The following is a 60,948-nucleotide window of genomic DNA, read 5'->3' as shown; positions in this document are numbered from 1 at the left end:
ATTTTAAAGTTGCCTCTTTTGACCAAATATTCTGAGCCAAACAGAAGCAGTAAAGAAAACTGCACCAGCCAGAAGATGTGAAAGACTCAAAGGCTTTATAAATGTGTGACATCCAGAAAGGCTAATGGGAAATCTGGCATAGCCAAAGGAAACCAAAAATATGTCGATAATATAAATAATAGGATATTTCGAGGTGAAGCATATTTTTAAAATAAATATTCTCTATATAAAACAAAGCATGCTTCCAACAAATACAAAATATTTATTACACAAAAATGTAGCAACTGACAAACTACCAATTTGTTAAACTTAGAAAAGTACTGACTTATTTCCCCCCAGAAAGGAAAATCTTTACATTTCTGTTCCTTGAGTTCATTCGCCTCCAAGTTATAAATGTTACAAAATTTTTGTTTAAAAAACAAAAAGATACTCTATGACTGGCCCAATTTATTTTGCTATGCCATGACAAAAACAAAATACCTTTGAAATGTTCTCAGGATTTAAATGAAATCATGTGTGTAACATACACTTATTCAAATAACGTTTACATCAGTAATAGGCCAACATACACATTAAATACCCACTGAGTATAGACGAGCTCCAACAGCGCTGCAGGGAACTCAGTACCTGTGCGTTCACAAACAACACGGTTACCAATCTGATTGGGGCTAGTACTACTTAAAGAACATGGGTACTGACTCTCTCCTGGTCTGAACATGCTGACACTTTCATCAACTGAATACCAACTTCATTATCTCATATTCTTTTCTCAAGTCCTTGTCTCCAGGTCGGAATAGCCCTAGGGAGAAGAAGAAGGGCAATTATAAATACAAAAGAAATTTTTTTAGAAATCCTAATTAATTAAATTCTACGTTGGACTTGCTGAGAGGTAATATACTATGCCTCCTGGATAAGTAAAATGCTTTTCATGGGTGACTTAAATGCCACTCTGTTATTAGTTAAGAAGCGTAAATAGCTCAAGTTTTCAACGCATAGAACATCTATATAACTGAACATTATTTAGCAACTTTTATCAACTTTTTAACTGTAAAATAGAGCATACAAATAGAAACTATATAAAATATAAACACATAGTTATGAAGTTATTGTAAAGTGGACACCCACTTTAACTCCTTTTTACCTGTGTGGGATATGCAGAAGTGGCCCAGAGCCTGTGGGTCCCGTCTTCTTGGTCCGTTCCTCCCAACCTTTGGTAGGTCTGTAAAGCCTAGAGGGATCCCTACCAACGTTGTTTTCAACCTGTAATCAGAAAGAAAATGAGTGCCAGTTACTTTATATGTGCTGTTAAGTTTGGGCTAGTGAGTGAGATCTTCAGTAACAACAGCAAGCAGTTATAAGAAACACCCTTGAGATTCGCTAAACAGAAATAAAACTGTTAATAACCTTTTTAGCAAACTTCCAATTGTGCTCCTAGAGCTAACAGAAAATCTGGACTCCATTAATCTATTAATAAACTGTTTAATTTAGTTTCTTTTTTTCTAATTTAATTATTGTATTCTGCTTCCACTGTTCTATTTTTTGTTTCTATTCTGAGGGAAATGTAATGCCTCCAAGAGTGACCGTGGGATAGCCAGACAATGAATTTAGGGTAAATAACTACCAGGAAAGTCCTTCGTTCCCAGGAGTCACCAACATCTGTAGTCCGTGTACTCCCAGGGAGATTAAGCAATGCTCCTAGCTACTAAAAGGTCTAAAACAGAGGCACGTACGGAAGAAAATGAAAAACAGAATTAAGAGTAAGAAGAGAAAATTAATTCAGGGTAAAAGAAAAAATAAGGTGCTTAGAATGTGAAATGGCAGAATTCCAATAGTTGCTTAAGTTGTGCTAAGCTGTGCTAAGCTGTGCTTTGTAATATGTAAATCTGTTAAGTACGAAATCTAGAGGAAGCGATACAGAAATAGAGTTCTGGATATAAATAAAATGGATTTCATGCTTGCCTCCTTACCAATCAAGGAGTTAGGATAATAAAAATAAAAATAAATCTCAGCACACAGCACCTTTTCTTTTAATTTTGCCAGTTTTCTTTGTTTTTCTGCCTTTTCATCTTCCTTTAACTGTCGATCTAGAATTTTCAATTCAAGTTTATGTAAATCCTAAAAAACAAAATACACCAACAATAGGAGGGTAACATTAAGAAAATAAAATTCATTAGAATTTCCTTGAAATGTCAGTAGCTTGCAAGAAAAATTAAATTACCCTAAATATCAATACTTCAATATCAACCTTTTCCAACAAAGGCTAAGAGCTGTCTTTATCCTGAATATAAATGTAACACATGCCCATCCTTTCTGAATCGCTTTCTTTAGCTGTTTTATCTTATAGTATAGTTCAATCTAAAACTCCTTTTCTTTGATAGTTGAGCTAAGCCCATTTTCACTTTTCAACACAGATATATCTGGTTTTAGATCTCTCACATATGTTCTATTTTACAGGATTTCTTGTTTTTTTTTCTTGGTCTTTTATTGTGTGGCCTGCTTGCCTTTTTTGGTGGGCGGTGGGGAGAACGCATGGGATCTTTTGTTATTTAGGAAGATTTTCACATATGGACTAAGGGAAATTCCATTAGTGTGGTTTTGTCTATGATTTTTCTTTGCATTTCCCTTGTTTTTTGCTTCATGACAGCTACGGCTATGTCTTTTGATGCACATAACAACTCATAAGAATTATTTCATAACAGTTATTTCATAACAATTCATAAGAATTATTTCGTAGCAGTTATATCTCATTTTTTAAAAGAGTATTTATTTGGCAGAGAGAGAGAGAGAGTGAGTGAGCACAGCAGGGGGACCAGCAGACTCCCCGCTGAGCAGGCAGCCAACCGCTGGGGCTGGAGCCCAACATGGGGCTGGATCCCAGGACCCTGGAATCATGACCTGAGCCGAAAGCAGACGCTAAACCCACTGAGCTATTCAGTCTCCCCCAGTTATATCTCATTTGAACCCTTTTTCATTTTAAGTATCCTTCTTGGGTACCTGGGTTAAGCATCCCAAGTTAATTTGGGGTTATAGTGGTTAAGTGCCTGACTCCTGGTTTCAGGCCACGATCTCAGGGTCATGAGATTGAGCCCCACCCTGGGCTCCAGGCCCAGCAAGGAGTCTGCTGGGGCTTCTCCCTCAGCCAGACCCTCCCTGCCTGTCCTGCATGCTGCACTTGCCCTCTCTCTCTCTCTCTAATAAATAAATCTTGAAAAAATAAAGAATCTTCCTTATCTTTTTAAATATTTTTTGGACTGATTTCCACTTAATAGTAAAACTGTACTCTTTCTTCAATTAGCATTTTTCTTGTGTATGTTTTTTATTTCCCCCTACCTCTCAGCAGTTACCTTGATTCCATTAAGTACACACTGAGTTTCTACACCGTACCAGACCTGAGGGTACACGGATGAACCAAAAGGATAAGACCTCTGCCCTCATGGAGCTTTCATAACAGTGGGGAGATGGACAATGAACTAGGGAGCGCATCACCAGTGGGCGTAGGGCCAGCAGGTCTGGCAGAGAACACAGCCCACGTGTGTCCTCTCTGGCTGCTTCCCAGCTCTTGTCTGGTGCCCTGAGATCACTGTGGTTCTTACAGGTTTCCCCCTAAACCACACTGCTACCCTTCATGCTGTTCCCTCTGCCCTTCATGCTGTTCCCTCTGCCAGGAAGGATCCCTGCCTTTCTTCTCCTTCAAGACTGCACCCCAACATCACCTTCTGTCTGACCCCCACAGCTCTGGAACACTTCTCTCGCTGCCTGCCTGCCTCCCAAAGTCCCCGGCGAACCCCCTCCATCACTCTACTTCTGCGCAGTCTCACGTCTGTCTTTCCCTGGGGGCTATACAACCCACTAGGATTCAGAGAGCACGGCTTCCTCACTTTCACCACATGAATGCCGGGTACGGGCCTGTTTTTGCGGACCTCAGTCTGGAGCGGGACACCCCTATGTGGGGCCCTGAAGGCGGACCCAGGAACCATTACCGACTCACTCGTTCTTGAAACTTGGAGATCTCCTCGGCAGCCGTTTTCCTCTTTTCTGCCTTTTCTGCCTTTTCCTTCATCTCCTTCTCAAGCCTCATAAATTCTTCCTGCTCTTTCTTCTGCTGGGCATAACTCTCCAGGAGCAATTTTAGTTTAAACTGGCGTTGCCGTGCTTTCTGCTGCTTCTTCTCTTTCTCTTCCTCTTCTCTCACCTGGGAGGCGCGTCTCATGGACCTTTCTAGACTTTTCTGCTTCTTCCATGCTTCCACGGCCAGTTTCTGCTTCTTTCTTTGCTCCTCTTTTCGCTTTTGATTATCTTCGTTTTTACTGTGGAAGAGCAGAGATATGTTCTCCGCCTTTTCCTTTAACTTGAGAATTTCCTCCTTCTTTTGCTGCTTTTTGGTTTTCCAGTTCTGAATAGACTGATTTAAAAAAAGAGAGAGAGAGAGAGAGACAGGAAGAGAAAAACATTTTTAATAACCAAGAGCACTTGAAAAGGCAACCCCAAATCCATCTTTCTAGAAAGAACATTGCTTGCAGGAGGCTGGTTGCTTAGGTTTTAAAACATTTTTTTTTTTCCTGAACCAAAGCAACTTTTTTCTACTTTTTTTTTTTTTTTTTTATTAAAAAAAAAAAATCACAAGTAGATGGAGATGTAGAGAGGAGGGAAGCAGACTCTTTTAAAGAGCCCGACGGGACAGATCCCAGGACTCTGAGATCATGACCTGAGCTGAAGGCAGCAGCTCAACCCACTGAGCCACCCAGGCGCCCAAAGCAACTTTTTTCTACTTCATTAAAAAAAAAAAAAAATCATGTTCACAAGAACAGTGGCACCTTCCCCTTCTCAAGTAGCTCAGGTTCACAAGGAGGGCACCTTGTCAAGTAGCTTCCTCTCCTTTACCCTCTTCGTTTGCGTTCATGGGGAACATCTCTTTCTTCTGATTATCTCACTCTGCTTCCAAACCGTCTGTCTAGACTTAGAATGGTGACCTTTACCTCTGGTCAAATATCAAAAAAGGAATTAAAAGTGGGCAGCTTGGGAGCATGGGGTCTGAAGCCAGCTGTCTGGGACCAAATCCTGGCCCCACCATTTAGTAGGTGTGCACTTGGATGAGTCGCGGAACCTCTCTGACCTCACTCTGCTTATCAGTAAAAGAGGTGGAGGCGTACCTCTCAAACAGGGTTCCTGTGAAGATTCAGTGAGTCAGTGCCTGGCACTTCACGATTCACGAGTGTGAAAAAAAGAAAAGTAAAATTGCTGTACTGCACTTGTGGGTATATAAATATTATTTAAAATTCTAGCAGCCTGCTAGCAGCCATAAAGGAGACATCTCCTGAAACACTCTCCCCGCTAGTCAGGAAACAGTTTCTTCATCTTTTCTCATGGTGTAGCGTACACTCAAGAAAGACATCCCCATGGCACGTGCACTGCATGCACAGCAGTGGGAGAGGAGCCACGGATAATTAAAACACCACCAAGCGCCTTCTACAAGAGTCTCTCAGAGTGCGGGTCCTCAAAAATACCGAATGTACTCCAGAATGTAAATCAACGCACTGCTTCCTTCAGTGAGGACGTTTTCCATGGAAAAAAAAAGGGAACTGAACTACACAGGGTGCTTACTGAGTAGCTGATTCGGGCACAATTTATTGTACTGGAAACCAGCAACAGTACACAAACTGACATCCAGTCCATGGGCCACGTTTGAGTAGCGAGACTCGGGGTGAGATAAGATACATGCCTAAACACTAGCATATAGAATGCACCCTAGCACGTCACTAAAGAGGTATAAACAAGGGACACCTGGGTAGCTCAGTCGGTTAAGCGTCTGACTCTTAATTTCAGTTTGGGTCATGATCTGAGGCCCGGGTAGGACTCAGCGCTGGGTATGGTGCCTGCTTGAGATTTTCTCTCTCCCTCTCCCTCTGCCCTCCCCCCAACCCTTGCTCACACTCATTCTCTCCAAAAAAAAAAAAAAAGTATACACAAGGCATCTGTGAATTCTGAGGGAACTTCTGTGTCTGAGTGGGCAAACAGGAAGTAGCTTCTGATCTGGGCAGATTTTGATGGGCTGGTATTGGAGGGGAAAGAAAGAATGGAGGCTCTAGAAAGACAGAACAAGACAAGCAAGGATGCTCAGGCCAGAAAGTTCAGAGCACGTCTGAAAGTCATTATCTTCCGTTGGGCAAAACGGCATATTAAATGAAGTGCAAGGTAAAAGTGGAAAATTTCCTACCCATCATCTTTTTTTTTTTTTTAGAAGACTTTATTTTTAAGTAATCTCTAAACCCAACGTCGGGCTCGAACTCCCAACCCTGAGATGCTGAGTTGAACGCTCCACGCACCAAGACAGCCAGGTGTCCCTCCTACTCATCACCTTAAACTCTGTAGAGTTAAAACTACATTCCTGATGCTTTGCCCCAAACTTCCCTCTTCTCCTCCAACATGTCCCACTTCAGGGAAGGACTCTCAACTTGACTCAATCACACCCCTACATTCAATCAAGAGTCAAACATCAGGAAACAGACTGCGGAGAAGAGGGAGCTAGAATCCAGGTGGTTCATCTTTATTACAAGAAGCACTGTTCCTGCCCTTTTTCCCCAGGGAGGTGGCTCTCAAGCTTGAGCTCTTAATGGAATAACCCAGTGGCGTCGTGAGAACACAGCCTGCTCCCCACACCCGGAGCTCAGATTAGGTCTGGGGTTGGGGCCGGAAAGTCCTAGTAAGTCCCCAGGTGATGCTGACTTTGCTGGTCCAGGGACCCCATGTTTTCAGCATCCTGGAAAAAAAGGCCAAATAATTCTTTTTTTTCTTTTTTTAAAGATTTTATTTATTTATTTGACAGAGAGAGATCACAAGTAGACAGAGAGGCAGGCAGAGAGAGAGAGAGAGAGGAGGAAGCAGGCTCCCTGCTGAGCAAAGAGCCCGATGTGGGACTCAATCCCAGGACCCTGAGATCATGACCTGAGCCGGAGGCAGCGGCTTAACCCACTGAGCCACCCAGGCGCCCCAGGCCAAATAATTCTTAACAGCTCATTATTTCGAGTTTTTAAAAATGACTTATTTCCAGGAGCTTGGGTGGCTCAGTTGGTTAAGCATCTGACTTGTGATTTCAGTGCAGTTCATGGTCTCAAGGTCATGAGATTGAACCCAGTGATAGGCTCCGTGCTGGATGGGGAGCCTGCTTAAGATTCGCTCTCTTCCTTTCCCTCTGCCCCTCCTCCCCTCACCATCCCCCTGGCATGATCTTGCATGTGCACACTCGCAATCTCTCTCTCAAAAAGAAGACTTATTTAAGAGAATTTTCTTAAAGTCCCAAATGCCAATTTTCCTATATCTTCAACTTACTTCACAGGGAAAAAAGTAACGCACAAACCCTAGTTATTTTCTCTAACATTTTAAATTAAACCTGGAATCCACATTTCTTCAATACTCCTTAGGTATATCATTTGTTGAACAATCATACTTTTGCTGTCAAACCAAACCAGCTGATGTTTATTTTTTTTTTATTTCTTATTTTTTAAAGATTATTTATTTATTTATTTGACAGAGAGAGATAACAAGCAGGCAGAGAGGCAGGCAGAGAGAGGGGAGGAAGCAGGCTCCCTGCTGAGCAGAGAGCCCGATGCAGGCCTCGATCCCAGGACCCTGGGATCATGACCTGATACGAAGGCAGCGGCTTAACCCACTGAGCCATCCAGGCGCCCCTACCAGCTGATGTTTATTACAGCACAAGTCTACAAGAGGGACTCAGACTCAGACTATCTAAACCCACAGCACCCCACCAGGGGCAATTCTTGCCCTTCAGGGGGCACGAGCCATGTCTGGAGACATTGTTGATGATCACCACAAAGGGGGTGTTACTACACCTTGAAGGTCAAGGCTAGGGACACTGCTAACCATCTACAGTGCACAGGACAGCAAAGTCTCCAACCCAAATAGTCCACGGTGCCAAGGCTGAGAAGTCCTGATTTAAACCAAAGCCAGAATAATATCACTGTGAAAATGGAACCTGTAAGGTATCTGCTACCAGTAATAGTTACTCTTTCCCCTGGGGTAGCCAACATCTTGAGTCTTTTAAAATAAACAATGAGGCTTAGGCGCCAAAACTCCAAGAAACTGTTAAGAGTCAAAGAGTCTTTTCCCTACTGTCTCTTTATTTTCTGTTGAAAACAGCCGGGCCTCATTGGGAAGATGACTTTTACCAAAGGCCTAAGTAGCTCTGGATTTCCCACATTTCAAGAGGACATGGAGGGTTCTGCCCACCCTCAGAAGGCCTGTGGCCCGCTGTTGTATTTCTCAGGGTCTTGAGACGTTCAGCTGGAGCTCTACCAGTTCAGTAAAATTACTTAACTTCTCATTGCCTCAGTTTCTCTTTTATTGGACAGTGGGTTGGGGGACTATAAACACACTTCCCAAGTGGGTGTAAAGGTAATGATCCATGTTAAAGAGTCTAACACAGTGCCTGGAAGACAGAAACATAAAACAAGTAATAGCTATTGTTATGATTTTTACCTCTTTTTTCCTTTCTTCCAGGGCCAGAAATTTCTGATACCATTTCTCGTGCTGCTGAACTTCCTCCTGTGTTCTTCCAGGAAGGTTTTCTAGAACTTCTCCCATGAACGCTGGCTTCCCTTTATGTTTGTTTCTCACCTTCACAAAGTTCTGGTGGTCATAGTCATCCCAGCCCCCCTGTCGCCCGCCTGTTTGCTGAAGGAATTTTTCGAAATCTACCACTTCCTCTGGAAGAGTGCTTGGCATTTCTCTGTCTACAGGAAGCTTGCCTGGCGTGGCTCTGAAGGCCGCCTCAGCTCCTGAGTTCCCCAAAGCCCACATGTCGATTTTTCTGGATATGGCGCTCAACTCATTACTGGTGGTTTTCTCTTCTTTCAGAAGCTCTTCATATCTAAAATTTTAAAGGTAAATTTTGACTAATAAGCTACAAACCGATCCAAACGGACCTTGCCTGCCCCCCCCCCCGCCAAATTTCATTATTCCCAACTCTTCTCATGTCATCTTCTCGAATTAAAATTATTTACATTATAAATCTAAGCCTTAAAAGAGTTTCCTCAGAGGGGGAAAAAAAATCTTTCAAATCCTTATTTGGGTTTTCTGTCTTGAAACATGAAAAGCAATCTAAAACCCAAAACAAAGGAAGAGAAATGTTATATTGCTCTTGTGTAAGACTAATAATATTAAATACAGAACAAAAAAAAATGTCTTGTGTACAATAACCTACTGGAGAGGTAATAAAAGATAAAGGTCCATAATTTTATATCAAAATGAATTTAAAACATACATTAACCTCTGTTCTTCCTTAAAAGTGTTAATCGCATTTTCAATTTCTTCCATCATTTCTCTGAGCTTTTCAACAACTGTAAAAACAAACAAACAAACAAACAAACATGGAAAGACTTTATGTCATATTTTAGTAGGACTAAGAATAAAATGTTAGGAGAAAAGGGAATGTTGCCTTAATTTCAAAACATTTCTTAACCAAAGGATAAGATAATTGTGCTTTTATAAAGCTAATGTTTATGCCGGCAGTGTTTTTCCCAATTATAGATTTATTCCTGTGCACACATATTATTAAAATGTACTATCATTATTTTCCCCACAGAAATGTCTACTACTATACATACTGCCTTGTGACAAGCAGTCTTCATTTAACAAAATGTGGTTAAATACATGTGGTTAAGTTCTCATGTCAATATACATATGTCCCCCCTCATTCTTTTTTCATGGTATCTCGCTGTCTACATTTACCCTAAGTCTTTTCATTAATTCTCCAAGTGATGAACCTTTCAGTAGGTATAATGCTGGGGTGAATACTTTTGTGTAGTTATCTTGTATGTTCAAGTGTTCCTAGACAACAACTGAAAAATGTGAATGCCACATCAAAAAGTATGCATGCTTTACGGTAGGGTCAAGGACGGCCCACTGTCCTGCTGGGGGGGCTCTACACCACTTATGGCTCCTGAGCGCTCCCTTCCTATGCACTGTGGACCATTTCCATTTCCTCTCTAAGGAGATGAGAAATGGGTCAGGACTGATTTCACTGACATTTTTGTGATCATTAATGAGCCTGAGCAGTTTCTTCATGTGTGTTTTGTATTTCTTTTGCTATAAACAAGCCCCTGACAATCTTTACCCATTTTCCCATTAGGTTATTTACCTTTGTTGCTCCAATCTGTCAACACTCTTTGTATGATATGGATATTGGTTTTTTAAGTTACATACGTATTGTTGATACTTTCCTAATTTGTTTGTCAACTTTATGGTTCTGGGATTTTTTGTGTGTGTATGAAGTAGTCAGTTATGTCTACTTTTGGCTCTATGGCTTCTGATCATCACTCTTATAAACTAGAATACAACTGTAAAATTATGAATACTTGTTGTTTTCTACAATTTTTATGGTTTTGTGTATTACTTTAGTAAGTAATAATTAGCACAGTCATAGTTACCATTTTTTAGTGCTATGTTATAAACACTGGATAAGTGCCTCATATTCTTGTCTCACTTTGTCTCCCCAAGAATCCTGAGGTAGGTCCTATAATTATCTCCATTTTACAGCTAAGGAAATAAAAGCTCAGAGAGTTCAAGTCATTTGCCTAAAAGCATGTAAGTAATAAGTGATTTGGTCCTTCAGGAATGAATGCTGGGCGGTGCCTGGGTGGCTCAGTCAGTCAAGAATCTGCCTTTGGGGGCACCTGGATGGCTCAGTGGGTTAAGCCTCTGCGTTCGGCTCAGGTCATGATCTCAGGGTCCTGGGATCGAGCCCCACATCGGGCTCTCTGCTTGGCGGGGAGTCTGCTTCTCTCTCTCTGCCTTCCTTTCTGCCTATCTGTGATCTCTTTCTGTCAAATAAATAAAATCTTAAAAAAAAAAAAAAAAAAAAAAAAAAAAAGAATCTGCCTTTGGCTCAGGCCATGATCCTGGGATCGGGTACCACATCGGGTTCCTTGCTCAGTGAGGGAAGCCTGCTTCTCCCTCTCACTCTACCCCTGCTTGTGTTCCCTCTCTCACTGTGCCTTTCCCTGTCAAATAAATAAATAAAATCTTAAAAAAAAAAAAAAAGGGAATGAATGTTGGCGTACTCAGGCAGGTAAGGATGCTATTTGTTTCCAAATGGCTAGCATTTGTCCCAACACTATTAAGCTTTTTCTTCTGTATTTGAAATACAATTATTTGAAAGGTGATTATTTCAAAAAGCAAATGGTGGGAAAAACATTAGGCTAGGAATCAGAAAATTGGTCCTTTTTCTCTTCAGTAGCTGAACCTGAATGCCTCCACACCAGAGTTTCCATCTTGCACGTGACACTATGATCTGTTCTATCCACTTCCTAACTTGGGGGATGCAACAGCATTTTAAAAGTAAAGAACTATATAAATACCACCTGTCACAGTTAATTATCCAGTCTATCTTTCCCAATCCCTAACCAATATGACCTAGCTCCATTAAGGCCAAAGGGGAAAAATGGCGCTTATTAGGAGATTATATAAATATTTCTTTTTTTTTTAAAAAAGATTTTATTTATTTATTTGACAGAGATCACAAGAAGGCAAAGCAGCAGGCAGAGAGAGAGAGGGGGAAGCAGGCTCCCCACTGAGCAGAACCCAATGTGGGGCTTGATACCAGGACCTTGAGATCTTGACCTGAGCCAAAGGCAGAGGCTTAACCGACTGAGACACCCAGGTGACCCAAGTATATAAATATTTCTAGTGATAACAGCAAATATGAATATGTAAGTCAGAAGATGAAATCTAAATTCACTCACCATCAGGGGTAGGCTTCACATCTTTTAACTGGTGTTGAAGCTTCTTTACATTGTTGTGTATTTTGGCCAATTGCTGCTGGAGTTTTGCTCCTACAAGGAAGAAGTATGTACTTTCAAATAACTCTAAGACAAAGGTGGTTACAACTCAGGGTTCTTCACATAAGACTGACCACCATCACTCAGTAAAAGACAGCCAAGAGCAATTAAATAAAGGAAAAAAGATGGTTATTTGTGTCAAAACAGCCCGAACATTTTGAAGTACCCTTGCTCTAATTAAAGCATCTCTTAGTTTCCTCCAATACTTAAAAGCACAATGGGTTGTTTTACTATGAAAGGAAATATTCACTCTCTCTCTCTTTCTCTCTTTTTTTTTTTTTTTTTAGCTCTTAGGAGATTGAGTGATTGGACACTGTTCTAAACACAGGGAACAGAAGCTCAGATATAATCGTGTTTTGCTCTTAGAAAGGATTTTTTTTTTTTTTGCTTTTTGTTATAATTTATGGAAATACAATTTGATATCTACTGTTGGAATATTAAAATTGTCTACCCAATATTAATTCTATGCATACTGTCAAACTTCCTGATGAGAATTAATGTCATCTAACCACAGCCTCCATGACTGGGGTCGGGGAGACCCACTAGTGTCACGGTCATGGCCTTGGGGAGGTGCCCAGCTGCTGTATAGTGGTACTTGTGCTACAGGTCACCAAGTTTGACCAAGGGGCAAGCCTGAAGGAACAGCCTAGGCCCACTGTAAAAGCCAGATGAAGGTCTCACAAAGACATTTTCAGATGTTCTATATCAGCAGCAGAAAAGACTGGATTCTTCGATATTTTTTTCTGAAGTAATCATCTTACTTCAAATGTTTAGTTAAATTATTAAGCTAGCATCACATATTTATATACATACTCACACAATAATATTATTTTATCATCATTGGGGTACTTTATGTGCCCCCTCTTCCTTTTTTGCAACTTTTCCACAAATAAGCATGAGGCTCCCGATAGCTGCCTAAAAGTCCTTAAAACCAATTTTTTAAAAGATTTATTTATTTATTTCTCAGAGAAAGAGAGTGCACAAGCAGGAGGAGGGGCAGACAGGGGGAGAGGGAGAAGTAGACTCCCCGCTGAGCAGGGAGGGCAATGCAGGACTCCATCCCAGGATCCTGAGATCAGAGCCTGAGCCAAAGGCAGATGCTCAACCGACTGAGCCAATTGTTTAAAAAAAAAAACAATTTTTTTTTTTAATTTACCTACAGGCTCAGAGCCAGTGTTAATATTCAAAACAAACATCACACATGTATATGTGACTTCGGTTTGTTCTATATATTTTTTTAAAGTAATCTGTTTCTTTATTTCAGTAACCTGTACACCCAACGTGGGGCTTGAACTCACAGCCCTGAGATCAGGAGTCACGTGTTCTTCTGACTGAGCCAGCCAGGCGCCCCAGGGTTTGTTCTAATTTCTGTTAAAAATCCAGAGTTCCATAAAAGCAGAAACATATCCAATGTATTTTATGGGGTTTTCATTCATTCACTGTTGGAACTCTAGGTCAGGCAAATTCTCTAGTGAAGTGTAGTAACTAGAGAAGTAAAAGTTTTGTTATTTCATTTTTGCCACAGTTTGATCAACTACAGTGATAATGCCACAGGGCAAATGATCCCTTAGTTATTCATTTGGAACTGACAGTATGTTCAGGCCGACCATTAAGGACAGCATTACATAAACACAGGCCAAAATTGTGGCATGATGTTTGAGGCAAGGAAAAGGTATTTACTTCTTCTCAGCTGTAACATGGCAAAGAGAAACTTCTATAAACTTATACTGAGACAATGCTCTCCCAGAGAAAACGAACACAAAGTGTGAATAAAGAGAGGTGAAACTGTGCAACAATGGGAAACGAAAAGACAGAAATGAAGTTGTCCTACAAAAGGGAATGCACAGAAGGGAGACCCTCCAGGAATGACATGATCAAGAGGTAGAAAGATTAGCCTTGGGGTGCCTGGGTGGCTCAGTCAGTTACTCATCTGACTCTTGATTTTGGCTTGAGATTCTCTCTCTCCCTCCTCGCCTCCCCCTGCTCATACTCTTGCTCTCTCTCTCTCTAAAATAAACAAACAAATAAAATCTTTTTAAAAAAAGATAAGTTTCTTAGTCATCTATAAAAGAACTGAGAGAAAGGAAGAAATATTAAACTAGGGATGTTTCAGTTTCTCCATAAATCAAAGAGGAGAACTGGACATTTGGTAATTATATTAGGTCCTGCTGTCTTCCCAACAGAAGACGAAGAATGGTTCTTGCCACTACCTGAGACAAGATGACTTTTTACGATACTACAATCTGAGACTCTGCAAGAGAACATTTATTAAGAATTTCTTTTAACTGATTATAAAGGAGTAGAGGCAGTGTGATTTTTATACAAGTCTTAATGGTTCACAAGGCTTAGTTGATAACCATTATTTTTCCTTTATGCAACACGAAGCAGTTTTTTTTTTTCATTTTGCAACACATAAAATCTAGAACAAAACCAGATATTTGTATAGAATTCTTTTCTGAAGGGCAACATTAGTACACCATTAACAATGATTAATATTCATAACAAACAACAGAACATAATTCATCGTGCACTATATGGTACTTTCTCATGTATTACCTCACAGGATGCCCAGACAGCTCCCCTGAGGCAGAAATGGTGGGTTTTCTACCACAGACAAGCAAACTCAGGTTTAAGCAGCTGTGTGCCTACCCCACTCTGTACCATTACTAAGTCTAATTCCTGCATCCTCTGATGTTGACTTATTCAGTCACTAATACCAGGGTGAGGAGCTAAGAACTGAGAGCCAAGGAACCAATTTCCCTTCATTTTAAGAAATTTTAATGACATGAACGGGTTTGGCAATGGAAAAACAAAAAACAACAACAACAACAACAACAAACCACCTTCTTTTTCTTCTTAAAGAGAGAGAAATGTACATAGAAAACAATCCAGTTTGGATGACCAAACTGGGGACCGGAAGGAACAGACCTAAATCCCTACCAGACAGACATATTACCAAGTAGAAAGTATTTTGACAGAGAATATAACAGAGTCAATCCACAAAGACAGAGCAACACAACACAACTTGATGTCACTCAACAGTTTATAGCTCATCGTGAACTCAACTTACTTTCTGTTTTCCTGCTGTTGATCAATTTATTTTCCAGTTCTTCCAGCATACTGTGCTCACTTCTGAAGTCACTTTTTTGGTTGTAGAAATGACTATGTTTATCTTTTTCTATGTTAATAACTCTTTAGGAAAAGAAACAAATGGCATAAATGTGAGTTGAGTATATTTTTCATTGTTTAAAATACAGAGACACTCATTATAATCAGTACTTATGGACAGCTTAATGCACCTGAGGAGCCCAAATATAATTACGAGAATTAATTAAGGCTAAGGAGTCAGAGTAGTAGTTAGAAAAAAGTCAAGTTCAACTATAATCGTGAGTAATTTGAATCGCTGTTTAAATGACAAAACATGAGTTTCAGAAAAGGCACTCATGCACTTGCTTTGAAAATACAATAGCGGTCTGGCTCTTGATTCCAGGTCCGTCTTCCTGTGGCCTGAAAATGGCCACAGTTGCTGATGGTTGCTTTCAGGAGATGCAGTTAGCTTTGTAAATGGACCCAAGCCCTTTAGCCTCTGCTGGGATGAACTTCCTTCTCACTAAAATGCGAGCCCTAAACAGAGCTGTGATTAAATTATATAAGGGCACATCTCCATACAATAAAAATGTACTACACAAGTGCATTATTAATATAATGACTAAAACTAAAATTTCGAGAGGCAAACAATCCGCATAGACAGGAATTTGGGTGTATTTAGGGATATCTTCTACAAGGACTACAAAGCTTCTTCTGTACCATCTTTGCTCCTTGGACTTAGTCCATATTCCAGTAAGGAAATCTAATGTTAGTTTGAACCCTGGGGTAAGACAAAACATATACTGGCAAGAAGAGTTTCTGGTTGGACAATGAAATTTATTTTCTTCTTCCAGAAATCAACACAAATTCTCCAGTAATCTTGTATTTAATGAACGGTGGAATGTCTCAGGCCATTGACTTAATTTCATACAACCTGAAGGGTAACTATCTAAGGGAGTGTTCCCCAATATTTTCCACTTCGCCATTCATTAAAAAAAAGTTAATATTTATAAAGTTCAGTGGGGAAAACAGATGGGACCGTTCTGGGCCCTACCTGGCTATCTCAAAGGCCGAGAAGATCATACAGTAAGTAGTGTATGGGCTTGGGAGAGGACATGAAGGGTAGAACAGAGCTGTCAAGCAGTTTGCATGTCAACTCTTAAGGACTAAGCATGGCTCCCAGAGTCCTGTGCTGAGACTGGGAAGCCCAGCTAGGCTCTGGTTGCTGGTGGGGGAAATTACAGGGTCAGACAGAAATGTCTACATGGACAGGGGATATGCTAGGACAATAAATAAGTTAAGTTCTGTGATTCCTGATTTAGAAATATACCCCTGTAAAGACACTCAAAATGGACTGAGACAAACAGCTAAACACAGGGAAAGATGCTTAACCTCACTTATAAGAGGAGAAATGCAAAGTAAAACTAGACCACAGTAACCTCATACACCTCTCAGACTGGCGAACATACCAAGTGTAAGTATATCTTCTGTGGATGAAACTGTGGGGGAACGGATTCTCTCACACCTTATTGGTGGCACTGCAAATTGCCTATAGTGCTCTGGCAATATTTATTACACCTGCAAACCCACATGCCTTGGACTGAGCATTTCTCCCCCTAGGAATTTTTCCTAAAGATGCACTTAGACATACACAAAATGACACAGACCTACGCAGATACTGTGATTCGTTGTGGCCAAAGATCGACTAGAACCTAAGTGCCCACCACTATGGGGGCAGGTTACATAAATCATGGTACATTCACACCCCGGGACACAGCCCAGCAGTACCGTGTTCTATGTGCTGACGGGGAAAGAGCTCCTAAGATACACTCTTCTTCTAACAAAGGTTTTATATGAAAATGTTAGACACACCCAAAAGTAGAGACTGACCGAATGACTCCCCTCGCATACCCTCATGCCACTCTGATTTGACAACGTGACCTCTCTTTTTCACCTAGCTCTTTTCCGTTTTCATATCTCTCTGTGTTTTACGAAGGCATTCTAAATCATACAATTAATTAATTCTCTAAATCAATTATACATGATATAATTCCACCCCAGGACACCTGAGTGTGTGTCTCTGGGGACTACGGATGCTAAACTAGAAGGCCACGATCCTGTCTGACAAAATCAGCAAGTCCTTGGTATCTACGATACACTCGTAGGTTAAAAATAAAACAAAACAAAGCAAAATGCACAGTAGTGTGTACAGTATGCTCCCATTTATATAAAAAAGGAAAAATCTGAGTATGTATTTTTATTTCCTCCTAAGTGCATAAAAATCCTGTGGAAGGATACATAAGAAACTAAAAATAGCAGCTGTCTGAAGGGAAGGAAGTGGGTGGCTGAGGCCAGGGGTGAAACAGAGACTTTCCACTGTGTACCCCTCAGTGTGTGTTGAGTTTTGAATTGTGTGACTGTATTGTGTGACTGTATTGTTACCTATGCAGAAAACTAAACAGAATTATATTCTGAACTGTTTGTTTTTTCTGTATTCAATGAAAATTTTTGGCCAGAGACACTCTACTGATGGATTTTTCTAATACTCTTTCCATGAGTTTTTGCAAAATCTTAGAACAAGATGAAGAAAGCCTAATCAGAACTGTAAAACCAGCACATACTGGCAAAGAAAGTCTCTACTGGTTTGGTTTGCTGTAGACATGGCCATTAACCACTTGGCTGGTTACCCATCTAAGGACAAGCAGAAGCCAGACCCCCAACCTACAGTCCAGTCCTACCTCAAATCATGCAATAAAATTGTATTTTCCGAAATCCTGAGTTTTAAAAAATGTAAGTAGTACATCCCTGCGGAGAGCATTCAATCCCCCAAAGCTCCAATATGGTCTAACGTTACACAACGCAGGAGTATACTTTTTTTGCTGGCAGAAATTTCTAAACAGAACTGCCACTAATCCTGGGCCAGAGACCACTCCCTACAATAGGTTCCAGTTCTCCTGACTTCTTTAGCAAATTGATCTTGCACAAATTCAAAGCAGCTGCAGGGTAGGGTTGGATGCTGTGAGCTCTAAGGCTTTTGCTCCTCCTTCACAATATTTCTCACATCATGGCGCTGCTGACAAGGCTGAACATGCAACAGACACCACTGGCTGTTAAAAGAAAAAAGTACGCACACGCTAACAGTTAAAACAAATGGCAACTTCTCAATTACTCTAGTCTTGATGGGCTGGACGGATCTGAAAGGAGAGAGACCGAGGGAGGGAGATCAATGAAAAGGCCATTTCAATAAAAATAACTCGAGGGTACAGACTCTTCATTAAAACTACTGACTCTCAAAAATATTTACCAAGTGCTTACGTTGGTCAGTGAAAATGTACGGATGTATACGATCTAAAGAAATAACCGTTTTGTTTCCCTTGAAATACGCGGACTCAAAATAACACACGAAACTGAGGTAACTCTACTTAAAACTGCGTGTGACATAGTCTGTTATTTGTCTTTTTCATACTCCTGCCTTTCTTGTTCATCTCTGGAATGCCAGTGACTAGAATTTTGTAACTTAATGTGAGGTTGGAGAAGGCGTAGAGTAGGATTAGAACGAGTTAGAATGAACTTCATGGTGTCCACAATAACATGGCGAGCAGTGTTAACTGAAGATAATGCTCTTATACTTACTGATTTTTTAATTTTTCTGCTGTGCGTATGAACTCTGCTTTCTTTGTCCGACTAACTTTCTGCTTCCAGTTTTGAAGCTGAAAAGGACGAATCCCACCCGAAGTACCGAAACAGCTGTCGTTCTACACAGAGAATAAAAACAAATTTACCATCGATAATAGAAATGGCATGAGATAAAGACAGGATTTTTTTTTCAGAGAGAAAGCATCAGTAATGAAGTCTCTTGGGGGAAAATGTGGGGGCCCATCTTATTTAATATATTAAAAATTATTTTTGTTAAATTATTTTAATTAAAAATTAAAAATACATTTTGTGGAAGGAATATCTACCTTAAAATCTAAATTAAATATTAAGTCTCTGGGGATTTTTACAAAAAGATCTAATTCTTTCAGTCACTGAACAATATGTTCTGAACACGTATGATGTGACGTGTGGTACGCTGGACGCCAGGGAAACAATGATGACCCCGTCAACAGGGCCCCGGGCTTAAAGTCTGGTAGGGGAAACAGATTTACACAGAAAAGGGTAAACGAACAATAAAGTTTAAAAAATACCAATTGCAATAAGTGCTACTTAAGAAATAAACAGGACTGAGTTAGAGATAATGAATTAACACACTGTTTTTCAGTTACAATGGCCACAGAAGTTCTATTGAGAGGATGACACGTAATAAGGAAGCCTTGGAGCCAGCCATGTCAGAGCAGCAGGGACAGGAGTCCTAGGCAGAGGGCCCAGTGTGTGCAAAAGTGGCAGGGCAGGAAAGACCTTGGCTGGTTCAACAGAGAAAGAGCAGAGGTGACATGATGTTAGTAAAGGTGGGGAGTTTGGTAGGAGATGAAGGTAGATGGGCAGGTATGTGGCCCGTCATTTTGGCTCTTTAAGTCACGTGGGGGTCTGGATTTTACTCAAGGGTTTTGAGCTAGGAGAATACCACGATACATGTAATCTTTTAAGAAACTCTTTGGCCATTTCCGGAGAATAAATTAGTGGGAGGAAGGAGAAGAGGTAAAGCAAGCCTGGAAGCAGAACGACGGAGGAAGCAGCTGGTTCAGCAGCACTAGAATGACGGTGTCTAGGACCACTGGGGTGGCGGTGCAGAGAAAAAGGAGGGGCGCCTGGGTGACTCAGGCGGCTGAATAATCGACTCTTGGCTTTGGCTCAGGTCATGATCTCTGGGTCCTGGACTGAGTCCCACATTGGGCTCCCTGCTCATTGCAGAGTCAACTTGTCCCTCTGCCTCCCCTTCTGCTCCCCCCTGTTCTCTCTCTCAAGTAAATAAAATCTTTAAAAAAAAATGAAAGTCAGACTAAATCCATCTTGGATCTATAACAAAGAGGAATTGCTGACAGACCGATTTATATGAGAGAGAAGGGAAACAAGGCTTTACATTTCTTTTACATTTCTAGAAACAAGCTAAAAAAAAGTATTGAATTTAGGATATATTTTTTCCACTGAGATATAATTCACATTACTCTCTCTCTCTCTCTCCATATATATACGTACATATATATACATATATATATACACACATCTCCATCTAAAACGTACAATTCAGTGGTTTTTAAGATATTAAAAAATGTGTGCAAATATCCTACTAATTCCACAAAATTTCTGTCATACCAAAAAGAAATCCCATACCCGTCAGCAGTTCGCTCCCCACTCCTCTTCCCTACAAGCCTCTGACAACCGTCTAATCTATTTTTGACTCCATGGATTTGCCTGTTCTGGACAATTAATATAATTGGGACCACACAACATGTTAACTGTTTGTGTCTGGCTTCTTTCACTTAGCATAACGTTTTCAATATTCATCTACATTGTGTGATAAATCTGGACTTCATTTCTTTTTATGGCTGAGTAATATTCTATTGCATGGATCTACCATCTTTTGTGTATCCATACATCAGCTGATGGACAGTGGGCTATTTTCCAATATTTGGCCAATATGAATAACGCTACTGTGAATATTTGTGTACAGGTTTCAGTATGAATATGCTTTCCCTTGAGCACACAACTCACAGCAGAAATTTTGGATCCTAGGGTTAACTCCAACATTTTACGTTCTCATTTTAAAAATTGGGTTGTTGGCTCAGTTGATTAAGCATCTGCCTTTGGCTCAGGTCATGATCCCAGAGTCATGGGATTGAGCCCCATGTTAGGCTCTCTGCTCAGCAGGGAGTCTGCTTTTCCCTCTCCCTCTGTCCCTCCCCCCAGCTCATGCACTCTCACTCTCTCTCAAATAAATAAAATCTTTTAAAAATAAAAAAATAAAAATTGGGTTTTCTTTTTATTGTTGAGTTGGGGGCATTCTTTATGTATTCAGGATATAACTCCCTTCTCAGGTAAAAGAGCTGCAAATATTTTCCCAATTTCCCTGAGCCATCTCCCCATTTTCTTGATAACACTCTTTAAAGCACACATATTCTCAATTTTGATAAAGTCCCATTTATCCATTTTATCTTTGGCTGCTTGTGCATTAGACAGCCTACAGAAAACATTCAAAGGTCATGAAGACTCACATCTATATTTTTTTCCTAAGAGTTTTATAGTTTTATGTCTTACATTTAGGTCTCCATCGATTTAGGGTTTGTGTTTATATATCGTGTGGCAGGAGTCTAACTGGGCTATTCTGTGTGTACATATCCAGCTATCCCAATGCCACTTGTTGAAAAGAATCTTCTTTCCTTATTGACTTATCTTGGCACCCTTGTTGAAAATCAACTGTCCATACATAGGGTTTGCCTATTAACTGTCATTGACCTGTATGTCTATCCTTATGCCAGTACCGCACAGCTGATTACTGTAGCTTTGTAGTAAGTTTTGAAATCGGGAAGAGAAGTCCTCCAACTTTGCTCTTCAAGGTTGTTTTAGCTATTTTGGGCCCCTGGCCTTTCACATGTGAATTTTAGGATCGGTTTATCAATTTACGCACAAGATGGCAACTGAGATTTTCAGAGGGACTTCAACTCTGTAAATCAATTTGGGGATTATGGTCATCTTAACTCTTCATATTCATAAGCCTAAAATATCCAATGATGTAGGTCTTCCTTCTTTTCTTTCAGTGATGTTCTGGAAGTTTTAGAGTATAAGCTTTGCTTTTTTGTTGTTGTTGTTAAATTCAGTCTAATGCATTTTAGTCTTGTGATACTACTATAAACAGAATTATTTTCTTAATTCCATTTTTGATTTGTCCATTGCTAGTATATGGCATTAAAACCAATTTTTATTGATTGCTTTTTTAATCCTTCAATCTTGCTGAATTTATTTGCTCTAGACAGTTTTTACTTGGATCCTCTAAGTTTTTTATATACAAATCATGCCACCTACAAATAAGGATAATTTTACTTCTTTTCTAATTTGTTCCTCTTGCCTAATTGTCCTGGCTAGACTCCCCAGTGGATAAGTAGTGAGAATGGACATTCTCGTCTTAGTCCTTATCTTATATGGGAAGACTTTAAAAATTTTTTTAAATTTCTAATTTTTTTTCATTTTTATAGAGAAAGAGTAAGGATGAAGGTCAGAGGAGGAGGGAGAAGCAGAGTCTCCACTGAGCAGGGAGCCTGATGCAGGGCTTGATCCTAGGACCCAAATCATGACCTGAGCCCAACGTGGATGCTTAACCAACTGAGCCACTCAGGCACCCCTGTGAAAAGCTTTTTATCCTTTGTCATTAACTATTATGTCACCTGCAGGCATTTTATAGATGTCTGTATCAGATTGAGGAGTTTCTATATATTGCTAGTTTGTTGAATGTTCTTTTTATGATGAAAAGGTGTTGGCTCTTGTAAATTGCTCTTTCTAAATCTATTGAGATGATTATGAGGTCTGTCCTTCATTCTATTAATAAATAAGTTCTACTATATTGATTGATTTTCATATGCTGAACCAACCTTGCATGTCTGGAACAAATCCCAACTGATCATGGTATGTAATCCTTTTCATATGTTGTTAGATTTGGGTTGCTAGTGTTTTGTTGGAGAATTTGTATCTGTATTCATAAGAAATACTAGTCTGTTATTTTCTTTCTTGTGATTTCTTTGTCTGATTGTAGTATCAGGGTAATAATAACGAGTTGAAAAATGCTGAATGAGTTGAAAAATGTTCCCTCCTCTATCTTCTGAAAAAGTTTATTACCAAAAAAAGTACATTTAGGACTGACTTCTATTTTTATTTCCCCATTTACTTTTTACCAGTACTCTTCACTCATATTCTTCTTCATTTGGATTTGAATTTCTATGTAGTCTTATTTCAGTTCAAAGGACTTCCTTTAATATTTCTTGTAGGGCATATATGTTACTATTCGTTTGTCTGGAAATGTCTTAATTTCCCCATTTTTAGAGAATAGTTTTGGTGGACATAGAATTCTTCATTGACACTCCTTTTCTTTCAGCAATTTGACTGTCATCCCACTGCCTTCTGGAATCCAAGGTTTCTCATAAGAGGTCTACTGTCAATCTTATTGAAGATCCTTGTATGTGTTGAGTTGTTTTCCTTCTAGTGATTTCAAGATTTTTAAAATTTAAAGATTTTTAAAATTTTTGTCTCTGTCTTTCAACAGTTTGATTATGATGTGTCCAGCTATGATCTCTGAGTTTACTCTACTTGGAGTTCATCAAACTCTGTTGATATGTAGATTAATATTTTTCATCAAATTTGGTAAGTTTTCAGGGCACCTGGGTGGCTCAGTTGGTTAAGCCTCTGACTGTCAGTATCAGCTTTGGTCTCAATCTCAGGGTTGTGAGTTCAAGCCCTGCATCCGGCTCCACACTGGTTGTAGAGCCTGCTTAAAAAAAATTGGGGAAGTTTTGGGATGCCTGGGTGGCTCAGTTGGTTAAGCAGCTGCCTTCGGCTCAGGTCATGATCCCAGCGTCCTGGGATCGAGTCCCACATCGGGCTCCTTGCTCCATGGGGAGCCTGCTTCTCCCTCTGACTCTGCCTGCCACTCTGTCTGCCTGTGCTCGCTCTCGCTCTCTCTCTCTGACTAAATAAATTTAAAAAAAAAAAAAAAAAAAATTGGGGAAGTTTTTAGCCATTATTTCTTCCAATATTCTGCCCCTCCCCTTTTCTCTCTCCTCTCCTGAGACTCTCAGTATATATGACCTTCATGGTGTCTCACAGGCTCTGTTCATTTTTCTCTTTTTCTTTCTGTTCTCAGTCTGGATACTCTGAATTGGCCTATCATCAAGTTTCCTGACTGTTTCTTTTGCCAGCTCAAATCGGATGCTGAGCCCCTCTAATGAACTTTTCATTTGAGTTATTGTACCTTTTGACTCCAGAATTTCTATTTGATTTTTTAAAGACTTTTAATTTATTTATTTGATTGAAAGAGATCACAAGTAGGCAGAGAGGGAAGCAGAGTGAGAGGGGGAAGCAAGCTCCCCGCTGAGCAGAGAGCCCGATGCAGGCCTCAATCCCAGGACCCTGGGATCACGACCTGAGCTGAAGGCAGAGGCTTAACCCACTGAGCCACCCAGGTGACCTTCTATTTGATTTTTTAAAAACAATTTTAATCTCCTTATAGGTATTTTTAATTTGGTGAGAAATCATCTTTCTGCTTTCTTTTAGTTCTGTAGCCATGGTTTCCTTTAGTTTTTTGAATGAATTTAAAACAGCTTATTTAAAGTTTTTGTCTATTATTTCCAACATCTAGTCTTCCCCTAAGATAGCTTCTTTTTACTGCTTAAGAAAAAAAATTATCTTGTGTGTGAATCATAAGTCCTTGGTTTTTTGCATGTCTCATAGTTTTTTGTTAAAAGCTTGACATTTAAAAACTATAATTTGGTTAATATAGTCGAAAATCATATCAATATACAATTATTATTATATTACAAATATATTACAAACATAACAATTTTATTAAGAAAATATAATTTAACTCTGAAAGTGAGATTCTCTTCCAACCCCAAGCTTTGTTGTCGTTACCATCTGTTTAGTCAATTTCCTGAACTAATTCTGCGAAGTCTATATTCTTTGTTTGTATGGCACTGCTTGGTTAGCTCAGTTATCACCTAATGGTTGACTGGTCAGAAGTCTTCCTAGATGCTGTGACCAGTACATCTCCCAGCCCTTACTGAAGGGGTCTGTGTGCATACCAGGACATAACCTCAGCACATAGGCAGGCAGTTTACACGTCAACCTTCTTAGCCTTTGTTGTCTCTTGCACAGAGCCTCAAGGCCAGACAAAGATGAAGGCTCAGAGCTTTCTCAGGTCTTCTCTGGTGTACTGGTTTCCTACTGCGACTGCAACAACTTACTACAAATTAGTTTAACACAACGTTTTTGGCTTAAACCACACAAATTTATTCTCTTACAGCTCCGGGGGCCTTATAATTACAGTGTTGACAAGTTCATGTTCTTTCTGGAGACTTCAGAGGAGAATCTAGTTCTGTGCTTTTTTTTTTCAGCTCTCAGAAGCCCCCTTCATCCTTGCCTCATGCCCCTTCCTCACATCACTGCATCCTCTTGCTTCCATCGTCACATCTCCTACGACTGGCTCTGATCCTTCTGCCTTCCTCTGATAAGCACCTTTGTGAATACACTAGGCTCACACAGATACGCCAGGATAATTTCCATTTTAAGATCCCTAATTCAATCACATCTGCAAAGTCCCTTTGACCATGCAAGGTCATAGGGTCACAGGTAGTGGGGATTAGAATATGAATATGCTTGGGGGGCCTTTATTCAGCCTACCACACCTGAACATGGGCATAGCCCTATGCATGTGGGAGATCTTCTAGAAGAAATCCCTTGTGAGGAACCATGTCAAGTTAGAGAAGAAATGTAGTTATTATTGAAGGACTACTCCAAGCAGCCAAGGGCTGTAGCATTTAGGTGATCAGAGGGAAGGAAGTTCACTTAAGGAACAAAACAAAACAGAAGACCCAGCCCTATCCTGGTTTAAAGCAGGGCCATGCACTAGTGTGTTACTGTTAGAGATACCTTTAAAAACTCATAATTCAACTATTAAAATGATGAAGAGGGAAACGGCATTGGAGAGGAAGGTAGAGAGATTTGTAGTCTCCAGTCCTGAAAGGTACTGGTGAGGGGGATTATCAACAAGTAACACACAAATTTTACAAAGGACAGACGGAGCACGTTATTACTTTTCTTTATGGGTAAGAACTTTATAGGGTTCCACACCCTAAGGAGGTTGGAGAATAAAATAAAATATACAATGTTTCTAAAACTTCAAAGACAGTTTCTCCAAAATAATTTAAAGAAGCTATTCTAGACTGATTTATGTCCACCTCTATTCATATATTGAGGCCTTACCCCCCCCGACCCCCCCCCACCCCGCTTTGTGACTATATTTGGAGATAGGGCTTTTAAGGAGATAATTAAAGTTAAATGAGGTCAGAAGGGTGAGGTCCTATTCCAATAGGACTACTGCTTCCTTATAAGAAAAGGAAGGGACAACGGTGATCTCTCTCTCTTTCTCTGTGTGTGCACAGACAAAAGGCCATGTGAGGACACCTGAGAAGGCAGCTATCTACCTGACAAGAAGAGACCTCATACCACAGAACAATCCTGGTAGGCACCTTGATCTTGGACGTCTAGCCTCCAGAACTGTGCAAAAATTAACTTCTATTGTGTTAGCCACCCAGTCTGTGGTATTTTGTTATAGATGCCTTAACAGACTAATACAGGGCTTTTAGATATTTTGGGGAACACCTCTTACATTATGAGGTTGTCATCAGGAAAATCTCTCCTCAAGAAAACATTCATTGGTTTCACTATTAGAGTCAGTGGGAATACTCATTCACTTAATCATACAACAAACACTCAAGTTCAGTGGTAGGCTGAGGATTTGAGTGTGTAGGTGTATGTGTTGTATACTGAGGGAAGTCCAAAGATGGATAACACCTAGTTAAAATCCTCAAAAACCTCACAATATGGCACAGCTGTGATTCTAATTTCTTTTTTAAAGTCCAAACACCCTCGAGAGAGTCTACTCTGTTATTGTCATCATCATCAACTACGAGGCTTTGCCTTCCCTAAAATGATGAAACACAGAAAGGAGGGCGTTTCAAGCTCAACACTCCCAACATTCTGGACTGGATAATCTTTGTTGTTGTTGTTGTTGGGTGGCTGTCTTTCAGCTTCTACCCACTAGATGCTAGTAGCATATGCAACCCATCTCCACCCCAGTCCCAACAACCAAAAACATCTCCAGACATTGCTAAATGTTGGGAACAGATAAAACATCTGAAATGGCTCCAAAGGTTATTTTGATCCAAGCCCTGGAAGGGTAAACCTCTGAGGACCACCCGAAGGGAGTGATAAAAAGGTTCATTAATAACAATATTATGCAACCTGTGAGAAATGCAAACCAGGAGGCAAAACATGGTTATAAGAATTTAGAGAACAAATCGATTTGAACTAGAGTAAGCCAGAAAGGTTTCAGGGAGAAAGCCAGAAAGATGGCTAAACCACTAGGATCATACATCAAACAAAATGTAAAAAATTATTTTTAAAATATTTTATGCATTATCTATTTTTATATATTTTACTTTCTTTTTTCTCCCCCTGAGACATTTGGGCCAGAGTTAGAATAATAAAAAGAATTACAGAGGATGTGTGAAAACGTTTGCCTGAGATGGAATTTCCTGAGCTCATATAAGTAAAGACAGAAAATTGCTATATTCCTTTAGAGGAAGAAAAAGATGGAGGCTATCCTCAGCTCCCAATGGCCTTCCTTCAGGTTTGGATTGATGCTTAAATATTTAGTGAGTGCCTACTATGTTCCAGGACTAAACTCAAAAGTGGAACTGGGAATACAATAGTGAATAAGACTTCCAAAGTTTCTGCCTTCATACAACTTACGTTCCTATGAGGGGGGTGGAGGTGTGGGGAAAGATGAAAATATGTAATACAGCATACAGTAGTAAGTGCTATGGAGCAAAATAAAACCAGAAAAGGGGATACAGTGGGCTGAGTAAGGGGATTCAGTTTAGGGAGGTCATGAGAAGAATCACTGAGCTGATGGCATTGGAACAAAGATAAATGAAAGAAACGGAGTAAGCTGTAGAACCAAGAGGGAAGAGCATTTCAAGCAGAGGGAACAGCAATTACAAAGCTTATAGGGTAGGAGAGAACCAGGCATGTCTGAGGGTCAACCAGGAGGGGGGTATAACTGCAGCAGACTTAGAGCCAGGGCCTGGAGAAGAGCCAACAGGGAGAGGGTGGGGGTAGCACACAGGCCCCGCAGACCATGGTAAGGACACTGGCTTTGACTATGAGGGTTCAGAGCAGAAAGAGTGTCATTGCTGGACTGAATCGCCCTGGCTGTTGGGAATCCTTTCGGAAGGCAAGAGTGTTGGAACAGAAACCAACTAGGAAAGTATTTCAGGCAGGAAGGTATGATGATGTGGACAAAACAGGGGCACTGGGGATGTTAAGAGTGGGATTCCCGGCTTATTCTGGGTTCTACATAGAACACGGAGGAATTCCCCATGCTTTGGGTGTGGGCTGTGAGACAATGGGAACAGGGAAGGTCTTCGGCTTAAACAACAGGATCCGGCCATTCCTGAGGATCCTGTGGTCCACGGTGCCAGAGAAAGGGGTCGAGGCAGATCTTTGGAAACACATCTGCCTCGGACCACCCCGTATTTATTCCTCCTTGTGTTCTCCAGCGCAGGGGCAATAACAAAGCAGCCACCCATTGCCGGGCACCGAAAGTGTCTCCAACCACGCTCTGTGCCAGGGCCTTCCCAGACGTGAGGACCACAGCTCGGTAAGGTGCCGTTACCAGACCCAGTTTTTGGAGAAGGCACTGAGTCGCGGAGAGGGTATGCTCGCATCGCGAGGCTAGGAAGCGGCAGAGCCAGGGCTTCCACCCAGATCTTCCCTCGATTCCAAAACCACATGGAGGTGGCTTTGCAAAGGCAGCGGAAAGCACAAGCCAACAAAGCACAGCGCCCGGCGTGGGCCAGGCCGCGAGCAAAGGGAGGCTAACGCCGCGCCTCCCGCCTCCGGAACCGCGCTGCAGAGGACACCTGTTCGGCGAGGGCCGGGACCCCGTCCTGCACCCGGCACCCACCTCCCCCTCGGGCCTCCGCCCGCCTCCAGCGGCTTCGGGCCCTCCCGGATTTACCTGTTGCGGCACCTGCGCGGCTCCCACTCCGCTCCCGGTGGCCGCGCCCGCCCCCGCCACAGCCCCGGCTACCGCGGTGGCCGCCGCCGCTACCACGACCGTCGTCAGGGCGGCCATCTTTCCTCGCCCAGACGCTCGGGCCGCAGCGGCCACCCGGGGCCAGGGGGTTCCGGCCTCGGGAGCTCCTGGTCCTGCAGACCGTTCCGGGCACCGTGGGGCTCCGCGGGACGCAGAGCACAGCGGAGCCAAAGCGTAGGGCGGGGCCGGGGCGCGGGGCGGGGCCGGGGCGCGGGGCGGGGCTCTGACAGGTTGCCGGGCGCCGCCCAGCCGGAGTTGAGGGCGGGTAGGGCGGGGCTCTGCCGGAATACGGGGCGGGGCTCTGCCGGGATGCAGGGCGGGGTCGGATGCTGGGCGGGGCAGGAGCGGGGGCGGGGCCGGGGCTCAGGGCGGAGCGGGAGCGCAGGCGGGGAAGAGATGTGGGCCTGGGTCTTTGCGCAGGGTGGGTCAGAGAGGGGCAGGGCCAAGTTGTGGGGCGGGGCCGGGGCGGAGTATGGGGCGGGGTCGGGCGACAAGGCGGGGCTCAGCGGGGATGCTAGGCGGGGCCAGAGTGCTGGGCGGGGCTGGAGCAAGGAGCCAGTCCGCGGTTCAGAGCGGGGCGGGGGCGCAGGCGGGGTCCAGACGTGGAGCAGGGCCTGAGAGCAGGGTGGGTCGAGGGGCGGGGCCAGGAGGTGGGGCGGGGCGGAGCGCCTGCCAGAGCCACGCCTGGGAGCAGTGTGGGACGGCGTCAAGGCGGGATGCGGGGCGGTGCCGGACTGAAGTCCGAGCCTGCCGGAGCGGGGGCGGGGCGCGGGCCCCCGGGGCGGGGCTGGGCGGATTCGAGGCTAGGCGGGGACTGCGTGCAGGGGGGCGGCGATCCGCCGAGCCTTCCTGCGCTGTTGCAGGTTTGTGTCAACTTTTTCCGTGCACTTGTCTACTCTTGTGCAGCAAAATCTTTCTAATCCCCTCACTGAGCTCCGGTCCCCCACCCACCTCTTACTGTCAAACTTCCTTGTCTCATATATGCATACAGCTCTATCTATAGATGCCTAAAGATACTTTACGTAACAGAACTTCTTTCTAGGTTTCTACTAAGCGCTGGCGAAACTGGGTGTAAATGAAAAAAGGATTTATTTATGGGCTTGAACGAGTAACTATTAACTAACACTTTCAAAGACTCGAAAGAGGGCATGGCCCATACTGTCAGATACCAGGGGCAGAAATGCCACACTTGGTCAATAAGAAGAGCTATGTCAAAGATACAGTGACGGGGGTGGGGGCGGGGGTGGTTGGAAAAAAGCCATAGATTACCCCTGCAATTAAAGCACAGGCAACCAGCGGCAATTCGCCTGGTTCCCGGACGCACCGTCTTTTCCTCCCGTATAAAGAAATCGATTCATTCATTCATCCCTTCACTCATTCAATCAATATCCAGCTCCTACTAGATACCAGGCACTGTTCTAGGTCTTTAGAAGTCACTGTAGAGTTAGACACGAGTGCGCACGCGCGGACACACACACACACACACACACACACACACGAGGTTCCTTCTACGGTTAGGGAATTTAAACAAGTAAACACGCGGGGTATTTACTGAGCACTTCCTTTGTGCTCTTACTCTTCTCAGGAACCCAGTGAAGCAGGTCCTGCTATTATCTCTTTTCACAGAGAAGGATACAACCCTAGGCGTCTGACTGCAGAGACCATCTGGGTAGAGACATTCAACAGGCCGCTGGATACGTGCTTCTGGAGCTCAGAGAGAGAGACTAGAGATAAAGATGTGATTCTGGTCTTCATCTGCTTGTAGAAAATATTTTATTTGCAAGTGCAGGGAGGGGCAGAGGGTAAAGCAGACTCCCCACCCTACCTGGGGCTGCATCTCATAATGCTGAGATCATGACCCCAGCCCAAATCGAATCGGATGATTTACCAACTGAATCACACAGGTGCCCCTGCATGTAGAAAATATTTTACATAACTCTGAATGCGCTCACACAGGCGGGGTAAACTGAAGTCTAAGAACAGGAGGAGGAGGAGGGAGACTCAGAAGGAGGGGTCCGAGAGAAGGGAGGAAAACCAGAAGTCCATGGGAAAGTGTTTCCACTTACAAAAAGTATTTTGAGGAGAGAATGATCACAGACCTGGTAGGGTTTGCCATTGGGAGGCTCAGTCAGGTGAAAACAGAAGTGCTGCTTGGGTTTGGTAACAGGGAAGTGGCGTCCCTGTTTGGTGAGGAGGACCAAAGCCTCAGGAGAGAGCTGAGGAAGGAGATACTGAAGGTGAAGAACAGAAATGATAGGGATTTCCATGATTTTGCGATACAGGTGATCAGACAAAGGAGCTGGTTGCTAGAAGATGTGGAATCTTTGCTGGGTCATGTTCCAAGGGGAGGAACAGCGGAGGGCGTCCATGCCCTGGGGTCCGGGACACAAGGGAAAAGGTCAGTCTTTGATAGGAGCGTGGGCTATTCCTGACTGGAGAGTTGCAGCACAAGGTCATCGGTAGATGTGGAGAGAGAAGAAGGCTTGCTCTCCTCTCCCCATTAAGTAGGAGGAAGTAGGCAGCTTGAGTGTATTGCGAAGGTAAAACCTTTCTAATTTATATTTGCATTTTGTCCAAAATGAGGTCTGTTGCTATAGCACCGCCTGAGCTCCTGTAACTGTGAGTCTAGAAAAATCTGGCAGCCTCAGGGGAAATCAATCAACAACTTCAGTTCAGTGGTCTCTGCATGGGTCAAAACCAAAATGGATCCTCTAAGGAAAGGCAGGCACGAGTGAGATGCCTGCTGTTTAAGGCTTTCAATGGTTTATTACGATGGAAAATTCCGAGAAGTGATTAAGAATCTCACAAACAGAAAACCAGAGCAGAACTCTGCAATGAGATCAGGCAGCTGCCTGGGTCCTCACGTTCAGACCCCTTTCAGAGATCAGAGCTACAAAATATGGTTTCATTTCTTACATTTTGTATCAACTCTAGTTTAATATCATAGGTTTGTCTTTCCTTAACCTCTTTTGTATTTACATTTCTTCTCTCTTGCACTGAAAATCTTGGCTCCTTACACTACCAACAGAGTACTTCTTTGCGTTTTCTTGCAACAAATGGGAACTTCCAAATTACTTCTTAATATGTCCATTAACAGTAAACGTACTGAGTGAAGTTTTAAAGCCATTTGGTGTTCTTTTTGCTCTTAGATGACATCCTGCACTAGACAGCCTTGATCCCAGGACCCTGAGACCATGACCTGAGCCGAAGGCAGAGGCTTAACTCATTGAGCCACCCAGGCGCCTCCCAAATTGTCCGCTTCTTATAAGCAGCCCTTGGATTAGGGTTCATCCTAATCCAGTACTGGACTTTACCTCAACTACAATTGCAAAGATCTTATTTCCGAAGAAGTTCACATTCACAGATACTCAGCATTAGGACCTCAGCATCTCTTTGGAAGATGCAATTCAACTCATAACACATATTACATATAATCCTTTACACCTTACATTTTTCACCTAATGACATCTCCTGGAACTCACTTGGTATCAGTTCACAGAAATCTTGCCCGTTTTTTTTTTGTTTTTTGTTTTTAATGGAGGCGTCATACTCCATTGTTTCATTCAACCAGCCATCTACTGATACATGGATGGGTTATTTTGAATCTTTTGCAACTAAAAGTAATAATTCATTAGTATTTCATATCAGGGAAGGGTTTATTTGAATGTAGACACAGCACAGGTATTGATAAATTCCTTTCCATAGGAGTTGTATTATTTTGCACTCCCACTAGCGAAGCCTAAGGATGCCCATTTCTTTATCACTTGCTATCGCTGTGTTTCTTCAACTTTTTGGGTTTTTGACTATCTGAATAGGCAGAAAATGATATCTTTCTGTAATTTTAATATGGCTTTCCCTGAGGAGTGAAGATCAGCCTTTTTTACAAGTGGAAGGACATCGACTTTCCTTTTCTTTGAATTCTCTATTCACATTCTCTCCCCATTGGTATTTGGGCTTTTCTTTCCATTGGTATTTGGGCTTTTTTCCATTGTGATCCCTCTTTCCATTGATAAAGACCTTAAAAGAGCTCTTTATCAATTAGATGATTCTGATATAATTTTGTGATTTAAATTGCAAAGATTTCCTTCTAGGTTTTTAATTTGTTTTGTGACTTTTTTTTTTTTGCTTCGAAAAAGTTCTTTTTATCTTTATGTAGTCAAATTTGTCAACATTTTAGAATTGTATTTGATGTTTCTGGATTTATAATCATAGTTGGAAAGACTTTCCTCACTCCAAGTTTGTAAAGAAATGATTTCTTGTTTTCTTGTGTGGTTTCACTTTTTACATGTAGATATCTGGGTTACTTGGACTTCATTTCGATATCCCTTCTGAGATATGGATCCAATTTTGCCTTTTCCCAAATGGCTCTCTAGTTATGCCAACAACATTTATTAAAAACAGTATATTCTCACCATTGATTTTAGGTGTCACCTAACTTTGCACACATAATTGTCTGATTCTGAATTTTCTTTTTTTTTAAAGATTTATTTATTTATTTGAGAGAGAGAGCGCGCACAAGTGGAGAGAGGGGCAGAGGGAGATGGAGAGAATCTCAAGCAGACTCTTCTCCCCCAGACCCCCACCTCCTGAGTGCAGTCCCTGATGCAGGGCCCAGCTCACAACCCGAGGATCAGTACCTGAGACCAAATCAAAGAGCTGGACCTTTAACTGACTCAGCTGCCCAGGCGCTCCTACACTGAATTTTCTATTCTATCATTCCGTGTCTATTTATGTACTGATGAATATACACTTTAAAAATTGTAGCGTCGGGGTGCCTGGGTAGCTCCATGGGTTAAGCCTCTGCCTTCAGCTCAGGTCATGATCCCAGAGTCCTGGGATCGAGGCCCACATCGGGATCTCTGCTCAGTAGGGAGCCTGCTTCCCTCTCGCTCTCTCTCTCTCTGTGCTGCTCGGCCTACTTGTGATCCCTCTCTCTGTGTCAAATAAATAAATAAAATATTTTTTAAAAAATTGTAGCATCTTTATAAAATGTTTTGGTATCTTATAGGTCTAGTTTCTCTCATTTAGAATTAATAGTCTACTTTGGGGGAAAAAATAAGTCCAGGTATTTGTTGCAATTACATTAAATTTATTTATTAACTTGGGAAGAATTAACATATATATGATATAAAGCTATCCTATCCACGAACAAGGTATGCCTCTACATTTGTTCATGTGTACTTTCATGCCTTTGAAGAGTAAATATTTTTCTTCAAGAGTATTCCTAAGTTTTCTATCGCAACTAGAAGTGTGAGTCCCCTCCCTTCATAACATCTCACTAGTTATTCTTCGAATCTAGGAAGATAATAGATTTTCATTAGTTTCTTATATTGCGACTTTAATCAATTCTCTGAATTTTGCTACTATTTTTAGAGTGATTCTTTTAGAGTTTCCACTTATGCTATTATGTAACCTGCAAATAGAGATTATGGTGTATCTTCCCTTGTAATTCTCATGCCTATATTCCAACTAGGAAGAAGGAAGAAGACTGCAGGTTTAGGTTTCCCTGAAATCAGATCATGAGTCAAAGACTTGGGTAGCAGAAGGAGCTTATCTGGGAGGTGGTCCTAAGAAGCCAACTGAGGGAGTAGAGACAGTGAGGGAAGGAAGAAAAACCTACAAAGAGGCTTTGGTGGTTATTGGTGTGGACACATGGACTCATTCTACCTAGAGACCTCCTAAGGAAGCTCACAGAAGGTTTCTCACAATTGCTCCACCAAGGGATGGGGAAGATGAGATATTTATCTAACAAATCCTCAGATTCCCTGGTTGAAGACTTCTCTGGGGGCGCTAAACTCCAGCGTACACAGGCTGCCACACACAAGGACTAAATAAGCTCCCAGAGAGAGCCAGTAAGCCAAGAAGCAGAGTGGCGTAGGCAGAAGTGGGAAGCTCTCAGTGTAGATGGGTTAACTCAGAGGTACACCTACAAGATCTGCTACAGACGCAAAGAACAAAGCAGCGTGACAGTGAATTGTTCCCCTTTATTTTTAAGTCTTTCTTAAGGAAAAGATTTTTTTTTATTTATTTGGGAGAGAGAGGGTCATGCCCAAGCTGGGGTGGGGGTGGGACAGAGGGAGAAGCAGGCTCCCTGCTGAGCAGAGAGCCCGATGTGGGACCCAATCCCAGGACCCTGGAATCATGACCTGAGCTGAAAGCAGACATTTAACCTACTGAGTCACCCAGGGGCCCAATCCATTCCTCTTTAAGAAGCTCTCCTAAGAGCCCTACAGAGTGCCTTCCATTTTTGTATCATTATAACTGAGTCACATAGAGCCACCCCTACCTGTAGAGCATTCTGAAAAAAGTATTTATCTGGGTTGTTATGAGCTGCAAGTTGCTAGCACTGCCTGTCCCACCAGCTTGACAGGCTTTTTAAAAGATTTTACTTATTTATTATTTAACAGACAGAAATCACAAGTAGGCAGAGAGGCAGGCAGAGAGAGAGGAAGAAGCAGGCTCCCCGCTGAGCAGAGAGCCCGATGCGGGGCTCAATCCCAGGACCCCGAGATCATGACCTGAGCCGAAGGCAGAGGCCCAACTCACTGAGCCACCCAGGCAACCCTTGACAGGCTTTTTAAACTGTTGTTATATTTCCTGGTTCAGTCTTTAAATGCAAACATATTTTTCCTCTAAATCTATTTTTTACTAAAAAAATTATTTCAGTAATAATAACATTAATAAACAGTAAAGAGAATCATTTATTTTATAGTTAATTTTGCCCCACATCGTTATATTCCTTACCAATATACTAATCTCTACTTAAGTTTTTGGATTCTTGATCTTAGGCTGAGAGAGGAAAATAAAGTCTCCTGATGCTAATGTTTCTCTGTGTTTTCTTCTTTTCTCTCCTGTGGTCCTTCCTGTAAATGTCAAGGCTGCGTTAGTGTACAGACATTTATAACTCTTAGATCTTCACTGTGGATTTCCCCAGTTATTGTCGTAAAGCACCTTCTTGTTTAAAGATTTTAGCCCTGCATTCAATCTTGTCTTCTCTTAAGAGCATTATCTGATGGTTCATTTTTACTGGTATTTTTTCCCTGTACGCCTTTGTCGACACACTATTTCCAACATTTTATTTTTATTTTTTGAAAGATTTTATTTATTTATTTGAGAAAGAGAGAGAGAGTGCATGAGTAGGGGGGAGAGACAGAGAGAGACGGAGAAGCAGGCTTCAAACTGAGCAGGGAGCCCAACGTAGGACTTGATCTCAAGACCCCCGGGACCACGACCTGAGCTGAAGGCAGACATTTAACCCACTGAGCCACCCAGCGGTCCCCCAAAAAGGCATCGTTATTTACAAAATATTTGTATTACTGTCATAGACACACTAAAAAGGGACAGTTTTAGGGTACCCTACAGACTCCCCCAGCGTGAATTGTGGGGCTGTAAGAAAGTTGTTTCATATTGACTTCTGAAATAGGAATAAGAGCTAGCTGATACTATTTACATGGGGAGATAACACCCTCCACTGTTTTCATTTGTAATGGAAACAGCTGACCATTAAATGACTATCCCCATATAAGACATTCAATCATTTAATCATGCCTGGGTTTCTGGAATCTAAAAAGAAATGGTGATATCGAGAGTCCTCTGTCTTCCAGCTCTTCCTTCACTCCTGGGTAAGGTTAGGGCTCCCTGACACTCTGACAGCAGGATCTTAGTTCAGGATGGCCCCAAGCGATTTACTGTGGAACAATCACAGCAACAAGAGCTGAAAAGTCAGCGAAACTTTGCTTCATCTGTGGCTGTGAAGGCAGCTGAGGGCAGGTTCCGATGGAAATGTAACTATGTATCCAAAAAATAATCATTTTTTTGATTGCCTGCTGTGTGCCAAACACTCTCATTAACCCCATCACTACCCACCTTGGTGTACATAAATAAATTAAGGTGGGGAACCTCAGTGAACAAACTTTTTTTCCGAAAACAGGGTGAAGATTCCTTAAGAAATGAAAAATAGAGCTTCCCTATGACCCGGCAATTGCACTACTGGGTATTTACCCCAAAGATACAGATGCAGTGAAAAGAAGAGCCGTCTGTACCCCAATGTTCATAGCAGCAATGGCCACAGTCGCCGAACTGTGGAAAGAACCAAGATGCCCTTTAATGAAGGAATGGATAAGGAAGATGTGGTCCATATACACTATGGAGTATTATGCCTCCATCAGAAAGGATGAATACCCAACTTTTGTATCAACATGGACGGGACTGGAAGAGATGATGCTGAGTGAAAAAAGTCAAGCAGAGAGAGTTAATTATCATATGGTTTCACTTATTTGTGGAACATAAGGAATAACACGGAGGACATTGGGAGATGGAGAGGAGAAGTGAGTTGGGGGAAATCAGAGGGGGAGACAAACCATGAGAGACTATGGACTCTGAGAAACCAACTAAAGGTTTTGGAGGGGAGGTGGGGTGGGGGGATAGGTGAGGCTGGTGGTGGGTATCATGGAGGGCATGTATTGCATGGGGCACTGGGTGTGGTGCATAAACAATGAATTATGGAACACTGAAAAAAATTAAATTAAAAAAATAAAAAAGGTTTATTTATTTTTGAGAGAGAGAGAGAGAGAGCATGAGCAGGGGGGGAGGGGAGGTAGAGGGAGAGGGAGAAGCAGATTCTCTGCTTAGCAGGGAGCCCACTGTGCAACTCGATCCCAGGACCCCGAGATCATGACCTGAGCTGAAGGCAGAAACTTAACTGACAGAGCCACCCATTAACAAACTTAAAGATAATATGGCTTGAATATATAGACTGGATCCGAAGCCTGCATCTGACTTGACAATTAATTCTTAATTTCCTAAACCAAAATAACCTCCAAGTCTCTTTTTCTTCTTTTGAAGATTAGTTTTCTCGGGCAGCCAAGGAGACAATAAAGAAGATCATCAGTCAGGTTCGGAGGGGGTCTTAAGTGGGGATCCCTCACACCAGCCCCAGGGAAAGGAAAAATCTTCAGTGCGGTTGATAGATCGTTGGATAGCAGCAACACTTACTCCCCAAAGAACACTGTTTCCTGAGAATTTCAACCCATGGGATGATCATAAATTTGTCATTTCCGAAAAGAAATGAATTTCGGAAAATGTTATCACAGGGTCATTCTTTTACAGGTCACTGGAAAATGAAACTCATGTGTCATCTCTCTATTTCCTTGGATGTATAGGAAAATTTTCAGAAACTTCTAACTCATAGGAATGAAATCACTTTTCAACCAAGTATTTACTCTTGCTTGAAAATTTTCAAGAAAAAACATCTCCCTTACACATAAGTGTGGAAGTTTAGAAATTGGACTTTGAGAAAATAATAAAGCATCAGGTAATTGTTGGGGTTTCTGTAACACTGGAAATGTTTTATAATTATCATGTATTAATTTGAACATCATGTATTAATGTAATAATTATCATTTATTAATCAATACATTATTAATTTAATAATGTAAAAATATCATGTATTAATTAACTGGGCCCCTCTGGACTTCTTTTTAAGTGAGAAAAACAATCCTCTATTTTAAAAACCACTGGGTTGTTTTTTTTTTAAATACTACCACTTTTTTTGAGTTTTTATTATGCATAGGCTGAGATAATCCTGATGCTGAAAATTTAACATTAACTAGTGCCTATAAAATATAACAAAAAGTAAACGTCTAGTGATGTGCCTAATTTGATTCACAGAAGCATTTTACAGCTTGCTCAACGCCTGAACACCTTGGCCATTACCAAGGTGAGACTGCAGACACCACGCCACAGTGCCAAGGACAGGGAAATCCATGGAAATGGGTATCCCACCCCGACTTGGGCAAGAAAATAGGTTGTATTGAGAGACTGCTCAGAGGGTGTTATACAGATCAGTCCGTGAGAAGCAGCTGGCGGAAACTCTGGTAGAAGCGAAAGAAAAAGAAAGAAGAAAGGCAAGAAGAAAAGCAATCTCTTTTTAAAAAAGATATTTTGTTTGTTTACTTATTTTGGAGAGAGAGAGACAGTGCATGCACCTGCAAGTGGGGAGGGGGGAGGGAGTGGGAAAATCTCAAGCAGACTCCACCCCAAGCACAGAGCCCAGCGGGGGGGCTTGATCCCACCATCCTGAGATCCTGACCTGAGAAGAAACCAATAGTCGAACGATTAACCGACAGAGCCACCCAGGCACCCCAGTGTTTTGGGTTTGTGTAAATACGTAAATCCAAGTGTGCACTTGAGCTGGCTGCTGGTCAGTAGAAATGAATGACTGGGTCTCACAGGTTTGTTTCCTTTGCCTATCAATACCTCTGCTAAGGACTGGTTTTTGGCTTGGGAGGCAAGGATCTTAGGATCTTAGGATTGAAGCTGTCAAACACCTGGAGCAAAACCACTGTCCTCATTTAAGGCTGCCAAGCCATGGGGAGACAAACTGGAGGACATAGAGAAGAGGCTTTCAATATAGAGTGGATTAAATGATATATTTTATCACCCAGATCTGACATATATTGAACTCTGTTCACTGAATAGAGAGGTAGTAACTTTTTTTAAAAAGATTTTTATTTATTTATTAGAGAGAGAGAGACAGAACACAAGCAGGGAGAGGGGCAGGGGGAGAGGCAGGGGGAGAGGCGGTGGGGAGAAGTCCCCACTGGGCAAGGAGCCTGATGAGGGACTTCATCCGAGGACTCCAGGATCATGACCTGAGCCAAAGGCAGATGCTTAACAACTGAGCCACCTAAGTGCCCCTGACAATACTCTTTTTTCATATTCATGAAACATTCACAGAAACTTCAATAAATGCCAAAAAAAAAAAAAGCTGAAATAATGAAGATATAACTCTCTGATCGCTAAGCAAATGGATTGAGAAGGCAAAAAACCCCTGTTACTTGATACTTTAAAACTCTCATAAAGGTCTAGAGTCAAAGAAGTTACCAAAACTAAAATTCTGGTAACGCTGCATATTTGTCTCTGTGGAACACAGCTAAAGCAATCCTCAGAAGCAATTTTGCGAGGCCAAATGTTATATTAATAAATAAGAAAGGATCAAAATAAATTAATTAGCCACCCAACTCAAGAAAACTGGGGTGGGGGGGTGCGTTAAATCAACAGCCAAAAAAGGACAGAAGGAAAAAAGGAATTGAGAAACGTGAAAACAGAAAATAGTAAAATTTAAAATGCAGAAATTACCTCAATGAATAAATTTAACCAATTAAGGGATGCCTGGGTGACTCAGATGGTTAAATGGCTGCCTTTGGCTCAGATCATGATCCCACGGTCCTGGGAGTGAGTCCCACATCTCCCTGTCTCAAATAAATAAATAAAAATTTTAAAAAAGTTAATTAAAATAAGTAAACTACTTAGCTAACCTGATTATGAATTAAGAAGGCACAAATATATAAAATATACAATGCAAAGGAAAGTGAAAGAATCTCAATACACAATTTTATTCAATTGTCTGCAAATAAATTTTTAAAAAGATTTTATTTATTTATTTGACAGAGAGAGAGAGATCACAAGTAGGTGGAGAGGCAGGCAGAGAGAGACAGAGGGAAGCAGGCTCCCCTCTGAGCAGAGAGCCCGATGCGGGGCTCGATCCCAGGACCCTGAGATCAAGACCTGAGTCAAAGGCAGAGGCTTAACCCATTGAGTCACCCAGGTGCCCCTGCAAATAAATTTTAAAATCCAGATGAAATGAAAACTTTTTCTAAGAAAATACAATCTGCTAAAATTGGTAAGAGAAACGTCTAAACAGTATGAAAAACCTAAGAAAAAGGAAAAAAAAAGTTTAATTGGTAGACTCCCAAAGAACACTGGGCCCAGAAAACTTCACCGACTAATCTTAACCAAAATCTTAGGAAACAAATAGGTTCTGATGCTTTTTAAAAATTGTTCCAGGGGCGCCTGGGTGGCTCAGTGGGTTGGGCCTCTGCCTTCGGCTCAGGTCATGATCTCAGAGTCCTGGGATCGAGTCCTGCATCAGGCTCTCTGCTCAGCAGGGAGCCTGCTTCCCTCTCTCTCTCTCTGCCTGCCTCTCTGTCTACTTGTGATCTCTCTCTGTCAAATAAATAAATAAAATCTTTAAAAAAAAAAAATTATTCCAGAGCAGAGACAAAAGAGAAAAGCTTCCAAATTCTAGTAGTAAAAGTACATATGCTTATTACCAACAATGGACAGCAACAGCACAAAGAAAACTGCTGGTAAAAGTCAATTATGAGCATTGATGCAAAAAATGTTGAGCGAAGTTCGAGCAGACAGAATTCAAAGGTACCTTAGAAGAAATAAGAGAAAAATAGATTTTCCCCCCTTAGGGTTGCAAGAATGATTCCACATAATTTACCATGTTGGAAGTGGTTGGGTGCAGCTGATTGGCTCATTCAGCTTCTCTTTTGAGTCCTTTTGAAAAGCAAACACAAAAGCAAATCTAGCTATTAATTGTCAGGTTTGAGCAGGGCTGAAAGCCTGCCAAATCCAGGGAGAACTACCGTTTCTCTCCATCACATCTCATTCCATAACGCCTACTCGCTGTGGATCATACACGCCAAAAATTCAAGCAAAACTCATCACCAACCAATTCAACTCAAATTCTTTAATGATTTCCTATGCAAAGAATTTGAGAACCTCACAGAATTCTTTACTACATAAACCCGCATTTCACTTTTTAACCACCAGGTGTCACCTGAGAAACAGTAAGCAAGAGCCTACACTTGATTATTTGCAAAAGAAAAATAATTTTCACTTTTTAGGCATCAAAATTAGAATATCCTTATTAGGACATATCAGCCATAGGGGTAGGAAGGTTTATGAAACAGATAAATAAAAACATTTACACGTATTCAGATTTTCAAATACAAACTGACGTTTCATTTCTTAAATTGATGTCAGTTTTCCAAACGATACACAAAAATCTAGGAGTTCTTTTTAGTGGAAGTCATTGGAATAGTTTGTTTTTTTTTTTAAAGATTTTATTTATTTATTTGACAGATAGATCACAAGTAGGCAGAGAGGCAGGCAGAGAGAGAGAGGAAGAAGCAGGCTCCCTGCTGAGCAGAGAGCCCAATGCAGGGCTCGATTCCAGGACCCCGAGATCACGACCTGAGCTGAAGGCAGAGGCTTAACCCACTGAGCCACCCAGGCGCCCCTGGAATAGTTTTTAATGTTATCAATTTCCATGTGATCTAAAAAGACCAAACTCACCTTTACAGCGGAAGGTAAAACAAAAGAATAGAGACGAGTAACTCTGAAGTTTGTGAACTAATTTTTTACCAACAACCTCAGCCCCTCTTCTGTAATCTATTATTTTCTTCTATGTGTGACCAGATTCCTTCCACGACCTGTAAAACCCTGCATGATCTGGCGCGGGCCACCTTTCCTGCTTCCCTCTATTTCCCTCCTGGCTCTCCAGCCGCTTGGGTCTCGTTCAGATCCCAGATCCCAGAAGCCAGCATCCCTTTGCATATGTTAGGGGCTTGGTCAGGAATGAGCCTCCCAACCTCCCTTCATCTTATTAGTCACGAACCTTCAGGACACAGTCTGAATGTCAGCTGCCAAGGAAGCCTTCCTTGACCACCTCCAGCGCCATTTAAATTTGGAGTCCCTCCATTCTGCTTTTCCTTCACAACAGATGCCACCATTGGTTATGATCTATTCGTGGGACGATGTGAGCTGGAGGGGATCCTCCCCCACTGGGCACCCTTGTGTCTCTGCCATTAACCAACAGCCCTTAATACATATTTGCTGAAAGAAAGAATCACTGAATACAGATTACCATGTTTGTGTGCCTCCCCCACTAGAATGCAAGCTCCAGGAAGGCTCATCTTTCCAATCTGTGTCCTATTGCAACTCTAGTCCTGATAGAGACGCACTGTTAGCATCTATGTTGCTAAATGGATCCATGAATCAATGCATGCCTATCTAACAGCTCAGTGGGACTCTTTCACAGCTGGCTGGAAGGGCGGAGCAGCTCTCCCACCGGGAGGAGGGCTCAGAAAGGGGATTTCTCCTGGCACTGCCATGACATCACACAGGGACTCTGACTGGGACTACTCAGTCATCCTGCAAACTTGTGTGCATTCATTCAACAGCTTTTTCCTGAAAAAACCATGATGTGCCTGTTACGCTGGTTAAAGCTAGGGCTACAAAGCGAAATGAGACACGGTCCTGGCCCCCAAGAAGCTGGCCATCTTCGAGGGAAGATGAGCCAGTAGAGCCATCACTGAAGTCCACTGTGTATGCTGCACAGTGTGTTACAGGAATACACAGCTCCACAGAAATTAGAGTCATGGTTGCGGGTCTTCAGGAGAATTTCCTTAAGGAGGAAACACACCCCTAGCTTAGTTTTCAAGGATGAGAAGCATTGAATTGTAGCAATAAGAAAAGAGGAAGCAGAGCTTTTGAGAAAACAGCTTGAGGAAGGGCACAGTGGTTGGTTTAGGGAACCTGAAGAAAGTCAGTGCGTCTCTAACCATGAGCCTGTTTCAACCACAAGCTAGGAGACTCTCCAAGATCCTGAGTGAGTTGGCAAGCGAATTCCTCCATCCCCACTCCCTCAACCCCAATCTCCCAATGAGAAACTCTCCTTTTGCACAGAGGGCAACACTAAATGACAGACAGTAGGACAGAAGCCTCCAGCATGAGCAATAGCTATGGCGAGCATCTCTTATTAGTCTTCCAGGGAAAATAACCGAGGCTGGTCAAGGAGACCCAGCTAGGAGCAGGGAGAATGCGTTGCATCTGCCACAAGCTGCTCTTCCAAGCATGGGTTCCCTGAGAAACCGGAGCCCAAGGCAAAAGCGGACGAGCTGTCTCTTTGTAGGAAGCTGCAAGCCCAGGGACGTGAGAGTGAGGGAGAAGGGAGTGAGTCCCTGGCAAATGCGAAAGAGGCTGCAGTCAGCCTCTTACTGGTTGTGTGAGGTTAATACTTCATCTTCTGGGATGCCTTCAACAAGACCAAAAAACAGCAGCATCTCAAGGCAGGAGAGAGGAAGGGAAAGGAATTTCTCTGCTGGCTCTTTTCCACTGCCTATGTCCCACGGGGCGAGACCCTGACCCAGTGGGTCATTAAGTCCTCTGGTAAGGAGTGTCTTAGCCTTTCTGGGCACCTAGCAGAAGCCCGAGTGATGCTACATTACCCAGGTGAGCATTTGACATGGGGTTTTGTTTTTTTTTTTGGCCACCCATTGCTTTTCAGCCCATTTTATAATTGGAGAATGTCCTGATTTCAGAGCGCTTGCTCTCCAAAGCAGTGAGAACCTCCCCGTGACATCTTCGATCTGAGGATGGAGGATCCAGGTTCTGCCAAATCAGACCCACCTCCTGGGGACCTCTAGCAGAAGCCATTGGGCAGGGGGAGGGAGAGGCAGCCCCCTCCGGGGACCACGGCCAGAGGTGCTGGCTGTAGCCTCCAGTGCCCTCCACTGGAGGGTGAGAGCTGGGCTGTCCCCGCCCTGGGACAGTGAGGTGTCACTAGGAACCATCCTGCTGTGTAACGTGCCCGTGGCTCCGGGTCTCGAAGCATCCGAGGCTGATGCTATGGCCCTCACTGAAGCCCTGACAGCTTACCTGAAACCTGTAACAAACTTCTTTTTCTGCTTCAACTAGCTACGGTGGGTCTTGCTTCCGAAATCGAGAACCCTGAAAGATTTGCAGAACCTAAAAATAAATCTGAAGTTGTCTTGAAGTTCTGGCAGACCTCTGCTCAAGTTTACAGCGAGTGGGTCTCATTGATTTCCATTCCACATGTTGTAATCATAGGATTCTGGGGCCTTAGACGCAGAAGGATCCTTTTGGAAACTACTGGATTTGATCCCTCACCTTTGCCTCTGAGCAAATTTTTCATATCGCCACATCTCTCACTCGAGAGAATGGAGTTTCTGCTGAAACAGACAAACAAGGTAATTTATTCTGGCAAAATGTCTTTGTGCCAGTCATCCAACGTGGAGGGCCGAAAGGGCACTCTTGGGAAATTTTATTTGCGTGAGAGACAGGTGAAGGACCTGCAGGCCAGAATCTAATTTAGTAAGACACTTCTGGTAGGAAAAAAAAAAAAAAAACAGTGACCTATAAATCTGTAATTTTCCTGCAGTATTTAGCGAAACCAGGTCACTATTTCCAGCCCCGAGTTTGTTCCCTGGTCTCTTAGTGTTGAGCTCTGCCACAAATTTCCTTTTGATATGGTTGATTCGTAAGTTGTAAGGAAAACAAAAATGTAAGGTAAAACTCACCAGAATCTTTGGAGAGTGGGACTCCTTAAAGTAACCACTTATGTCCCAATTGTGTGATACTAGGATCACAAATGATTAAAAGAGCGGTGGTAATGGTTTCCCTTCTTGCCCATTAAGAAGATGGTGGAATTGACTTTTGATTTGGTTTAACTTCGCTCTTGAGGGGAAGGTTTTCATGGCCAATGGCCGCCAGCCATCTCTGCTTTAGAGCTATTGGATTCCCCCAGGGTGGCTGAGGGAGTGAGTGTGGGTGTTATTTTGGGGTGTGTTTCAGAATCACCAGACTCTCTTTCCCTGCGGTTCTCCTACACTACCCTTTAGGTTAGGATGGCAAAGGAACAGAGTACTCTACTAGGCTGAGGACAGGCTACCCAGAAACATTTATTTTATTTTATTATTATCTTATTATTTTATTTTATTTTGAGAGCAAGGGTGTGCACATGAGCAGGTATGGGGAGAGGGTAAGGATAGAGGGGGAGGCAGAGGGAAAGAATCTCATGTAGACTAAAACCTCCCTCAGGCCTCGATCTCATGACCCTGAGATCGTGACCTGAGCTGAAATGAAGAGTCCTGAGAGCCCAGAAGACTTTTTCAGTGTTTGAAGCAAAAAACCAAACCAAACCAAACTAAAACAAAACAAAACAAAAACACAAAAAACAAAAACGACCCACAAAAAAAAAAAAACCAACCTGGGGTGGGGGGTGTAAAAAAAGAGTCCAGTGCTCACCTGACTGATCCACCCAGGTGCCCCTGCCCAGACACATTTAAATGCATTAGCTGGTCAGACGGTCCTATGCCAGAGAACACATACAGAACACACAGACATATTTTTAAAAGATTATTTATTTATTTGACAGAGACAGAGATGACAAGTAGGCAGAGAGGAAGAGGGAGAGGGAGAAGCAGGCTCCCTGCTGAGCAGAGAGCCCGATGCGGGGTTCAATTCCAGGACCCCGAGATCATGACCTGAGTCAAAGGCAGAGGCTTTAACCCACTGAGCCACCCAGGCGCCCCTCACATAGACATATTTTTTTAAAAAATAAACTAAACTGGTACAGGAGGGATACAAGTGAATCATTCTTGCAGAAGTATGTCTAATATATTCATAAAGACGTGCTTCTCTAAAGGAAACCGTTCTGTAATCGCATTTCTGGGAGTATTCTGCTGCTCCATTCCTCTTTCCCCGGGGCCCCTTGAACAAGTTGGAGGTTACTTGTCCTGGCCCTGAGGGATGTGTATCCCCACTGAGAACCACTTTCAGGAGGACTGGCTGTTCTTCACTGGCGTGGATCCTACCCTCCGTGTGTTGGGCCAAAACCAGACTGAGCAGAATTAACTTAGGAAAAATAGAGGCTAGGTCTTGTCATAGGTGTCCTCCCTTTTCCCTTGATTTCAAGTGGCAATTACTAAGTTTGTGTGCGTGGGATTCTAATTCATCATCTGAAACACTATGCTCCGTAGGCAGGGGTGAGTATTTTCTGGCTAGCTCACAGGCAGGGACACTGGCTCTCACCAGCAGGCGGTGGTACGTAGACGCCAGGTGTGTACTCTCTGGACCAAAGCAGCCGAAGAGCTATGTACCTTCCCCCACTCTTTCCCTTTCTCCATCTTCTGGCTGGATGTGGACAAAGGGGCTGATCTCCAACTGAGCTGGAATGTCCTTCAGCCTGGTCTTGGGATGGTTCTGTTGGAACAGAGTCTCCTCCTTCCCTCCTTGTATGCGGAACTTCACATAAGCAAGAAATAAACTCCCCTGATGTTGCATCACTGAGATTTCAGGGTGTGTCTACTATATTATCCAGCATGTAGAAACTCACAGAGCTACTGGCCTTAGAAAAACTCTTGCGCTTGGGAACAGATAATGTGAGTATCAATGACAGCACCGTTCGGGGGGCTCCCTGCCGCTGCCTGACTCCTGAATCGATCAATACAGCCAATTAGATCTACAAATTAAAACAAACTGTAGCACTGCTCGCTCAGAGGGAAATAAGTGGGGAAACACAACTCCAGTTGGCTCATACGATGAAACACGGCAGAGGGGTCAGAAGGAAGAGTATCCAGGTCCACTGAGAGGGGAAAAGATCTCAAAACCAATAATGATCGGAAGAGGCAAGCTACAAAGGAGTGTGCAGAGGATGATACCATCTGACAAAATTGTTAAGCCAATGAAGCAACATAATATTGTTCACACTCATATGCCGATATAGTAAAAATACCAAAAACACGTATGGAAAGGGAGCATTTGGGTTGGGGTCAGCATAGGGAAAGGCAAATGGGGTGGGCAGGGAGCTTTAGCTGTAACTGTAATTGTTATTTTTTTTTTTTAAAGATTTACTTATTTATGGGGGGCACGGTAGGGGCAGAGGGAGAAAGAGACTCTCCAGCAGGCTCCCCACTGAGTGCAGAGCCCGACGCCGGGCTCCATCCCAGGACCCTGAGACCAAGACCCGAGCCGACATCACGGGTCGGACGCTCAACCAACGGAGCCACCCAGGTGCCCCTGTAACTGTTACTCATTTTAAGAAGATGGGTCCTTAGCATGGTTAGATTATAATGCTGAGGTTTGAGGGGTCCCTCAAAACAGCCCCCTTCTTCCTGCAGAAGTTCTGAATCAAATAAAAGAAAGGTGAAGAGTCGGAATGTTCAACAACAAAACATCATATTTACGACTAAGTTAAACAGATGATGGAAATGTGGAATTCTGGAATTCTAAATACTGAGCCCCCCCCCCAACAGAAGTGCTGATCCAGTCACCAACAGGGCTGTGTCCCCAAAGGGACCCCTACATGGGCACCTTTGAAATTTGGCTTGTTACGTGGCACAAAGCCATGGAGAGATTACAGTCTCGGGTGGCAAACATGCTCTCAAGAGGAAGGAGGGAGCACTGGACAACCGTCGCCATGAGTAATTCTGGTTCGTACACCTGCCAGGGAAGGCAGACACTCTACCTCCCATGACAAAGAGACCAGGACTGTGTCAGTCACTCGGCATCCTTCACAGAGAAGGAGATCTTAGGATGGCAGAAGAATGCACCCACTTTCTCCCCAGCACTTAGCATCTCCTTAAAATCCCAGAGGTGGTTACACAGGCATCTGTTAGATTATTTTCTAGAGTCGTCTGTGTATTTGAAATGTTTCATAATTAAATTTTAAGTTAGAAGAACCCTTCGTGTGGGGGCACCTGGGTGGCTTAGTTGGTTAAGCATCTGCCTTCGGCTCAGGTCATGATTTCAGGGTCCTGGGATTGAGTCCCACATCGGGCTCTCTGCTCAGCGGGGAGCCTGCTTTTCCCTCTCTCTCTGCACCACACCCCCACTTGTGCTCTCTCACTCTCTCTAGTAAGGGAATAAAATCTTTTAAAAAAAGAAGAATGCTTAGTGTCAATGCCTCATACCTCTGCCCAGAAGCCCTCCTATGATGCCGAGCATTCTTCAACGACAATGCTTCATTTGCGTGATGACCCACAATGAGGGACTAAGGCACAAAGAAGACCAAACCCCTTTGCTGGCATTGCAAAAAAGAGCCTTTCAAAGGCTCTAGAGTTTCATCTAGTAGGTCTGACCACTTCACTTTTGAGAAACAGCCAAATGACCCATAACATTGTCTTGATTCAGATTCAAGTTTAACGGACATTTCTCAGCTAAGAGAGAGACCCCAGGAAAGTGGCTGACTGCTTATGGTCCCCAGAGTGGGCTCCATAAACTTGCTGACCTACTAGCTGTGACAATAGTGGGAAAATTGCTTACCTCTGTTGCCTTTTGTTTCCCTATCTGCCTCATCAGATTGTGTGTCAGGTTTATTTACGTATTAAAAAAATTTTTTATTGGGGCGCCTGGACGTCTCAATCACTTAAGCATCTGACTCTTGATTTCAACTCAGGTCACGATTCCAGGGTCATAGGATGAAGCCCTGCACACGCTCAGCGGGGAGTCTGCTCGACATTCTCTCTCCCTCTCCCTCTGTCCCTTCCCCTTTTGTGCATGTCTGCACTCTCTTTCAAATAAATAAATCTTCTAAAAAATTCAGTAACCTCTTCAACTTCACCCACAACAACTTCTTCCTAGAAACATCGCCAAAGGCAAGGGAAGCAAGGGCAAAAATGAAATGTTGGGAGTTCATCAAATGAAATGCTTCTGCACAGCAAAGGAAACAGTTAACAAAACCAAAAGACAACTGACAGAATGGGAGAAGATATTTGCAAATGACGTATCAGATAAAGGGCTAGTGTCCAACAATCTATAAAGAACTTAGCAAACTCAACACCCAAAGAACAAATAATCCAATCAAGAAATGGGCAGAGGACTTGAACAGACATTTCTGCAAAGAAGACATCCAGATGACCAACAGACACATGAAAAAGTGCTCCACATCACTCGGCATCAGGGAAATACAAATCAAAACCAAAGTGATATACCACCTCACACCAGTCAGAATGGCTAAAATTAACAAGTCAGGAAATGACAGGTGTTGGAGAGGATGCGGAGAAAGGGGAACCCTCCTACACTGTTGGTGGGAATGCAAGCTGGTGCAGCCACTCTGGAAAACAGTGTGGAGGTTCCTTAAAATGTTGAAAATGGAGCTACCCTATGACCCAGCAATTGCACTACTGGGTATTTACCCTAAAGATACAAATGTAGTGATCTGAAGGGGCACATGCACCCGAATGTTTATAGCAGCAATGTCCACAATAGCCAAACTATGGAAAGAACTTAGATGTCCATCAACAGATGAATGGATAAAGAAGATGTGGTATATACATACAAAGGAATACTATGCAGCCATCAAAAGAAATGAAATCTTGCCATTTGCAATGACGTGGATGGAACTAGAGGATATTACGCTGAGCAGAGTAAATCAATCAGAGAAATACAATTATCATATGATCTCCCTGATATGAGAAATTTGAGAGGCAGGGTGGGAGGTTGTAGGGGGCTGGGAGGGGAAAAACGAAACCAGATGAGACCGGGAAGGGAGATAAACCATAAGAGACTCTCAATCTCATGAAACAAACTGAGGGTTGCTGGGGGGTGGGTAGGAGGGGTAGGGTGGTTGTGTTATGGACATTGGGGAGGGTATGTGCTACGATGAGTGCTGTGAAGTGTGTAAGACCTGTACCCCTGAAGCAAAAAATACATTAGATGTTAATTTTTTAAAAATACGTAAACAAATTTTTAAAATTGAAGTATAATCAACATACAATATCCTATTAGTTTCAGGTGTCCACCACAGTGATTCAATATTTTCACACATTACAACACGATCCCTCTGATAAGTGTGGTCACCACCTGTCACCTTACAGAGTTATTACAATATTATTGACTATACTCCCTAGGCTGTACTTTTCATTCCCAAGCCTTGTTTATTTTATAACTGGAAGGTTTGAACCTCATCATCCCTTTCCCTTATTCTGCCTGCTCCCCAAGCCCTCTCCATGGGGTAACCAGCCCCTTGATTCCCATATCCATGGTTTGAGTGAGGTCAGGGTGTACATAAGGTCCCCACACCTAGCAGAGACCAAGCAACCTGCAAACAAGGCCCCACGTTTTCTAGGGTACAGGTGGGCTTTCCTTCAGTGTGTGCCCTGTGGAGAATGCAAAATGTGCCACTCCACGGAACAGGAATCTTTCTAATGCACCGAATACATAAAAAGCCATTTTATGGTATAAAAGCCATTTGGAAAATACGTTTTGCTCCGCGATGAGGACAAATGCCCTTATTTTGCTTCCGTAAAAATCCGAGCCCAATCCTTTCGGTGCAGTAAAAATGTGATCCTCCACTTTGAAATTCTCCCTCAAGTCTGCGTCTGTGTGAAATTCAGAATTCTCACCATATTTAATATTCTCTGGGTCTGTTTCAGACAGATGTTAAATAATTCACCTGAAGAATATTGAAGATTAGTCAAGACTATAATTCTTTTGGATATTTTGCTTGACATTCAGAACTTCCATTATAAAATCTGGAATTAATTTTTTTTTTCCTATTTGATAACTGCCTGTCTCACTTCACCAGTATGTAAGTTCTGTGAGAGCCTAGAATTTCACCTGGGATGTAATCGGTAGTTAAGAAGTCACTGTTAAGGGTGCCTGGGTGGCTCAGTCAGTTAGGTGTCTTCTTTCTCTTGGGCCATGATCCCAGGGTCCTGGGATCAACCCCCACACCGAGGGATTGTGCTTGCCTCTCCCTCTCCCTCTGCTACTCTTTCTCTCTCAAATAAATAAAATCTTTTTAAAAAAGTCATTGTTGAACAAATGAGTGAATGAACAAGTGAATAAAGCAGCAAGGCTTTTACTGCACAACTGAAAAAAAACAATGTATGAAGTAGAAAGGAAGGGCTCTACTTAGGAGCTTGTTACATCAAAATGCATTTTTTCTTTCAATGAATTCCCTTAAATTCTGCCTTTCACTTGTGAAGTTCATCTAGAGCTTTCCACATGTATGGACCTGTGCATTTTATGTTGTACATTAATTTAAATATTTTCAACGTGATATCTGTGTACAGTTGTCCAGTGAACTGGACATGCTTGGTCCTCAGAGGGGATCCGGAAGGGCCCCATGCTTGTTTTCACCGCAGCCTTCCTTTGCCCTGGTGTAGGTAATTGAAGGGGCTGTTTCCATCTCTCATTCTGTGTGGAATGTTTATTTAATTTTTTAAAAAAGATTTTATTTACTTATTTGACAGAGAGAGATCACAAGTAGATGGAGAGGCAGGCAGAGAGAGAGAGAGGGAAGCAGGCTCCCCGCTGAGCAGAGAGCCTGATGTGGGGCTTGGTCCCAGGACCCTGGGATCATGACCTGAGCCAAAGGCAGAGGCTTTAATCCACTGAGCCACCTAGGCGCCCCTGTTTATTTAATTTTAGTACTACTGAAAAAGAACTCTGGGGGCACCTGGCTGGCTCTGTCTGCTACTCTTGATTTCAGGGTCTCGACTGTGAGTTCAAGTCCCACACTGGGTGTACAGAGAACTTAAATAAAACTTAAAAAAGAAGCAGAACTCTCTTAGAGGGGCTGTCCAAGGGCTAAGGACATCATTTCTTCCCTACAATAATTCTACTTTTCGTTTTTGCGAAAATATTGAAGAACTACTGTCAGGTGCAAGGGTATTTTCCTTAATGGTCTTTTCTCTATGTTAATAACTTTACATATATTTTTAAAAGATTTTACTTATTTATTTACTTGACAGCAAGAGAGAGAGGGAGAGAGGTAGATAGCACACAAGCAGGGGCAGAGGGAGAGGAAGAAGCAGACTCCCCGCTGAGCACAGAGCCTGATGCGGGACTCGATCCCAGGACCCTGGGATTAGGACCTGTGCTAAAGGCAGACGCTCAACCAACTGAGCCACCCAAGTGCCCCAACTTTACATATATATATTTTTTAAATACAGGATATGGAGCCATAGACAAAAAGCTGAAAGAATGTTCCTGCGTCATTTGCGCTTTCTTCTGAAGGGGGGGCTTGACTTGTGGAGCATGAGTGATCCCAGAGACACAGAAGAGGATGGCAAAAGAAGGCTGCGGTGAAAATAAGCATGGGGCCTTTCCAGATCCACTCTGAGGACCAAGCATGTCCTGTGCACTGGACAACTGTACACAGATATCACATTGAAAATATTTCAATTAACGTAAAACAAAAAATCCACAGGTCCATACATATGGAAAGCTCTAGATGAACTTCACAAGTGAAAGGCAGAATTAAGGGAACTCAGTGCTCAGGGCAATTACAACCGTTTGCTCGGTTTCCCAGCAGTCTGAGGAAGATTAACAAGGAGGAGTATCATTGCTGGTTAAAACACATTTCCACAGACCTTCCCAGTCCTTTGCCTAACTGGCAGGAGAGAGGATGCATGTATCAGAAGAAGGCATTTTGAAAGCACATTCCAAATAGTTCTGCAGACACATTCTTCTGTCCATTGACTGCACTCCAACCACATACTGCTCCTTCAACTAAATGAATGTTCCCTGAAGCATTCTTATCTTCTACCTCGGCCAGTTTTTTTGTTTCGTTTTGTTTCTTTTTCTTTTTCTTTCTTTTCTTTTCTTTTCTTTTCTTTTCTTTTCTTTTCTTTTCTTTTCTTTTTAAGTTGTGGGGTTAAAAACCTCGCCAGCTCATTCATTCACGGAACAACTATTTATCAAGTACCGATTTTGTAAGAGAAATTCCAGGCTCTTCCAGAGCTTACATGCTAGTTAGCGCAGGAAGACAGACTGTCACCGAGTCAGTGAGCAAATCAACAAGATCCTTTCAGCTGGTGATGAGGGTGATGAATGACCTCAAATGGAAGGAGGGCTGGAAGATGTGAGGGGGTGGTCTCCAGAGAAAGTAGGCTGGGGCTGAGACCGAAAACGTGAGCAGGAACCAGGGACAAGGGTTGGCAACCAAAGAAGGCCTCCACGGTCAGCTCAGGGGAGCGAGGGGGAGAGAGGCAGGGCAGACTAAGGTCAGAAAAGATGGAGCAGGGTCAAGGAATTTGGATGGCGTGCTAAAATGAGAAGTTGGTGGGTGACTCTAGAGGTTTACTCGAGGGAGGAAAATAATCTGACCTGTGGCTTCATAGCTCACCCTGCAGGCCGTGGGTAGTAGGCAGTAGATCTGTTTCGGCCTTGTGAATGAGGCTAACACAAACTCAGCCAGATCTTCCTGGGCCAGTGACAGGATTCTGAATTTCATTTCCTACCTGTTGCAAATCCAGATGAGTTTGTGATCTCTCTCCTTTGTTCTTCCTCAGCTTTAGACCTGTCCCCTGGAAAGAGCAGAGCCTTTTAGGTAATGATGCTTCCCTTCTGCAGAGAACATGACCATGGGGACCCAGCAGGTGGCCGGAAAGTTGGTGGGGGAGAAGCAGTCCACTGTCTCACGCTCTCTTGCAAATGCATTGGTTGATGTGTCCCGGGAAAGTCATGCTGCAACTTTGCCCCAAACCAAGATTTTTTGACAAAAAATACCCCCCAAAGATTAACCTAAAGTGACTCTGCAGTTTTCTCAGTAAGGAGAGACTTGTTCGACCAGGAGGATTCCCCCCAACACAGGCCTAAGGCATGGCCGAGTGTACGGGATTTTTAAGTGAATTATGATCGGAACACTTGAGGTACAAATGGTGTTGGACCCTCAGTGATGGGGGAGTCTGTTCTCCAAGCCTTCGGTGTGAACATTAACAGCAACAGGGTCAACGGCACTTAGCTTCCGCCACGTACTGAGCCAAATCAGGTGATGGCAAACTTTTCTGAAAGGACCAACTGGCAAATGTTCGGGGCTCTGTGGGCCATGATCTCGGTTGCACCTGCTCAATGTCGTTGTTAGAGTGAGAAAGGAGCTACAGATAACACGTACAGAGCAAGTGTTGGTCTGTTCCAATAAAACTTAATTTCCCAAAACAGACAGTGGGCTGTTGCTTAATCGTGGCTCCTGACTAAGGGGTTTATATCCCTGAAGTTCTTTGATCCTCAGAATCTGCTGGTTGTTACTACTGCCCTTAATTTACAGATGAGGGGCCTGTGGCACAGAGAAGTCATGTAACCAGCCCGAAAGGCACAGCTCACAGGTGGTGGAGCTGAGATTCACACCACGCAGCATGGCTCCAGAAGCTGACAGCCGAGTCACCGTGAGTGTGGCTGGGCCAGGACGAGCCCCAGACTCAGTCACCTCTAGGCTTCCTTTGCAAATTTATGAGTGATGTGCTTTCTTTATCTATAAGATGCCTACCTCACAGGATAACGAGCAGAATGAAATGCTGCGGAATGGAATGGACCAAACAGTACAATGTTTATATCGGCATAGTGCTTTGGGGGAGCTGTCAAGTCATTTCACATTTTTGTGTTCTTTTAGTGTAATATATGAGCAATAACGGGGGGGAAGGGGGGCGGTCTCTGAATTCCTGGGGACACCTGTGTCTGGCTACGCGTGTTCGTCTTGGCAGTTCATCAAAGAATGGTCAAATTAGCAGCCTGGGATTTTTCTGCTTCTGTTCTTTCCTCTACCCACCTCATGCAATTATTAAAAGGATCAAACAGAAGAGAAAGAAATACAGACAACTGTGGAGAATAAGGAATTTTAAATCTGTAGTATGCAGCAGGCATGCAGGGAGAAACTTGACGCTTCATTTTCTTTCTCTGAAAATAGGGACAAGTGTGTGTGTTCTCTAACAGCTATGCTGAGAGCTCTTTTGGATTTTTTTTTTTAAGATTTTATTTATTTATTTGACAGAGAGAGATCACAAGTAGGCAGAGAGAGAGAGAGAGAGAGAGGAGGAAGCAGGCTCCCTGCTGAGCAGAAAGCCCAATTCGGGGCTTGATCCCAGGACCCTAAGATCATGACCTAAGCTGAAGGCAGGGCTTAACACACTGAGCCACCCAGGTGCCCCTCTCTTGGATTTTAAGAGATTAATCAAAATCCTTGGGAGTTCAAATGTAATCGTTATTTTGGAGAACAAAGTTTTTTTGTTTGTTTTGTTTTGTTTTTAATTTTTTTATTTAATTTTTAATTTTTTAAATAAACATATAATGTATTTTTATCCCCAGGGCTAAAGGTGTGTGAATTGCCAGGTTTACACATTTCACAGCACTCATCATAGCACATACCCTCCCCAGTGTCCATATCCCCACCACCCACTCCCGTCCCCCCTCCCCCCAGCAACCCTCAGTCTGTTTTTTGAGATTGAGTCTTTAATGGTTTGTCTCCCTCCCAATCCCATCTTCTTTCATTTTTTCTTTTCTTACTCCCTCAACCCCCCACATTGCATCTCCGCTTCCTCATATCAGGAAGATCATATGATAGTTGTCTTTCTCTGATTGACTTATTTCGCTAAGCATAATACCCTCTAGTTCCAACCACGTCATCGCAAATGGCAAGATTTCATTTCTTTTTGATGGCTGCATAGTATTCCATTGTGTATATATACCACATCTTCTTTATCCATTCATCTGTTGATGGACATCTAGGTTCTTTCCATAGTTTGGCTATTGTGGCCATTGCTGCTATAAACATTTGGGTGCACGTGCCCCTTCAGAGCACCACGTTTGTATCTTTAGCTATACCTAGTAGCGCAATTGCTGGGTCATAGGGTAGCTCTATTTTCAGTTTTTTGAGGAGCCTCCACACTGTTTTCCAGAGTGGCTGCACCAGCTTGCATTCCCACCAACAGTGTAGGAGGGTTCCCCTCTGGAGAGCAAAGTTTTTATGGTCAAATCAACTCCATCTGTGTTAAGTACTAAATGCAGATGGAGAGAAAGACAAGTCAAAGAGAAAGTTTGTTCGGTTACATTTTTGAGCCCCAAAGCTTACCTTCTTTTTTTTTTTTTTAATTTTGTATTTATTTATTTGTGAGAGAGAGTGAGCACATGAGTTGGGGGAGGGGCAGAGGACGAGAGAGAAACTGTCGAGCAGACTCTGTGCTGAGTGTAGAGCCGGCCCTGGGGCTCCATCTCACGACCCTGAGATCATGACCTGAGCCAAAATCAAAAGTCAGAAGCTTACCTGACTGAGCCACCCAGGCACCCCCAAGGGTCATGTTCTGTATATCATTTCTAATACCATAAGGCTCCCTTTCTAGATAGGTCTATCGAGGAAAAGCTAACGTCTGCAGTGGAAATTGATCTTGCACAGGACTCCTGTATTTCTTTTTCGTATTTTTGCTTTAAGTTTTTATCTTGAGAAGAATTAGAGAATTGCCAGCAGTTGCAAAATATCTATGCAGGGATGTCCCACATGCCTTTCTCCCAGCTTGCTCCAATGGTACCACCTTGCAGAGCTGGAGTTCTACATCAAAACCAGGACACTGATATTGGCAGAGGACCCAGAGCTTCACCAGGCATCACCAGTGTTATATGCTGGTGTGTGTGTGTGTGTGTGTGTGTACACTTCTATGCAATTTTATCACCAGAATCAGAATGCAGAACGGCTTCATCAATCCAAGCTTCTTCCCTTGTGCTACCCTTTTATAGCTAAGACCTCTCTCCTTCACAGTTTTTTCAGCCAGTGATTTGTTCTCCATCTCTGTAATTTTGTTACACTTCAAGAGAGTTACATAAATACAGCCAGAGGGTATATAACTTTTTGAGACTGGCTTCTTTCCTTCACAGAATTCCTGCTGCATATATCTGGAATTCATCCTTTTTATGGCTGACTAGTGGTCCACAGTATGGACATAGCATGATTTGTTCAACCATGCCCAGGGAAGGACACTGGGGTCATTTCCAGTATGGGACAATATATTGTAAATAAAGCTACGATGAGTACACATGGGCAAGTTTTTGTGTCAATGTAAATTTTCATTTTTTCTAGAATAAACACCCATAAGTACAGCTGCTGGATGATACCAAGTACATGTTTCATTTTTAGGAAACGGACACAGTGTATTCCCAAGTGACTGGACTATTTCATTTTTATTTGCCTTTAAAGTTAAACTGGGGCTCCTGGGTGGCTCAGTCAGTGAAGCATCCAACTGTTGGTTTCAGCTCAGGTCGTGATCTCAGGGTCGTGAGACCGAGCCCCATGTCGGGCTCCACGCACAAAGGGGAGTTTGTTTAAGCTTCTTTCTCTCCCTTTCCCTCTGCTGGTCCCAGCTCAAATAAATAAATAAATCTAAAAAAAAAAAAAGTATATGCTAAACATAAAAACTCCTTTGTGAGTTCAACATTAACTATAATACCTATCATGCATATTTGAAGATTTAACTCACTGATTTCTTTGGCTATCTGATAAAGTACAAAATTCATCATATATCAAATCTACTTTTAACTTAAAATTCACTCAGTGGTGGAGAAAAATGCAATCCTCTTCACGTCCCTACTATTGAATACACTTTATGGGATGTCTCTTTATTGATATCATCTTATAAAAACACAACAATCACCACTGCATTCAAAAACCCATTTTTCTCCTCTTTTTCCAAGTGGAGAATATAAAGCAAAGTGAAACCACATTTTTTTTTCTCCCAATATCCTATAGTTTAAGAGCAGAAAAAAACAAGTTCTTACTAGGTTGACTCAAAAGGTACACTTTTAAAAAAAAACTTGATTTTTTTCTTCTTTCTTTTCCTTGATCTCATGTAGGTAGACCAAAAGATCAAACTGTAGAAATTTCTTTTTCTAAAAAAATAATAAAAAAAGAAGTCAGAATGTGCTTAGACACAGGTGTCATTCTCTATAAAAGAGCAAACAGAAACAAGGGCAGGTAGAGCCACAGGATCTCGGGGGCTGCAGGAGAAAAGGGGGTGTCTGAGCTTAGCTGCAGAACTTAGGAGGCAACGGACAAGAACCCGTTCAGAACTCACTGTACGCCCGACACGGTGCCGGGGGGAGAGATAGGAGGGCACAGGACACGGGCTGAGAAGAACAATGGTATCCAGCACCTCTTGTCCAGCTGGGTGCCATGTGGTTCCCCCATGAGGGACAGGAGAGGGACTCAGGCCAGCATATGCTTAGTGACAATGGCCCACATGTGTGTTGACCACGGGCCAAATGCTGGACAGAGAGCTTAGCATATATTACTTGTTCAGTTGTCCCCACTGTCCTGTGGAGCACCTGCCATCATTCCCATTTGACAGATGAGGACACTGAGGTTTGGAGAGTTGGTTAAAATACAACATGTCCTTTGCCACAGCCTGATTTTCCATGGTCACTGAAAATGTCTCTCATCTACGTTACCTGTCCTGTGCCAAGAGTAGAAGGTACATGCCCCCTCATGTAGTTCCACCACAATTGCCCTTGACCTGATGTGACTTTTGGCCAAAGCCTTCTTTGACCCAGACTTATTTCATCGTAGCGTCTGCATACTGAACTCACCTGAGCTCGGAGAAGAAAGAAGCAGAGCCCTTTTCCATTCCAGAAAACATGATCACCTTCACTTTCCATCTTTATTGGGACACAGAACTCCCTTTTTCAACACGTTACACTGGGGAAAAAAAGGGGGGGGGGGACAAACAAGGGATTGTTTTGGTTGAAGAAGAAGGTAGAGGAAGGGGGCGCTTGGGGTGACTCAGCTGGTTAATCCTCTGCCTTCGGCTCAGGTCATGATCCTGATCAGGGTCCTGGGATCAAGTTCCGCATCGGGCTCTCTGCTTCTCCCTCTCCCTCCTCTCCTTCTCCTGCTCGTGCTCTCTCTCTCTCTCAGATAAATAAATAAAATTTTTTAAAAGGGAAGGTGCAGTGGGGCCCCAGGTCCCACCCATTCTCACAACTTTCCTCCCCTGGAGGCTTCTGAGAGGCTCATCTCTGAGCGGTTAACTGCCCACGGCCTGGCTGACTCCTATCCACCTCATCTCTGAACCTAAGAGGCACAAAAGCAACACCCTGTTTTGGCCACAACTGGATGAAAGCCCCAGGGAGACACTGGAAGTGGCACCCAGGTGTGCAGCTGACAGGGGTACTTTTTAACCACCTTACACGCTGGAATGTCCGGGCGCCCACATGGTCCCTTGCACCTGCTCCACACCTGCCCACTCACCCCAGGCTTCCGTAATTCCAGCACATATGTTAACAAGCAGGCATTTTCCAAGCAGTAGAAAGCTGAAGCTAAAGCCATTCATTTGCTCCTAAATTTAATAAAGAATCTGAACATTATTAAGGGCTGGGAGACAGAAGAAAACACAAGAAGAAAAAGACTGCCCAAAATGGGGAACCAGGGTGCTTTAAAAGGACCAAAAAAGGGGTGCCTGGGTGGCTCAGTGGGTTAAAGCCTCTGCCTTTGGCTCAGGTCATGACCTGAGGTCCTGGGATCCCAGGTCCTGGGATCAAGCCCCACATTGGGCTCTCTGCTCCACAGGGAGCCTGCTTCCTCCTCTCTCTCTGCCTGCCTCTCTGCCTACTTGTGATTTCTCTCTGTCAAATAAATAAAATATTTTTTTAAAAAGGCCAGAAAAAACCCCCAAAACAAAACCCCAAAACAAAAAACAAACAAAAAAACCACAACAACTCTGCTTTGCGGCATTGCTGAGATCCAGCCTTGAGGCCGGGCTTTGTGGCCAGAACCCTTTCTGCTGATCTGAGCAGGTGAAATTCTGCGGTAGCTCAAGGTAGGGCACTAGTGGGACAAAACGTTTGCTTGGACTCTTGTACAGGACTTGAAACAGAAAACAAAATGCCTGGGTCCAGATTTAAGAGTTTCGTATGGGACACGAGGTCATTTTGCTGCTCTTGAAAACAAGCAAAGCTTTTAAAGGAGATTCTATTGCTTCCAAAAAATTATTCTTTATTCTTTGGAGGCTTTCTTTCTCTGGCACCATGGGTTTTCTTTCAGGCTCTTAGATTAAAAGTCTATGATAAATATACTCACCATTAAAAAAAAAAAAACAACAACACAAGCTCAACGTTCTACCTTTTCAAAAGAGAGAACTTTTACCCTTGCATTGGGATGTGAGTCTTTGATACTCTGCCAGGATTTGATTTCGAGCCATTCATCATTAGGGTGATATAAAAATGTCCATCCTCTGCTCCATGACCCACAGCTAGAGACATTCACCGGAAAAACTAACAGTACACAAGATGTTTCACAGAGCCCATGGGCGGGTTTCAGGGTCAGAGATTTCCAAAAGAGGAAAATTTCCTAGAGAGTTTCTATGTAAAGATTCGGAGCCAGTGTTTCTCTTTTGACGGTTCTGAGAATGTGATGTCAGCCTGAGCCCAGAGGTCCACCTCCCCAAATCCTTTCAATTAACAGGATATATATTTTTAAAAATAAGTAATGCTTGGGGCACCTGGGTGGCTCAGTTGGTTGAGCAGCTGCCTTTGGGCTCAGGTCATGATCCTGGAGTCCCGGCATCGAGTCCCGCATCGGGCTCCCCGCTCAGCTGGGAGTCTGCTTCTCCCTCTGCACCACCCCCTCACGCTCTCACTCTCTCTCTCTCTCTAACAAATAAAATATTTTAAAAAAGAAAAAAAAAGTACCACAGCAACGCTAGAAGACAAGAGCTGCCATTGCATGGAGGATGTGTTGCAGACTCCCCGGGAGGCAGAAAGAAGACAGGATTGGATTGATAGAAGACACTGCTGGAGAAGGTTGCCGCATAGATGGGGAGCTGTTCTGCCCGAGGAGGCTCTCAGCTC

General features: G+C 42.8%; 1 protein-coding gene across 2 annotated transcripts; it reads right to left on the bottom strand.

The window, feature by feature from the left end:
• Positions 1–242: 242 nt before the first annotated feature.
• On the bottom strand, positions 243–29,013 carry CCDC112 (coiled-coil domain containing 112). Of its 2 annotated transcripts, XM_045069301.1 has the most exons (10): positions 28,666–29,013; positions 18,573–18,694; positions 14,923–15,044; positions 11,757–11,846; positions 9,278–9,353; positions 8,494–8,884; positions 3,989–4,402; positions 2,020–2,115; positions 1,142–1,260; positions 243–799 (listed from the first exon to the last, which is right to left on the bottom strand). In XM_045069301.1, the coding sequence occupies exons 1-10, from the start codon at positions 28,780–28,782 to the stop codon at positions 757–759; spliced, it is 1,590 nt and encodes a 529-aa protein (XP_044925236.1). In that variant the 5' UTR covers positions 28,783–29,013; the 3' UTR covers positions 243–756. The 2 variants fall into 2 exon arrangements, with proteins under 2 accessions (XP_044925236.1, XP_044925238.1); XM_045069303.1 differs by lacking the exon at positions 2,020–2,115.
• Positions 29,014–60,948: the final 31,935 nt, after the last annotated feature.

This window comes from Mustela putorius, unplaced genomic scaffold (assembly GCF_011764305.1).
Source record: "Mustela putorius furo isolate JIRA1106 unplaced genomic scaffold, ASM1176430v1.1 tig00003923_pilon_pilon_pilon, whole genome shotgun sequence".
In the NCBI taxonomy this organism is placed as follows: Eukaryota; Metazoa; Chordata; class Mammalia; order Carnivora; family Mustelidae; genus Mustela; species Mustela putorius.
Note: the sequence above shows the minus strand (reverse complement) of the source record. Positions and strands in the feature narration are given on the sequence as shown.

Bases quoted from the DNA above. Each gene is read 5' to 3' on its own strand.
- CCDC112 (XM_045069301.1), bottom strand. From the start codon at position 28,782: ATGGCCGCCCTGACGACGGTCGTGGTAGCGGCGGCGGCCACCGCGGTA. The intron at 9,354-11,756 runs GTGAGTGAATTT...TTGTTTTTACAG, and splicing joins TGTGAAGCCTACCCCTGATG to TTGTTGAAAAGCTCAGAGAA. The intron at 1,261-2,019 runs GTGCTGTGTGCT...TTCTGATTACAG, and splicing joins TGGCAAAATTAAAAGAAAAG to GTTGAAAACAACGTTGGTAG.